Source organism: Oncorhynchus gorbuscha, linkage group LG20, assembly GCF_021184085.1.
Source record: "Oncorhynchus gorbuscha isolate QuinsamMale2020 ecotype Even-year linkage group LG20, OgorEven_v1.0, whole genome shotgun sequence".
Lineage (NCBI taxonomy): Eukaryota > Metazoa > Chordata > Actinopteri > Salmoniformes > Salmonidae > Oncorhynchus > Oncorhynchus gorbuscha.
In genome coordinates this window covers 143,653-208,650 of record NC_060192.1, presented here as the reverse complement: position 1 = coordinate 208,650, position 64,998 = coordinate 143,653, and the positions used below count along the sequence as shown (strand labels likewise).

General features: G+C 43.5%; 2 protein-coding genes across 2 annotated transcripts; both read right to left on the bottom strand.

Moving 5' to 3' along the window:
* Positions 1-16,779: 16,779 nt before the first annotated feature.
* On the bottom strand, positions 16,780-23,765 carry LOC124007364 (permeability factor 2-like). Its single transcript, XM_046317865.1, has 5 exons — positions 23,622-23,765; positions 22,978-23,140; positions 22,614-22,731; positions 17,469-17,546; positions 16,780-17,378 (listed from the first exon to the last, which is right to left on the bottom strand). Exons 2-5 carry the CDS (start codon positions 23,042-23,044, stop codon positions 17,312-17,314), a joined length of 330 nt encoding a protein of 109 aa, XP_046173821.1. The 5' UTR covers positions 23,045-23,140; positions 23,622-23,765; the 3' UTR covers positions 16,780-17,311.
* Positions 23,766-56,722: 32,957 nt separating this feature from the next.
* LOC124007079 (prostaglandin E synthase-like) lies at positions 56,723-64,781 on the bottom strand. Its single transcript, XM_046317365.1, has 3 exons — positions 64,603-64,781; positions 64,248-64,330; positions 56,723-60,045 (listed from the first exon to the last, which is right to left on the bottom strand). Exons 1-3 carry the CDS (start codon positions 64,732-64,734, stop codon positions 59,763-59,765), a joined length of 498 nt encoding a protein of 165 aa, XP_046173321.1. The 5' UTR covers positions 64,735-64,781; the 3' UTR covers positions 56,723-59,762.
* Between the last annotated feature and the right edge of the window lie 217 nt (positions 64,782-64,998).

The following is a 64,998-nucleotide window of genomic DNA, read 5'->3' as shown; positions in this document are numbered from 1 at the left end:
TCTCTGCAGTAGATTTCAACTCCTCACCCTTTGGCAGTTTTATCTTGTCGGAAAATGTTATAGTTAGGGATGGAAATTTCATGATTTTTGGTGGCCTTCCTAAGCCAGGATTCAGACACGTCTAGGATATCCTGTCACGTTCGTTGATAGAAGGATCGGACCGAGGTGCAGCATGGAGGCGTACATCTGACTTTTATTTGATGACACCGAAAAAACAACAAATACAAAACGAAACGCACAGTTCTGTAGGGCTGGAAAGCAACAGTACAAAAACAAGATCCCAAGAACTAAAGGTGGAAAAAGGATCCCCAATCAGAGACAACGATAGACAGCTGCCTCTGATTGGGCGTGACAGTACCCCCCCACCCCCCAAAGGTGCGGACTCTGGCCGCAAAACCTGACTATGGGAGATGGTCCGGGTGGGCATCTAGCCTCGGTGGTGGCTCCGGTTCGGGACATAGACCCCGATCCGCTCGCTGATCCCTCCCCTTCCGTGGAACCGGACCGTGGATCATCGCCGGAGGAACCGGACCGTGGATCGTAGCCGGGGGCTGCGGACCGTAAATTGTCGCAGAAGGCTCCGAACTGGGAACCCCCCGCTGGAGGCTCCGGACTGGGAACCATCGCTGGAGGCTCTGGACCGCTGACTGTCATTGGAGACTCCGGACTTTGGATCGTCTCTGGAGGCCCAGGGCCATGGATCGTCACTGGAGGCTCCGGGCCATGGATCGCCACTGGAGGCTCCGGGCCATGGATCACCACTGGAGGCTCTGGACCATGGATCGCCACTGGATGCTCCGGGCCATGGATCGTCACTGGAGGCTCCGGGCCATGGATCACCACAGGAGGCTCCGGGCCATGGATCGCCACTGGAGGTTCCGGGGCATGGATCGTCACTGGAGGCCCGGGGCCATGGATCGTCACTGGAGGCTTGGAGCGTGGAGCTGGCACAGGACGTACCGGGCTGGGGAGACGCACAGGAAACACAGTGCTTGGAGCCGGCGCAGGATATCCTGGTCCGAGGAGGCGTACTGGAGACCAGGAGCACTGAGCCGGCACAACCCGTCCTGGCTGGTTGCTCATTTTTGCACGGCAAGTGCGGGGAGCTGGCACCGAGCGCACCGGGCTGTGAATGAGACACAGTGCATATCACTGCATAACATGGTGCCTGAATGGTCACACGCTCCTTAAACCGAGTGCGGGGAGTTGGCTCTGGTCTGAAACCTGGCTCCGCCAACCACCCCGTGTGCCCCCCCAAAATATTTTTTTGAGGCCTTCTCTCGTGCCTGCGTTGTGGTCGCGAACCCCGGTGTCATCGTTGTTCCTCCCTCGCTGCCTCCATCTGCTCCCATGGAAGGCGATCCTTTACGGCCAGGATCTCCTCTCACGTCCAGGATCCCTTACTGTCCAAGATATCCTCCAATGTCCAGGATGTCTGCTCCTCCTGGCCACACTGCTTGGTCCGTTTGTGGTGGGATCTTCTGCCACGTTCGTTGATAGAGGGATCGGACCAAGGTGCAGCGTGGTAGGCATACATCTTACTTTAATTTGATGACACCGAAAAAACAACTAATACAAAACGAAACGCACAGTTCTGTAGGGCTGGAAAGCAACAGTACAAAAACAAGAACGCACAAACTAAAGGTGGAAAAAAGGATGCCTAAGTATGATCCCCAATCAGAGACAACGATAGACAGCTGCCTCTGATTGGGAACCATACCCGGCCAACAAAGGAATAGAAAAACTAGAATGCCCACCCAAATCACACCCTGACCTAACTAATAGAGAAATAAAAAGGCTTTCTAAGGTCAGGGCGTGACACATCCGGCTTGGCGGAGTGTGCTAAAGCAGTGAATAAAACAAACTTAGGGAGGAGGCTTCTAATGTTAACATGCATGAAACCAATGCTTTTATGGTTACAGAAGTCAACAAATGAGAGCGCCTGGGGAATGGGAGTGATGCTGTGGGAAAAGGGTTAATGTCTACATCACCAGAGGAACGAAGGAGGAGTAGGATAAGAGTACAGCTAAAGGCTAAAATAACTGGTCGTCTAGTGCGCTCGGAAAAGAGAGTAAAAGGAGCAGGTTTCTGGGCGCGGAAGCATAGATTCAAGGCATAATGTACATACAAGGGTATGGTAGGATGTGAGTACAGTGTAGGTAATTCTAGGCATTGAGTGACGATGAGAGAGGTTTTGTTTCTAGAGGCACCATTTAAGCCAGGTGCGGTCACCGCATGTGTGGGGGGTGGAACATAAGGACTAGCTAAGGCATATTGAGCAGGGCTGGAGGCTCTACAGTGAAATAAGACAAAAATGACTAACCAAAACAGCAAACGACAAGGCATATTGACATAGATGGGACTTCATCAACTCCAGGTGTGCACCTTATATGGGGAGAACGACTCTTGGTAGTGACAAGACCGGAATTAGTGGAATGGGCTCAAATACATCAAATACATGGTTTTCAGGTGTTTGATTTTCTATTTGCTCTGTTCCAGCCATTATTGTAAGCCGTTCTTGCCTGTGCTGCCTCCTTTGGTCCTGTCATGTGCCTTTTTCTAAGGAGTGGCTTCTGTCTGGCCACTCTCCCATAAAGCGCAGTTTGGTGAAGTGCTGTAGAGCCTGTTGTCCTTCTGGCAGGTCTCGGCCAAGTTCTGTCAGAGTGGTCATTGGGTTATTGGTCACCACCCTGACCAAGGTCCTTCTTGCCCAGTTGCTCAGTTTGGTCGGACGGCCAGCTCTAGGCATATGCTGGGTAGTTCCATATTTCTTTTCAATTTCCCAAAGATGGAGACCAATGCCCTCAAAGTACTCTCAACACTCTAGAAATTGTTTTATTTGTGAAAAAATATATATATTTAAAAAATATAAAAAAATATGAAAAAATATGAAAAATCAGACAGGTGGCAAATACGTTTTCACAGCACTGTATATGCCTTGTCACAATTCAATCTCGGAGAGCTATGGACTGTTCCTTGGACTTGATGGTATAATGACATGTAAAGTGTTGGTCCCATTTTTCATGGGCTGAAATAAAAGATCCCAGAATATGTCCATAATGCACAAAAAGCTTATTTCTCTCACTTTTTGTGCACACATTTGTTTTCATCCTTGTTAGTGAGCATTTCTCCTTTGCCAAGATTATCCATCCATCTGACAGGTGTGGCATATCAAGAAACAGATTAAACAGCAGACCACATGTAACCACGCCAGCCTGGCTTCTTCACCTGCGGGATCATCTGATGAGGGGAAGGGGGGTGCTGTGGAGTATTTCTGCCTTTTAATAAAACACTTTTTGGTGGAAAACTCATTCTGATTGGCTGGGACTGGCTCCCAAGTGGGTGGACCCATGCCCTTCCAGGCCTAACCATGGTTGTGCCCCGGTCTTGTGAAATCCATAGATTAGGGCTGAATTTCCTTCTATGAACTCAGTAAAATCTTTGAAATTGTGTTTATATTTTTGTTCAGTATAGTTTCTCCTCTGACATGCACTGTCAACAGTGGGACCTTAAACACGTGTGTTTCTTTCTAAAACACCACAGGTGGACTCCAGTCAAGTTGTAACGATATCTCAAGGGTGATCAAAGGAAATTGGATATACCTGATCTCAATTTGGAGTGCCATAGCAAAGTTGTGGGAATATTTACACTACCGTTCAAAGGTTTGGAGTCACTTAGAAATGTCCTTGTTTTTGAAAGAAGGCCTCCTCCCCGAGTCGCCTCTTCACTGTTGATGTTGAGACTGGTGTTTTGCGGGTACTATTTAATGAAGCTGCCAGTTGAGGACTTGTGAGCCGTCTGTTTCTCAAACTAGACACTCTAATGTACTTGTCCTCTTGCTCAGTTGTGCACTGGGGCCTCCCACTCTTTCTATTCTAGTTAGAGCCAGTTTGCGCTGTTCTGTGAAGGGAGTAGTGTACAGCGTTGTATGAGATCTTCAGTTTCTTGGCAATTTCTCGCATGGAATAGCCTTCATTTCTCAGAACAAAAATGGACTGACGAGTTTCAGAAGAAAGTTCCTTGTTTCTGGCCAGTTTGAGCCTGTAATCGAACCCACAAATGCTGATGCTCCAGATACTCAACTAGTCTAAAGAAGACCAGTTTTATTGCTTCTTTAATCAGAACAACAGTTTTCAGCTGTGCTAACATAATTGCAAAAGTTTTTTTTAATGATCAATTAGCATTTTAAAATGATAACTTGGATTATCTAACACAATGTGCCATTGGAACACAGGAGTGATGGTTGCTGATAATGGGCCTCTGTATGTAGATATTCCAGTAAACATCAGATGTTTCCTGCTACAATAGTAATTTACAACATGAACAATGTCTACACTGTATTTCTGATCAATTTGATGTTTTTTTAATGGATGAAACATTGTTTTTCTTTCAAAAACAAGGACATTTCTAAGTGACCCCAAACTTTTGAATGGTAGTGTAAATTTGATATTTCTGTATTTCATCTTCAATACATTTGCAAGCATTTCTAAAAACATGTTTTCACTTTGTCATCATGGGGTATTGTGTGTAAATGGGTGATTAATCCATTTTAATCCACAGCAAACACGTCTAGGGATATGAATACTTTCTGAAGGCACTTGTAATTTATAATTATAATTGGAGTATATTTGGAGTATATTATAATACTTATACTTATAATTGGAGTATATTAATGTTGTAGATTAGACAATGTATTGCGTTTCTTAAACAGAGGGGCAGATGGAGCCAAGTAGTTAGTGGCTAGTCTTGCAAATGTATTTTGTGTGATGAGTGATTTGTATAGGTAGGAAGCATACGTACTGTCCCAGACAATATTGCAGTAAATAAGAAATGTGTAAATTAAGATGTAGTACAGAGTTAGGAAGCAAGCCTGATGAACCAAACCACACATTTTTCTGATGATATCAATGGACTTCATGACTTGTGGTCAAGTCGCGCACCACTTCCCAGTATTCTTCTTGCCAATGTCCAGTCTCTCGACAACAAGGTTGATGAAATCCGAGCAAGGGTGGCATTCCAGAGGGACATCAGAGACTGCAACGTTCTTTGCTTTACGGAGACATGGCTTACTGGGAAAACGCTATCCAGGGCGGTGCAGCCAACGGGTTTCTCCACGCATCGCGCCGACAGAAACAAACATCTATCTGGTAAGAAGAGTTATGCCTCATGACTAACGGGACATGGTGTGATGAAGGAAACATACAGGAACTCAAATCCTTCTGTTCACCTGATTTAGAATTCCTCACAATCAAATGTAGACCGCATTATCTTCCAAGAGAATTCTCTTCGATTATAATCACAGCCGTATATATCCCCCAAGCAGACACATCGATGGCTCTGAACGAACTTTATTTAACTCTTTGCAAACTGGAAAACATTTATCCGGAGGCTGCATTCATTGTAGCTGGGGATTTTAACAAAGCCAATCTGAAAACAAGACTCCCTAAATTTTATCAGCATATCGATTGCGCAACCAGGGGTGGTAAAACCTTGGATCATTGTTACTCTAACTTCCGCGACGCATAAAACCCTGCCCCGCCCCCTTTCGGAAAAGCTGACCACGACTCCATTTTGCTGATCCCTGCCTACAGGCAGAAATTAAAACAAGATTCTGTCCAACGCTGGTCAGACCAAGCTGACTCTACACTCCAAGACTGCTTCCATCACGCAGACTGGGACATGTTTCGTATTGCGTCAGATGGGAATATTGACGAATACGCTGATTCGGTGTGCGAGTTCATTAGAACGTGCGTCGAAGATGTCGTTCCCATAGCAACGATAAAAACATTCCCTAACCAGAAACCGTGGATTGATGGCAGCATTCGCGTGAAACTGAAAGCGCGAACCACTGCTTTTAATCAGGGCAAGGTGTCTGGCAACATGACTGAATACAAACAGTGCAGCTATTCCCTCCGTAAGGCTATTAAACAAGCTAGCGTCAGTACAGAGACAAAGTGGAATCTCAATTCAATGGCTCAGACACAAGAGGCATGTGGCAGGGTCTACAGTCAATCACGGACTACAAGATGAAATCCAGCCCAGTCACGGACCAGGATGTCTTGCTCCCAGGCAGACTAAATAACTTTTTTGCCCGCTTTGAGGACAATACAGTGCCACTGACACGGCCTGCAACGGAAACATGCAGTCTCTCCTTCACTGCAGCTGAGGTGAGTAAGACATTTAAACGTGTTAACCCTCGCAAGGCTGCAGGCCCAGACGGCATCCCCAGCCGCGCCCTCAGAGCATGCGCAGACCAGCTGGCCGGTGTGTTTACGGACATATTCAATCAATCCCTATACCAGTCTGCTGTTCCCACATGCTTCAAGAGGGCCACCATTGTTCCTGTTCCCAAGAAAGCTAAGGTAACTGAGCTAAACCACTACCGCCCGTAGCACTCACTTCCGTCATCATGAAGTGCTTTGAGAGACTAGTCAAGGACCATATCACCTCCACCCTACCTGACACCCTAGACCCACTCCAATTTGCTTACCGCCCAAATAGGTCCACAGACGATGCAATCTCAACCACACTGCACACTGCCCTAACCCACCTGGACAAGAGGAATACCTATGTGAGAATGCTGTTCATCGACTACAGCTCGGCATTCAACACCATAGTACCCTCCAAGCTGTCATCAAGCTCGAGACCCTGGGTCTCGACCCCGCCCTGTGCAACTGGGTACTGGACTTCCTGACGGGCCGCCCCCAGGTGGTGAGGGTAGGCAACAACATCTCCTCCCCCGCTGATCCTCAACAACAAGGGTGCGTTCTGAGCCCTCTCCTGTACTCCTGTTCACCCACGACTGCGTGGCCAGCACGCCTCCAACTCAATCATCAAGTTTGACGACACAACAGTGGTAGGCTTGATTACCAACAACGACGAGACGGCCTACAGGGAGGAGGTGAGGGCCCTCGGAGTGTGGTGTCAGGAAAATAACCTCACACTCAACGTCAACAAAACTAAGGAGATGATTGTGGACTTCAGGAAACAGCAGAGGGAACACCCCCTATCCACATCGATGGAACAGTAGTGGAGAGGGTAGCTAGTTTTAAGTTCCTCGGCATACACATCACAGACAAACTGAATTGGTCCACTCACACTGACAGCGTCGTGAAGAAGGCGCAGCAGCGCCTATTCAACCTCAGGAGGCTGAAGAAATTTGGCTTGTCACCAAAAGCACTCACAAACTTCTACAGATGCACAATCGAGAGCATCCTGGCGGGCTGTATCACCGCCTGGTACGGCAACTGCTCCGCCCTCAACCGTAAGGCTCTCCAGAGGGTAGTGAGGACTGCACAACGCATCACCGGGGGCAAACTACCTGCCCTCCCTCCAGGACACCTACACCACCCGTTGTTACAGGAAGGCCATAAAGATCATCAAGGACATCAACCACCCGAACCACTGCCTGTTCACCCCGCTATCATCCAGAAGGCGAGGTCAGTACAGGTGCATCAAAGCTGGGACCGAGAGACTGAAAAACAGCTTCTATCTCAAGGCCATCAGACTGTTAAACAGCCACCACTAACACTGAGTGGCTGCTGCCAACACACTGTCATTGACACTGACCCAACTCCAGCCATTTTAATAATGGGAATTGATGGGAAATGATGTAAATATATCACTAGCCACTTTAAACAATTCTACCTTATATAATGTTACTTACCCTACATTATTCATCTCATATGCATATGTATATACTGTACTCTACATCATCGACTGCATCCTTATGTAACACATGTATCACTAGCCACTTTAACTATGCCACTTTGTTTACTTTGTCTACACACTCATCTCATATGTATATACTGTACTCGATACCATCTACTGTATGCTGCTCTGTACCATCACTCATTCATATATCCTTATGTACATGTTCCTTATCCCCTTACACTGTGTATAAGACAGTAGTTTTGGAATTGTTAGTTAGATTACTTGTTGGTTATCACTGCATTGTCGGAACTAGAAGCACAAGCATTTCGCTACACTCGCATTAACATCTGCTAACCATGTGTATGTGACAAATAAAATTGGATTTGATTTGATTTGATTTGACTTTGCGGCAGACAAAGTGAATATGATCTTTTCAGGACAACTTTTCATCAACTAGAACACAGAGGAATCTAGTGGATGAAACCTGGTCCATTTCATTCCCACTAATTGAGATTCTGGCTCTTTTAAAATATGTCTTTGTTTTACAATATTTCCTATACTTAGCAGTGAATGCAATGAAGTTAGATTTTTTTTTAAACACTTTAAAGATAATTTGTTCATCTGGAACCATTCAGAAAATTTGGCCATGCCTGAGTTGGCTTTATTGATTAGTGAATCGAAATTCTTGTGTGATAAAATCAAGTTGGTATCATAGGCAAAAACAACGGGAATTCTGGTAGGAAACAGCAAGGTCATTGATATAGATTAGAAATAACAAAGGTCCAAGGATCGAACCCTGTGGAATGCCACAGGATACACCACATGAACAAAAGTACGTGGACATTTAGCGCTCTCTATATGTACCACAGAAGAACCAAGAAATGAAGAGCGACACGACTGTCTTTTGGGCTTTTATTTCGATCTGGAATAGTATTATGAAAACACAGGACAGGAACACATTAGTCTCCATCTGACAAGTTGCTCTATACAGGAGCATGAAGAAAGGTAAAACATCTCCTGTCTCACATCCCCAATACATTGCTAGGTGCTTTCAGTGTTGACAGTATTAAAATACAACAACTCATGTACAAAAACACTGTAATACAAACAAGATACAACGTGAAATCGCCTTTATCCCATTCAGAGGGCTAAAACTACATCTTCCATAATGCAACGCTAGCATCAGTCGGCAGCTCAGCTAAACATTTGCATCACAGAAAGGCATGCTAGCTATCATCAGCAATACTATTTAGCACTCTGTAAACTATATCAATAACAACAATAAAACTCGGAAAGTTACATGTTTCAATAGTCTCACACTCCCTTGTAACAATATCTACATCATTAATCTTGGGATGTTTTATTTATTTCACATTATGGACTTCTACAAAGGAGTAATCTGCAACATATTCCTTTCTCTCTCAGTGTTTTCTCGGACTGAGGAGAACGGGAGCTAAGGGTAGTACCAGGGCTGGTAGGTGACGTAAGCACCCAGATGAAATAAAATACATTTAATGAAATAAACCCAAAGATGTTAACATCATTCAGCTACTGTAGCTGCCTACATAACATGAACAGGCAGCACTAGTAGCACAACAATTAAAAATAGATACCAAAAGTAAAGTTCCTGGCGATCATAGCGATCTGACTCCCCCTTTTTGTCTGAACTTGGAATATTCCTGTTCGCGGGCTTGGGCCACTGACCCTTAACCTGGTTGTTCTGTTCTGCGTTGTGTACTATTCTAATAATTTGAAGTTTGATGGAATACAGATTTGAACTCTCCTACAGACACTTGCTCATCAAACATCTCATTCCAAAATCATGGGTATTAATATGGAGTTGGTCGCCACCCTTTGCTGCTATAACAGCCTCCACTCTTCTGGGAAGGCTTTCCACTAGATGTTGAAACATTGCTGCAGGGACTTGCTTCCATTCAGCCACGCGCATACATGATGTTGGGGCGATTAGGCCTTGCTCGCAGTCGGCATTCCAATTCATCCCAAAGGTGTTCGATGGGGTTGAGGTCACGGCTCTGTGCAGGCAAGTCAAGTTCTTCCACACCGATCTCGACAAACTATTTCTGTATGGACCTTGCTTTGTGCACCGGGGCATTGTCATGCTGAAACCGGAAAAGGCTTTCCCTAAACTGTTGCCACAGACTTGGAAGCACAGAATGGTCTAGAACATGCCTGGGCAAAGGCCGGCCCGGGGGCCGCATGCGGCCCGCGACCTGATTCAATACGGCCCGCCGAATCATGCTCAGATCACATAAAGAATTTGCGATAGTGAAGTTTAAAAAAAATGTATTTGTTATTCAAATTAAAAGCCTAATGAATACTGGCCTTAGTGTAATGATTTAACTCCCACCGCTTGTGGGACATTTATTTTGAAGGCACGTATAAATAACAACTGCACGAGAACAGACAGTGACTGACAGGCTGACACACACGTCACAGTTACAAATAGCTGGAAATTGAGTTTTTCAAAGATTTAAAAGAAAAGGAAAGTAGACAATGGAATGTAGGGCCAGCAAGAGTGGACATCGAAATATTTATTTATTGAGGTATCAGGGAAAGCTGTGTGCTCAATTTGCAAAGAGAGCATCGCTGTCTTGAATGTCCACAACTTGTCATGACACTTCCAGACAAAGCATGCAGAGAAATGTAGGAATATGTCTTCTGCTCAGAGGGCAAGTGCCTTCGAAAGAGTTGCTTTCTAAGTTGCAAAAGCAGTAGGAACTTTTCACAAAGCTGCATTCAGCCAACGACGGAATTGTGAGAACTAGCTACTGTATGTACTGTCCCACAAAATTGCTAAACATAACAAGCCATTCGCTGAGGGCGAATTCATTCACTTGCGGAGATACTTTACCTTGACAAGAGCTGTTTGAAAATGTTCCCTGTCAAGACGATCAGTGGCACGGCAGGTGGAGGACATCGCAGAGAATAACAGTTGAAATACAAAGTAAAGGATTTGACCTATTTCTCCTTGGCCCTGGATGAGAGCAGTGATGTACGTGACAAGGCGCCGTTGTTGATATTCTTACGAGGCATAACCCCAGACTTTGAAATTACAGAGGAGCTTGCTTCAGTGCAGTCAATGAAGAGCACAACCACAGGGAAATGTTTATTGGAAGGAGGTTAATAAGTGTGTGGCAAAGCTGAGACTGAGTTTTGAAAAGTTATCCAGTGGGACCACTGATTGGTGCCCAAACTTGACAGGAAAAAACATTGTCCTTTTGAAGAGGATACAAGATCAAGTAGCTGAGCTGAACCCAGATGAGAAAATTATTTTACTGCATTACATTATTCATCAGGAGGTGCTCTGTAAATGTGTTCTGAAAATGAGCCATGTTGTAGATACAGTCACTGAAGTGGTAAACTTCATAAGAGCAAACTCTTTAAACCACAGGCAGTTTGTCTCACTATTGGACGAAGCGGCGTCGGGTAATGAAGATCTCCCCTACCACACAAACATGAGATGGCTGAGTGGGCAAGGTGTTTAAAAGGGTCTGGGACCTGAAGTCGTAGATTGCTGAGTTTTTGCAAATAAAAGGAAAATATGTGGATTTCCCTCAACTGCAAGATAAAGAATGGTTGGCTGATTTTGCCTTCACCGTGGACATAATGGCCCTCATAAATGAACTGAATTCCAAACTACAAGGGAAGGGCCTTTTTGCACATCAGATGTACAGCCTAATGCAGAAACTAAAACAAGAAGCTCAGGTCTGTTCAACGCTGGTCCGACCAATCTGATTCCACACTTCAAGATTGCTTTGATCACGTGGATTGGGATATGTTCCCCATTGCGTCCAACAACAGCATTGACGAATACGCTGATTCGGTGAGCGAGTTCATTAGAAAGTGCATTGACGATGTTATACCCACAGCAACGATTGAAACATTCCCAAACCAGAAACCGTGGATTGATGGCAGCATTCGGCGAAACTGACCGGAAACATGACCGAATACAAACAGTGTAGCTATTCCCTCCACAAGGCAATCAAACAAGCTAAGTGTCAGTATAGAGACAAAGTAGTCACAATTCAACGGCTCAGACACAAGAGGTATGTGGCAGGGTCTACAGTCAATCACGGATTACAAAAAGAAAACTAGCCCCGTCGCGAACCAGGATGTCTTGCTCCCAGACAGACTAATTTACTTTTTTGCTCGCTTTGAGGACAACACAGTACCACTGACACGGCCCGCTACCAAAACCTGCGAGCTCTCCTTCACTGCAACCGACGTGAGTAAAACAAGGCTGCAGGCCCAGACGGCATCCCCAGCCGCGTCCTCAGAGCATGCGCAGACCAGCTGGCTGGTGTGTTTACGGACATATCCAATCAATCCTTATCCCAGTCTGCTGTTCCCATATGCTTCAAGAGGGCCACCATTGTTCCAGTTCCCAAGAAAGTTAAGGTAACTGAGCTAAACGACTACCGCCCCGTAGCATTCACTTCCACCATCATGAAGTGCTTTGAGAGACTTGTCAAGGACCATATCACCTCCACCCTACCTGACACCCAAGACCCACTCCAATTTTCTTACCGCCCCAATAGGTCCACAGACGACGCAATTGCAACCACACTGCACACTGCCCTAACCCATCTGGACAAGAGGAATACCTATGTGAGAATGCTGTTCATCGACTACAGCTCAGCATTTAACACCATAGTACCCTCCAAACTCGTCCTCAAGACCCTGTGTCTCGACCCCGCCCTGTGCAACTGGGTACTGGACTTCCTGAAGGGCCGTCCCCAGGTGGTGAGGGTAGGTAACAACATCTCCACCCCGCTGATCCTCAACACTGGGGCCCCACAAGGGTGCGTTCAGAGCCCTCTCCTGTACTTCCTGTTCACCCACAACTGCGTGGCCACGCACGCCTCCAACTCAATCATCAAGTTTGCGGACGACACTACAGTGGTAGGCTTGATTACCAACAACTACGAGACGGCCAACAGGGAGGAGGTGAGTGCCCTCGGAGTGTGGTGTCAGGAAAATAACCTCACACTTAACGTCAACAAAACAAAGGAGATGATCGTGGACTTCAGGAAACAGCAGAGGGAGCACTATCCACATCGACGGGACAGTAGTGGAGAGGGTAGTAAGTTTTAAGTTCCTCGGCGTACACATCAAGGACAAACTGAATTGGTCCACCCACACAGACATTGTCATGAAGAAGGCGCAGCAGCGCCTCTTCAACCTCAGGAGGCTGAAGAAATTCGGCTTGTAACCAAAAGTACTCACAAACTTCTACAGATGCACAATCGAGAGCATCCTGTCGGGCTGTATCACCACCTGGTACGGCAACTGCTCCACCCTCAACCGTAAGGCTCTCCAGAGGGTAGTGAGGTCTGCACAACGCATCACCAGGGGCAAACTACCTGCCCTCCAGGACACCTACACCACCCAATGTCACAGGAAGGCCATAAAGATTATCAAAGACAACAACCACCCGAGCCACTGCCTGTTCACCCGGCTATCATCCAGAAGGCGAGGTCAGTACAGGTGCATCAAAGCAGGGACCGAGAGACTGAAAAACAGCTTCTATCTCAAGGCCATCAGACTGGTAAACAGCCACCACTAACACTGAGTGGCTGCTGCCAACACACTGACTCAACTCCAGCCACTTTAATAATGGAAATTGATGTAAAAATATATCACTACCCACTTTAAATAATGCTACTGAATATAATGTTCACATACCCTACATTACTCATCTCATATGTATATGTATATACTGTACTCTATATCATCTACTGCATCTTGCCATCTTTATGTAATACATGTATCACTAGCCACTTTAAACTATGCCATTTTATGTTTATATACCCTACATTTCTCATCTCATATGTATATACTGTACTCGATACCATCTACTGCATCTTGCCTTTGGCGTTCTGTACCATCACTCATTCATATATATTTATGTACATATTCTTTATCCCTTTACACTTGTGTGTATAAGGTAGTAGTTGTGGAATTGTTAGGTTAGATTACTCGTTGCTTATTACTGCACGGTCCGGAACTAGAAGCACAAGCATTTCACTACACTCGCATTAACATCTGCTAACCATGTGTATGTGACAAATAAAACTTGAACTTGAATTTAAACACTATTATTGCACACAGAGTGCGTCCAATTTATTATGTGACTTGTTCAGCATTTAGGCCCTAACAATGGGGTTGAATACTTATTTACTCAAGACATTCCAGCTTTTAATTTTGTAATAATTTGTAAACATGTTGAAAAACATAATTCCAATTTCACATTATTGGGTATTGTGTGTAGGCCAGTGACAAAACAATCTATATTTAATCCATTTTAAATTCAGGCTTGAATACTTTCTGAAGACACTGTATACTAACAGCATATTAACTGGTTATAAAGTGGCGGTCCTTTAACGTTACTACTGCGAGTAGAGTCACACCATTACTCCATTCAATTATCAGATATTCTTATAATAGAATGCCCATATGCAAACACATTATATGTGCATTCATTTCAAGAAGAAAAAAACCCAACTAGAAAGTGAAATATAATATTGTTATAAATATATAATGTAAAAGTGTTTTGACATGATTGTTTTAATAGGCCTAGTGACAATCCACAAATAACTACATTCAATGACAAATAACAAATACTCATTCAATGGCAAACATCAACCAGCTTACAATCCACAAATAACAACATTTACTAACATTACTAGTTGCATTAGTAGTGATTAATACTGAATTAAAATATAAATGCAACATGCAACAATTTCAAAGATTTTAAAGAGTGACAGATCATAGAAGTAAATTAGTCCATTTAAATAAATAAATTAAGCCCTAATCTATGGATGTACAGCCAAAAACTATGGGGATTCCCAGGGAGCCTGCCAGAACGGTTATACTTTTGTTATAGAGGCATTTCCCATTTCTTAGAAATCTCACGTCTGAGAGTAAGAATGTGTGGCGGAAGAAAGTTACTACTGTTTTTCTTTCCAACATGATCCATGCCTAGCCAGTGGCCGGTCTACTGCTGCCGCCCCCAGATTTCATATGCCTCTGTAGGCAGCGATTTGATCCCTGGTCTTGCACTCATTTTCTGTGCTATATCCCTCTAATCTGTCAGTCTAGGGGCCCTCTAATCTGTCCCTCTTATACATGTTTAAGAACAACTGGTCTAGGGGCCCTCTCATCTGTCTGTCTAGGGGCCCTCTCATCTGTCTGTCTAGGGGCCCTCTCATCTGTCTGTCTAGGGGCCCTCTCATCTGTCCCTCTCATACATGTTTAAGAACAACTGATCTAGGGGCCCTCTCATCTGTCTGTCTAGGGGCCCTCTCATCTGTCTGTCTAGGGGCCCTCTCATCTGTCTGTCTAGGGGCCCTCTCATCTGTCCCTCTCATACATGTTTAAGAACAACTGGTCTAGGGGCCCTCTCATCTGTCTGTCTAGGGGCCCTCTCATCTGTCTGTCTAGGGGTCCTCTCATCAGACTTGGGGGTGATGTTAAGTCCCCATATTGTTATTTTTATTCATTTTTTTTGCCCCCATATTACCAATGGGGACACCTGGGAATTTCCCAGAGGGGTAATTACACTGAGACCATCCTTGAAGGTTCATGATTTTAGAATTGTGTCAGACAAGAGGAAAGGGTATTTCCTCTAGTCCAATGAGGAAGTGTCTGTCCCACAAGGTCACAGATTTCCCTTGTTGACAAAATAAACTCTCCCAAGTTAAGAGTCAAGTTTTCCATCACCACCACACACAGTTTGTACTTAGTTATTTCCTGTGTATGATCCGGATTGCACTATGCCTAAAACAGTTGCATTCAGAGTACTGATAACTGTTGTACTAATAACAATCACACTTTGGAAAACAGTGTCATACTTTAAGGAAAAACGTCTGTGCGTTATTGTGTTGGCGCGTGTAACATGTACAGATTTTTATGACAAATCCAACTTCAACAGCAGTTTAAACAAGTAGATTAATGAGATGGTTTTCTTCATAATAATTATGTATTAGTAGATCCAAAAAAAAGAATCACTTGATTGAATCAGGCTGATGATTGTGGACTGTGGAATGTTGTCCCACTCATCTTCATTGGCTGTGCGAAGTTGCTCGATATTGGCAGGAACTGGAAAATGCAGTCGTAAACGTCAATCCAGAGCATCCCAAACATGCTCAATGGATGATATGTCTGGTGAGTATGCAGGCCACGGAAGAACTGGGACATTTTCAGCTTCCAGGAATTGTGTAGAGATCTTTGCAACATGGTGCCGTGCATAATCATGCTGAAACATGAGGTGATGGCGGAGGATGAATGGCACCACAAGGATCTCGTCTTCTCTGTGCATTCATTTTCTGTAGCTTATGCCTGCCCATACCATAATACCACTGCCACCAAGGGGCACTCTGTTCACAATGTTGACATCAGCAAAACGCTAGCCCACACAACGCCTGGTAGTTGAAACTGGGATTCATCCACAAAGTGGCCATCGAAGGTGAGCATTTGCCCACTGCAGTCGGGAGTTTGATGCAGAAATTTGTAGGTTGTGCAAACCCACAGTTTGATCAGCTGTAAGGGGGGCTCATCTCAGACTATCCCGCAGGTGATGAAGCCGGATGTGGAGCTCCTGGGCTGGCATGGTTACACACATGGTCTGCAGTTGTGAGGCCGGTTGGACGTACTTTCAAATTCTCTAAAATTATTTGAGGTGGCTTATGGTAGAGAAATTAACATTAAATATTCTGGCAATAGCTCTGGTGGCCATTCCTGCAGTCAGCAGGCCAATTGCACGCTCCTTCAAAATGGAGACATCTGTGGCATTGTGTTATGTGACAAAACTGCTCATTTAATTTTCCCCAGCACAAGGTGCACCTATGTAATGATCGTGCTGTTTAATCACAGATTTCCCTCGTTAACAAAATAATCTCCCCCAAGTTAGGAGTTAAGTTTTCCATCACCACCACACACAGTTGGTGCTTAGTTATTTCCCATGTCCTGCTGTTTAATCAGTTTCTTGATATGTCACACCTGTCAGGTGGGTGGATTATCATGGAAAAGGAGAAATGCTCACTAACAGGGATGAAAAAATGTTTGCACAAAATTTGAGAGAAACAAGCTTTTTGTGCGTTTGGAAATTTTTGGGAATCTTTTATTTCAGCTCATGAAACATGGGACCAAAACTTGACATGTTGCATTTATATTGGGTGTTCAGTATAGAACTATATATATATTTATATCTATAAGATTAATGCAAGTACACAACAGCTGTTATGATATGGGTGATTTGTAACAAATCTATTGCCCCAGAGCAAGAACGTGCTACATTATATTCTGAAGCTAATCATAGACACATACTGTAAATAAAGTAGTGATATAACCCACACAAACATTCACTGTCATGAACACATTTAAAACAAATATCCATAAACAATTGTGAGAACCATTGAGGTAAGTCTCTGTGACAACATCTTGGCCCGTTCTCCTGTTTACATGGGAACGGAATGCATGGACACATTGTGTACTATGAACGTATTCCAGTAAGGAACCACCTCCTCCAGGAAGGAACCACCTCCAGACAGGCTGCAGTGACAGAGAAAGTCTCCAGCTTGACCAATGCACACTTGTAGGTGTGAGGCTTTAATCTATTTTCTAATTCTGTACCAACTCAGGGATTAGAAGGATTTTTGTTCTTCCTTCCCAGTCCTCCTTTTCGCTTCTGTTGCACCTCCAGTCTGAAATGCAAGTAAGGAACTTTTACTTTAGGATAAAAATGGTCCATTGCAAGTTACATTGAGGAAAGGTTTGATGGGGAAGTGTTTTACCTTGTTCTCATCAGGAATCTTTTTCCTAGTTTGCCCTCTGGGTTCAGACACTTTTTCTTACCATTCTTCATTGTGGCACTACAAAGAAAATATATATATATATGTTTAGTCTCACTTCCATACTATCTGAGTAGAAATATAATTATTACTCATTATTATTATTACTACATTATTATTACTCATTATTATTATTACTCATTATTATTACTCATTGTTATTATTACTACATTATTATTACTCATCATTATTATTACTACATTATTATTACTACATTATTATTATTATTACAACATTATTATTACTACATTATTATTACTACTCATTATTATTACTCATTATTATTATTACTACATTATTATTACTCATTATTATTACTCATTATTATTATTACTACATTATTATTACTCATTATTATTATTACTACATTATTATTATTACTACATTATTATTACTACATTATTATTACTCATTATTATTACATTATTATTATTACTACATTATTATTATTACATTATTATTACTCATTATTATTATTACTACATTATCATTACTCATTATTATTATTACTACATTATTATTACTCATTATTATTACTTCATTATTATTACTCATTATTATTATTACTTCATTATTATTACTCATTATTATTATTACTACATTATTATTACTCATTATTATTATTACTACATTATTATTACTCATTATTATTATTACTACATTATTATTACTACATTATTATTATTACTACATTATTATTACTCATTATTATTATTACTACATTATTATTACTCATTATTATTATTACTACATTATTATTACTCATTATTATTATTACTACATTATTATTACTCATTATTATTATTACTACATTATTATTACTCATTATTATTATTACTACATTATTATTACTCATTATTATTATTACAACATTATTATTACTACATTATTATTACTACTCATTATTATTACTCATTATTATTATTACTACATTATTATTACTCATTATTATTATTACTACATTATTATTACTCATTATTATTATTACTACATTATTATTACTCATTATTATTATTACAACATTATTATTACTACATTATTATTACTACTCATTATTATTAACTGAACGACTTGATTAGTGTAGTGTTAGCTAGCGACATAGTTGTCTTTGCTGTCTTCGTATCCAAGATAATTGTGTAGTTTAGAGCGTGTAGTCTTAGAGTGATTATCTTAATTTACCGAGGTTAGCTAGCCAGCTATTTGTCGTCCTTAACGTAGGAGACACTGCTAGCTAGCCAACAGCTAGCCAACGTCTACTGAATAGAACTTCCGCACTCAACAACCCGGTCGCATTCCGCTTCGCTCCACAGGTAGTATCACATTTTTCATTTCATTTCATTACAGCACAACGGTTTGATTTGTTTGATCGTAGCTAGCTACATAGCTAGCTACATAGCCGTCTGTGTATCAAAGATAATTGTGTAGTCTAGAGCGATTTTCTAGGTTAGCTAGCCAGCTATTGTCGTTCTTTTAACGCAACGTAACGTAATCAACACTGCTAGCTAGCCAGCTAGCCCCGAATAGCAGCACTGTAGAAACTACTACACTCAACGGAACGACTTGATTAGTGTAGTGTCAACAACGCAGCCACTGTCAGCTAGCCTACAAAGTCAACAACGCAGCCACTGCCAGCTAGCCTACTTCAGCAGTACTGTATCATTTTTAATAATTTTAGTCAATAAGATTCTTGCTACGTAAGCTTAACTTTCTGAACATTCGAGACGTGTAGTCCACTTGTCATTCCAATCTCCTTGCATTAGCGTAGCCTCTTCTGTAGCCTGTCAACTATGTGTCTGTCTATCCCTGTTCTCTCCTCTCTGCACAGACCATACAAACGCTCCACACCGCGTGGCCGCTGCCACCCTAATCTGGTGGTCCCAGCGCGCACGACCCACGTGGAGTTCCAGGTCTCCGGTAGCCTCTGGAACTGCCGATCTGCAGCCAACAAGGCAGAGTTCATCTCAGCCTATGCCTCCCTCCAGTCCCTCGACTTCTTGGCACTGACAGAAACATGGATCACCACAGATAACACTGCTACTCCTACTGCTCTCTCTTCGTCCGCCCACGTGTTCTCGCACACCCCGAGAGCTTCTGGTCAGCGGGGTGGTGGCATAGGGATCCTTATCTCTCCCATGTGGTCATTCTCTCTTTCTCCCCTTACCCATCTGTCTATCGCCTCCTTTGAATTTCATGCTGTCACAGTTACCAGCCCTTTCAAGCTTAACATCCTTATCATTTATCGACCTCCAGGTCCCCTCGGAGAGTTCATCAATGAGCTTGATGCCTTGATAAGCTCCTTTCCTGAGGACGGCTCACCTCTCACAGTTCTGGGCGACTTTAACCTCCCCACGTCTACCTTTGACTCATTCCTCTCTGCCTCCTTCTTTCCACTCCTCTCCTCTTTTGACCTCACCCTCTCACCTTCCCCCCTACTCACAAGGCAGGCAATACGCTCGACCTCATCTTTACTAGATGCTGTTCTTCCACTAACCTCATTGCAACTCCCCTCCAAGTCTCCGACCACTACCTTGTATCCTTTTCCCTCTCGCTCTCATCCAACACTTCCCACACTGCCCCTACTCGGATGGTATCGCGCCGTCCCAACCTTCGCTCTCTCTCCCCCGCTACTCTCTCCTCTTCCATCCTATCATCTCTTCCCTCTGCTCAAACCTTCTCCAACCTATCTCCTGATTCTGCCTCCTCAACCCTCCTCTCCTCCCTTTCTGCATCCTTTGACTCTCTATGTCCCCTATCTTCCAGGCCGGCTCGGTCCTCCCCTCCCGCTCCGTGGCTTGACGACTCAATGCGAGCTCACAGAACAGGGCTCCGGAAGGCCGAGCGGAAATGGAGGAAAACTCGCCTCCCTGCGGACCTGGCATCCTTTCACTCCCTCCTCTCTACATTTTCCTCCTCTGTCTCTGCTGCTAAAGCCACTTTCTACCACTCTAAATTCCAAGCATCTGCCTCTAACCCTAGGAAGCTCTTTGCCACATTCTCCTCCCTCCTGAATCCTCCTCCCCCTCCCCCCCCTCCTCCCTCTCTGCAGATGACTTCGTCAACCATTTTGAAAAGAAGATCGACGACATCCGATCCTCGTTTGCTAAGTCAAACAACACCGCTGGTTCTGCTCACACTGCCCTACCCTGTGCTCTGACCTCTTTCTCCCCTCTCTCTCCAGATGAAATCTCGCGTCTTGTGACGGCCGGCCGCCCAACAACCTGCCCGCTCGACCCTATCCCCTCCTCTCTTCTCCAGACCATTTCCGGAGACCTTCTCCCTTACCTCACCTCGCTCATCAACTTATCCCTGACCGCTGGCTACGTCCCTTCCGTCTTCAAGAGAGCGAGAGTTGCACCCCTTCTGAAAAAACCTACACTCGATCCCTCCGATGTCAACAACTACAGACCAGTATCCCTTCTTTCTTTTCTCTCCAAAACTCTTGAACGTGCCGTCCTTGGTCAGCTCTCCCGCTATCTCTCTCAGAATGACCTTCTTGATCCAAATCAGTCAGGTTTCAAGACTAGTCATTCAACTGAGACTGCTCTTCTCTGTATCACGGAGGCGCTCCGCACCGCTAAAGCTAACTCTCTCTCCTCTGCTCTCATCCTTCTAGACCTATCGGCTGCCTTCGATACTGTGAACCATCAGATCCTCCTCTCCACCCTCTCCGAGTTGGGCATCTCCGGCGCGGCCCACGCTTGGATTGCGTCCTACCTGACAGGTCGCTCCTACCAGGTGGCGTGGCGAGAATCTGTCTCCTCACCACGCGCTCTCTCACCACTGGTGTCCCCCAGGGCTCTGTTCTAGGCCCTCTCCTATTCTCGCTATACACCAAGTCACTTGGCTCTGTCATAACCTCACATGGTCTCTCCTATCATTGCTATGCAGACGACACACAATTAATCTTCTCCTTTCCCCCTTCTGATGACCAGGTGGCGAATCGCATCTCTGCATGTCTGGCAGACATATCAGTGTGGATGACGGATCACCACCTCAAGCTGAACTTCGGCAAGACGGAGCTGCTCTTCCTCCCGGGAAGGACTGCCCGTTCCATGATCTCGCCATCACGGTTGACAACTCCATTGTGTCCTCCTCCCAGAGCGCTAAGAACCTTGGCGTGATCCTGGACAACAAACTGTCGTTCTCAACTAATATCAAGGCGGTGGCCCGTTCCTGTAGGTTCATGCTCTACAACATCCGCAGAGTACGACCCTGCCTCACACAGGAAGCGGCGCAGGTCCTAATCCAGGCACTTGTCATCTCCCGTCTGGATTACTGCAACTCGCTGTTGGCTGGGCTCCCTGCCTGTGCCATTAAACCCCTACAACTCATCCAGAACGCCGCAGCCCGTCTAGTGTTCAACCTTCCCAAGTTCTCTCACGTCACCCCGCTCCTCCGCTCTCTCCACTGGCTTCCAGTTGAAGCTCGCATCCGCTACAAGACCATGGTGCTTGCCTACGGAGCTGTGAGGGGAACGGCACCTCAGTACCTCCAGGCTCTGATCAGGCCCTACACCCAAATAAGGGCACTGCGTTCATCCACCTCTGGCCTGCTCGCCTCCCTACCACTGAGGAAGTACAGTTCCCGCTCAGCTCAGTCAAAACTGTTCGCTGCTCTGGCTCCCCAATGGTGGAACAAACTCCCTCACGACGCCAGGACAGCGGAGTCAATCACCACCTTCCGGAGACACCTGAAACCCCACCTCTTTAAGGAATACCTAGGATAGGATAAAGTAATCCTTCTCACCCCCCCCTTAAAATATTTAGATGCACTATTGTAAAGTGGTTGTTCCACTGGATGTCATAAGGTGAATGCACCAATTTGTAAGTCGCTCTGGATAAGAGCGTCTGCTAAATGACTTAAATGTAATGTAAATGTATTATTACTCATTATTATTATTACTACATTATTATTACTCATTATTATTATTACTACATTATTATTACTCATTATTATTACTACATTATTATTACTCATTATTATTATTACTACATTATTATTACTCATTATTATTATTACTCATTATTATTATTACTACATTATTATTACTCATTATTATACTCACATCACTTATTATATTATACTCACATCAGTTCTGTCTTTGCACAGAAGACAGTATTTGGGTACATCTCTAACTTCTGGATGCGTTTTATCCTCACAGACTGCATTAGTTTCCCCCTGCATAGACATTTCTCAGATCTTCCACCTATTGATTTGAAAGAACGACAGTTAAGATATAGTCCCATTACAACAAAAAACTAAAGGTAATTGTTATTACTAGCTTTCAACATCTGACTCTGCTATTCACTTATCAAGGTATCCACATCGACACTGGAAATTGTGCTTAAGGTACATATGAAATCACATAATGGTAAGAATGTATTAAATGAACACATGAAATAGAAATGGGAGATATACAAATGTCCTCTATTAATTGAAGAAGCTTACTTACCAGGGGATTGAGCAAGTCCAGCTCCGAAGACTGTGACACAAAACAGGATCAACGTTGCTGTCCTCATGTTTGTTTGAAGTGTGTGCTACTGCTGAGAGCAGGTCAGATGTCTTTATGAGTGGCTAGTGGTTTCACTTTCCATTTTAAGCTCAGCTAATGACCTCTACAATGATAGGATAGTACCACAATCAGTTTTCTTCCACGCCCTGCAGGGAAATCCCCAGCAATAGCAGCATTTCCCTTTCAAAAAATAATGTCAGCTCTGTGGTTTAATTTCCATTGATTGAAGCAGTCAGAGGGGATGAAGCAGTTTATGCCAACAACAAATCTAAACATGTTCAACCCAATTCTGCAAAACATGGTTACATAGAGCAAGGGTTTTCAAACCTCTTCTCAGGGACTCCCAGCCATTCCATATCGTTGAACTTCCCCACTCTAGCACAAGTGATTCAACTTGTCATCAAGCCCTGGGGCTACAATAAAATAGTGGAACATCTGTGGGTCCAAGAGGAGAGGTTTGAAAACCATTGTTGGATTCTAGCTTGAAATATACTTATTCATGTTACCGTACTAGAACTTATTGATTACTTTACATGTATGAGGAATGTTAGGGGTCAAGAGGAACTTATCAGAACTCAGGATACCCAGATGCAGGCAGAAGACAGGTCAAATGCAGGCAGAAGGACATAATCCAGGGCAGAGTCAATAAGGTACAGAACCGCAGGCATGCTCGGGGACAGGACGGGCAGAGATTCGTAAATGGGTCAGTCAGGCAGGTACAGAACGGCTGGCTGGTAAAGAACGGCAGGCAGGCTCGGGGTCAGGGCAGGCAGAATGGTCAGAACCGAGGAAACTAGGAAACAAGACTTGATAATGTAGGGAGACAGGAAAACACGCTGGTAAGACCTGACAAGACCAGATGAACTGGCAACCGACAAACAGAGAACACAGGTATAAATACACTGGGGATAATGGGGAAGATGTGCGACACCAGGAGGGCGGTGGAGACATGCACAAAGACAGGTGAAACAGATCAGGGTGTGACAGAACTAGATGTGTGGAAAGTTACTGATTGAGAACAGGGAAGTGCACAAAGTTGATATTTTGTTCACATATGTTATAATTGAATATGAATGTTCTTAAGGAGGGAGGCAAAGGGAAACAGTCTAGTATCAGTTCTTGATAAGAGAGACGAGTTGCTGAGGAATCAGGACCATGAGGGATGTGGAATTCAACTTGAGATAAGGTCAACAGATGAAGAGAGAAGACATTGCTGGGAGGGGGGGCCATCCGATTCTAGACCTCACACATTTCCACAACTTTGAGGGTCCTAGATTTTGGCAGGGCCATGCCAATACCAGTAAGAGGGACCTACAGTGTTACGGACTAGCAGAGAATAATGTCCATCTTAAACATGCAAGAAGATAACTAACACCTTGTCGGAAGGTATAAATATGTGCTGGTATTATTGCCTTTGCAGCTGTATGACCCAGTGGGTGAATAAACTTGGTTTGACTTTTACTCTGTTCAGAACCTAACACCACGGACGGAGCACTTGATTCAGTAATACATATTTGTTCTATCATTGCCATCTCAATCTTGATTGTACAACGCACCACTGAAACATCTTTACATAATCCCAACCCCACAGAATTCTCAGAAGGTTATGTCTCATCCATACCGTTTCTATGGCTGTTATGGGCAATGTCAAGAGCTGATCAAAAACAGTGGTACTGAATGCTTGCACTAACTTAAACTTGACAGACACACACTTAATTTGAAGACCAACTTTAAAATATAGAATGCAGGGGTGTGTACTGAACATGTAACCATTATAAAAAACAAAATGGTCTACGGTCAAATGCATCTATAGTTTTTAATGAAGTGGTCGCTGCATTCATTTAGATTATTTCAACATAGTCTAGATCAGTCCACAGGTTGCATAAACATTTTTTAGTATCTCAATATTGTGTTATATGTTGGTAGGTTTAATAAACAAATATATTGTATACATTGATAATATTATTTTGTCAGAAATTGAAGCCGTTGATACAGTTGTGTACTCTATCGCCCGCCCTGCTGATCATGCTCTATCTGATCTACATTAAGCTTTCATTATTTTGCAACAAATATTTATGGATCTTAAATTATTATAGAATACACAATATCTCACCCTTTAATGAAAGGAAAATGTCCTTTCCATCCATCACCACGGTCTGTCACGAAGAAATGTAATGTCTGAAAAAAACATGTATTATTTTATAGTCTTTCCTACAATGGTATGTTATAAAGTTTGTAATAATGTACAACTGCAGGCCTCCAAGGTTTTTACATAAAACACTCGTGATGCATGTTTAAATATTAGTCGAATTTGGTAATTAATTCTAACATGTTTTAAAAAAGGTTGTACTATATATTTTGGAATTAAATCAATGGTTTTAAAACAGTATCTCACCCTTTAACGATGGGAAAATGTCCTTTCCAGCCATCACCCCGGTCTGTCGCGAAGGAAAAAGACACGGAAGATCAGGGTGCGTGTGACGGAGCAGCAGGAGGGTGTGTTCGTTTCAAAAACAAAAAGGGGAGCGCGCGTGTGTGTGTGTGTGTGTGTGTGTGTGTGTGCGTGCGCGTGCGCGTGCGTGTGTGTGTGCGTTCAACAGGGCCCAACCATGTAGCCCCATTCTATCTGTAGAGAATCGTTTGAAACCAATGTTTGCACTATCATGCATATGGCATGTCCGGATATCTGCCGACCCCCGGGGTTAAACATTGATATCTCTAATCAGCGTCTGGTGCCCCCCACCCCAGGTTGTAGACAGAATGTGTCGACATCCCCTCCTGTTGTTTGAATTCACTGCCATTGTTCTCTAAACCAAATATACAGGGTGTTGCATACATGATATCACCCGAAAAAATGCCACCACGGCCCTGTAAACTCATTCCGTACTTTCGCTAGTTAGGGACAGAACGTGGAGTATATACTTTAACACTATGTTACCACACTTTAGGCAAACCCACAGAATATTGAGCTGCCAGGACAGATTAAAAAAGAGATGTGAATAAGTGAATCCCTCCTAATAGATATTTCTGAAGGCTACTGGACATAAGTGATTGGGAAGCGACTGTTAGACGTGGATTCTCAGAAGCAAACTGCGCCCTGTCCTTTACGTAGCCCTTCACGATCACACAATTTTCGGCGTAAGTCCAAATAATCATATACCCAAGAATATTTATATATTAAAAAACGAAAAGTGTGCACTCTGAACGACTTCGTAAGACACCAGGCAGCAGTCTCAGAACAGATAACATAGTCTGTGAAGCCCTCCTAATGGATATTTCTGGAGGTGAGTAAGTGAAAAATATATTTTATGTTTTGATGAAATATTATCGTGATATTATTGTAATATTAAACACAAGTTATTTGTGTTTTAAACAGGGGGTACAACGATGATTTATAAAAATATTTTTAGGAATGATGGACAACTGACACAACGGGTGACTCGGATGCATTAGGGAATCTGAACGACATCGGAGGAACCGATGAAACAGACAGTATTCTGCCTGGTAAGTTGTTGGTTGCAAAGCACTGCACATCAAAAGTGATTTTTATACTCCCAAGTGATGATTTAAATGTACAATTTATATCAATTTGTTTGTAAATGTTATTCGAACATCACACATAAGATGCAGCGTTTTTTGGAGAATATTTGTTGTGCATTTTGTTGTAAAGAATTCCCGCCAGTACTAGCTAGCAATTTACTGTGTCTGGTGGGGGGGTTTCATATATTTTCTACAGTGCGTGAGTGCAGTGTTGGATGGTGAGCCGTGCAATTTTGTGCTGTTCCTATCAGAATAAATCTCCATGACTGGTGCTACACGTTGGAGTTCGTGTCAGAGTACTGTTCCACTTACAAATCTCATGTCTGAGAGTAAGAATGTGTGGCGGAAGAAAGTTACTACTGTTTTTCTTTCCAACATGATCCATGCCTAGCCAGTGGCCGGTCTACTGCTGCCGCCCCCAGACTTCATATGCCTCTGAAAGCAGTGGTTTGATCTCTGGTCTTGCACTCATTTTCTGTGCTATATCCCTCTCATCTGTCTGTCTAGGGGCCCTCTCATCTGTCTGTCTAGGGGTCCTCTCATCTGTCTGTCTAGGGGCCCTCTCATCTGTCTGTCTAGGGGCCCTCTCATCTGTCTGTCTAGGGGCCCTCTCATCTGTCTGTCTAGGGGCCCTCTCATCTGTCCCTCTCATACATGTTTAAGAACAACTGATCTAGGGGCCCTCTCATCTGTCTGTCTAGGGGCCCTCTCATCTGTCTGTTTAGGGGCCCTCTAATCTGTCCCTCTCATCTGTCTGTCTAGGGGCCCTCTCATCTGTCTGTCTAGGGGCCCTCTAATCTGTCCCTCTCATACATGTTTAAGAACAACTGATCTAGGGGCCCTCTCATCTGTCTGTCTAGGGGCCCTCTCATCTGTCTGTTTAGGGGCCCTCTCATCTGTCCCTCTCATACATGTTTAAGAACAACTGATCTAGGGTCCCTCTCATCTGTCTGTCTAGGGGCCCTCTCATCTGTCTGTCTAGGGGCCCTCTCACCTGTCTGTCTAGGGGCCCTCTCACCTGTCTGTCTAGGGGCCCTCTCATCTGTCTGTCTAGGGGCCCTCTCATCTGTCCCTCTCATACATGTTTAAGAACAACTGATCTAGGGGTCCTCTCAGCAGACTTGGGGGTGATGTTAAGTCCCCATATTGTTATTTTTATTCATTTTTTTGCCCCATATTACCAATGGGGACACCTGGGAATTTCCCAGAGGGGTAATTACACTTAGACCATCCTTGAAGGTTCATGATTTTAGAATTATGTCAGACAAGAGGAAAGAGTATTTTAAAGTCAAGATTTGGAGTGCTTTCTTTCCTCTAGTCCAGCATTTCTTAAAGTATGGGTCGAGACCCAAAGTCGGTCGCGGACCTGCTAATGGTGGGGCGCGATTATATTCATTACTGCTATTGATCTGGCCAAATGCGGTCTCTGTTCAGTTTTGCAGCTGCGCAAGAGTGAGAGGGAGATTCCCCTGTCCTTCGCGGTTTACCGGATATTTTTTTCTGTAGTTTTCTTTAAGATCACTCCGTGACACACGATGCAGCGCAGTCTTTCAGCAGTAGATGTAAAGAATTGCTATTCTCTTATGCAAGTGATCAGCCTACTGCTAAATACATGGCTACAAATCACAGTAAAGGATGTGGGGCCCCCTACAGGATAACTCACGCACACACACCCCCATCCAGCACACACACAGTCCCCTTTAGCTGAACGGATGTGACGGCGGGATTCGAGAGTGACGGACGGCCCAGCTGAGCCAATGGCGGAAGACTACAGACGGACGGCCCAGCTGAACCAATCCAAAGATCCGATCTCCCAGAATCAACCTACTTTCTGTTTTGTATAAATTGTATTGTAACGGTTCACTCTTTCTCTTTTTCCTGCTGTTCTGTGCGAGCGAATGGGAGAGCCGTATATACGTGTACCAGATATTCTCACTCTGAATAAATCTGTCGCTTGTCGTACAATCTACCACCTTGTCTGAATCGATCCTTAACCGGCTCACCCTTCTACATATCCGTTTATCAACATAGATGATGCACTGTCTGCCACTGACTTGTCATTCCCACTCGCCATCACTCACTGCTGTCATCAAATGGACTCATGCAAGCCACAAGTTCTGACTGAGCTCAATTGTCATGAAACGCATATACAGCGATGAGTTTCTCTCTCTCTCTTTCATACAAGCTTATAACGCGGAGCACTCACAATGTGTTTTGTGTGTGGAAGTGCTTAGTAATGCGTCTCGCATAACGAACAAATGATTAAAAAAGACACGTCCTGACCAAACATCAGCTAGCAAGGCATTGTCATTTTATAACAGGTGATGATAAGCAGAAATAAGGGAGTACTAACTGACTCTCATAATATATGTGAGTTTCTCTTTCATGCAATCCCCTGTCCTTGTACACAGATAATAGCTAACATTCGCCAAAGCAAGCTAAGCTACTGATAGTGTAACCCTAGTAACAGTACAGATGAAGATGAACAATCAGGCCTACTGTACAGCTTACTGTATAAATTATTGTTGAAAACTAGTCTAGGTTGGAACAGTTGCTGTTAAAATACAATAATAATGTGTATTCTTAATTGGAATAAACTGAATAAAAGAAAGATGCTTTTTGAGGCAAACACACTCACACAGTTCTGGGTTGTTCATCTACAACAGGAAGTGGTCTCCTGCCTGACTGAGAACCCACTCACACAGTTCTGGGTTGTTCATCTACAACAGGAAGTGGTCTCCTGCCTGACTGAGAACCCACTCACACAGTTCTGGGTTGTTCATCTACAACAGGAAGTGGTCTCCTGCCTGAATGAGAACCCACTCACACAGTTCTGGGTTGTTCATCTACAACAGGAAGTGGTCTCCTGCCTGACTGAGAACCCACTCACACAGTTCTGGGTTGTTCATCTACAACAGGAAGTGGTCTCCTGCCTGACTGAGAACCCACTCACACAGTTCTGGGTTGTTCATCTACAACAGGAAGTGGTCTCCTGCCTGACTGAGAACCCACTCACACAGTTCTGGGTTGTTCATCTACAACAGGAAGTGGTCTCCTGCCTGACTGAGAACCCACTCACACAGTTCTGGGTTGTTCATCTACAACAGGAAGTGGTCTCCTGCCTGACTGAGAACCCACTCACACAGTTCTGGGTTGTTCAACTACAACAGGAAGTGGTCTCCTGCCTGACTGAGAACCCACTCACACAGTTCTGGGTTGTTCATCTACAACAGGAAGTGGTCTCCTGCCTGACTGAGAACCCACTCACACAGTTCTGGGTTGTTCATCTACAACAGGAAGCGTTGTCCTGCCTGACTGAGAACCCACTCACACAGTTCTGGGTTGTTCATCTACAACAGGAAGTGGTCTGCCTGACTGAGAACCCACTCACACAGTTCTGGGTTGTTCATCTACAACAGGAAGTGGTCTCCTGCCTGACTGAGAACCCACTCACACAGTTCTGGGTTGTTCATCTACAACAGGAAGTGGTCTCCTGCCTGACTGAGAACCCACTCACACAGTTCTGGGTTGTTCATCTACAACAGGAAGTGGTCTCCTGCCTGACTGAGAACCCACTCACACAGTTCTGGGTTGGTCATCTACAACCGGAAGTGGTCTCCTGTCTGACTGAGAACCCACTCACACAGTTCTGGGTTGTTCATCTACAACAGGAAGTGGTCTCCTGCCTGACTGAGAAAGCAGATGTTCTGGTTCAGTTTGGCACCACGTACCTATGCGAGTCACGGTTCTCAACTCTGACATACTTAAAAAACAAGTACAGAAACAGTTTCAAGGCTGAGCATGACCTCAGTGTTACACTGTCAAAAACAGAGCCCAGAACAGACATGCTCTCATTAGGACTGTGTGTTTTCTGGTCTAAATCTGTGTGACGTGATCAACCAGTTTATTCCAGTTCAGAATGAATTTTATTTATTTTAACAGCAACAGTTCCAACCTAGACAGATATGTAAGAGTGCTTTTAATTGGGGAGAATAAACATTAATAGATATTTCTATGGATATTTAATGTCATTGTCAATTGTTTTTTTCTATATTGCATTTGTTTTAGGCATAAGGGCAATGAAATTAATCAATATTTATGTATAGTTGCATATTTTCCGAAGCTTGGGTCCCAGAAAAACACAGAATCTCTCATTTGGGTCCCAGGTTGAACATGTTTAAGAACCCCTGCTCTAGTCCAATGACGAAGTGTGATATATTCTGACCTTAGGATGTGACATTTAAGAACCCTTGCTCTAGTCCAATGACAAAGTGTGATATATTCTGACCCGAGGATGTGACAGAGGACTGTCTGCCCCAGTCTCACAAGGTCACATCCATCAAAAACAGAAATCCAAACTCTGCACCCTTCTACTCATGCTCCCAGGTGATATTTATAACCACACCCTTCTACTCATGCTCCCAGGTGATATTTCTAACAACATGGATGCCTGATGAAGACCTAAAGGTCAAAACATTGTTTAAATAAATATCCTCTGGGAGCATGAGCAGTAGTGTGCAGCGTTTCCCTTTCTGTTGTCCATGAGTTTGCCTACTTTTTAAATTTATTTCACCTTTATTTAACCAGGTAGGCTAGTTGAGAACAAGTTCTCATTTGCAACTGCGACCTGGCCAAGAGAAAGCATAGCAGTGTGAACAGACAACACAGAGTTACACATGGAGTAAACAATTAACATGTCAATAACACAGTAGAAAAAAAGGGGAATCTATATACAATGTGTGCAAAGGGCATGAGGAGGTAGGCGAATAATTACAATTTTGCAGATTAACACTGGAGTGATAAATGATCAGATGGTCATGTACAGGTAGAGATATTGGTGTGCAAAAGAGCAGAAAAGTAAATAAATATAAACAGTATGGGGATGAGGTAGGTAAAAATGGGTGGGCTATTTACCGATAGACTATGTACAGCTGCAGCGATCGGTTAGCTGCTCAGATAGCAGATGTTTGAAGTTGGTGAGGGAGATAAAAGTCTCCAACTTAAGCGATTTTTGCATTTCGTTCCAGTCACAGGCTGCAGAGAACTGGAACGAAAGCCGGCCAAATGAGGTGTTGGCTTTAGGGATGATCAGTGAGATACACCTGCTGAAGCGCGTGCTACGGATGGGTGTTGCCATCGTAACCAGTGAACTGAGATAAGGCGGAGCTTTACCTAGCATGGACTTGTAGATGACCTGGATCCAGTGAGTCTGGTGACGAATATGTAGCGAGGGCCAACCGACTAGAGCATACAGGTCGCAGTGGTGGGTGGTATAAGGTGCTTTAGTGACAAAACGGATGGCACTGTGATAAACTGCAAACAGTTTGCTGAGTGGAGTGTTGGAAGCAATTTTGTACTCCAGCAGCTGTGGAAAGTACCTGGATGTGCGGATGTTCTTCAGCATTTGTTAAGTTATACATCACCACCGCAAACAGTTTGTACTTAGTTATTTCCTGTGTATGATCCAGACTGCACTATGCCTAAAACAGTTGCATTCAGAGTATTGATAACAGTTGTACCAATAACAATCTGTCACGATGTCATGCCCTGGCCTTAGTATTCTGTGTTTTCTTTATTATGTTAGTTAGGCAAGGGTGTGACATTATTATGTTGGTTAGGCCAGGGTGTGACATGGGTGATTTATGTGTCTTGTTTTGTCTAGGGGGTTTTGTAGTCTATGGGGTTGTGTTCAGTTGAGCGTTCTAGGTAAGTCTATGGTTGCCTGGAGTGGTTCTCAATCAGAGGCAGGTGTTTATTATTGTCTCTGATTGGGAACCATATTTAGGCAGCCATATTCTTTAGTTGGGTGATTGCTCCTGTCTCTGTGTTTTGCACCAGTTAGGACTGTTTCGGTTTCCCACGTTTTCTTATTTTGTATAGTGTTCACGTTTTCATTTTTCAATAAAGATGTTTATAAATAACCACGCTGCATTTTGGTCCTCTCCTTCACAGAAAGAAAATCGTGACACACGATCGTTATACTGAATGTCGGACCAAGGCCCAGCGTACGTTGAGTTCCACATAATTTATTAAAGAAGTGAAACAGTGGGATTAGCAAAGACAAAACAAGAAACTAACAAACAACGTACCGTGACTACAACCCTAACTCAAAACATAAACAATATCCCATAACCCACAGGTGGAAAAATGCTACTTCAGTATGATTCCCAATTAGAGACAACGATAGCCAGCTGCCTCTAATTGGGAATCATACCAAAACCCCAACATAGAAAAGAAAATACTAGAACCCCACATAGAAAATATAAACTAGACGAACACCCCAGTCATGCTCTGACCTACTCCACCATAGAAAATATAAACTAGACTAACACCCCAGTCATGCTCTGACCTACTCCACCATAGAAAATATAAACTAGACTAACACCCCAGTCATGCTCTGACCTACTCCACCATAGAAAATAAAGGCTCTCTATGGTCAGGATGTGACACAATCACGTTTTGGAAAGCAGTTAACCATGTGTATGTGACAAATAAAATTCGATTTGATTTGATTTGATTTTAGTTCTACTTTAAGAAGATCCTTTGTGTGTTCTGGTGGTGCACGTAACATGTACAGATTTTTATGACAAATCAAACTTTGAAATCCAACTTCAACAGCAGTTGAAACAAGTATATTAATGACATGGTTATCTTTATAATAATTATGTCATGTTTTGTCTTATATTGTCTTGTCATTTTGCTTTCCCTTCTGTTCGTTTTCCCCCTGCTGGTCTTTTTAGGTTCGTTCCCTTTTTTCTCTCTCCCTCCCTCTCTCTCTTCTCTCTATCGTTCCGTTCCTGCTCCCAGCTGTTCCTATTCCCCTAATCAATCATTTAGTCTTTCCACACCTGTCCCCTATCCTTTCCCCTGATTAGAGTCCCTATTTCTCCCCTTGTCTTCCGTTTCTGTCCTGTCGGATCCTTGTATATTGTTCACCGTGCTGTGTCTTTGTATCGCCCTGTCGTGTCGTGTTTCCCTCAGATGCTGCGTGGTGAGCAGGTGTCTGAGTCTGCTACGGTCAAGTGCCTTCCCGAGGCAACCTACAGTTTATGATCGAGTCTCCAGTCTGTTCTCGTCATTACGAGTGGAATTGTTTTTTATGCTTTATTTACCGCTCCGATTTGTCTAGGAGTATTGCATATTTCCTTTACTGGATTAAAGACTCTGTTTTCGCCAAGTCGCTTTTGGGTCCTCATTCACCTGCATAACAAATTATGTATCAGTAGATCAAAAAATGAGTCACTTGATTGATTAAATGAATAAATAGGTGATTGCAATTCTTAGAATTGTTTTAAAGTGTCAACTGATTAAATCATTTACATGTACATTTAAGTCATTTAGCAGACGCTCTTATCCAGAGCGACTTACAAATTGGTGCATTCACCTTATGACATCCAGTGGAACAGTCACTTTACAATAGTGCATCTAAATCTTAAAGGGGGGGGGAAGAGGGAATACTTATCCTATCCTAGGTATTCCTTAAAGAGGTGGGGTTTCAGGTGTCTCCGGAAGGTGGTGATTGACTCCGCTGTCCTGGCGTCGTGAGGGAGTTTGTTCCACCATTGGGGGGCCAGAGCAGCGAACAGTTTTGACTGGGCTGAGCGGGAGCTGTACTTCCTCAGTGGTAGGGAGGCGAGCAGGCCAGAGGTGGATGAACGCAGTGCCCTTGTTTGGGTGTAGGGCCTGATCAGAGCCTGGAGGTACTGAGGTGCCGTTCCCCTCACAGCTCCGTAGGCAAGCACCATGGTCTTGTAGCGGATGCGAGCTTCAACTGGAAGCCAGTGGAGAGAACGGAGGAGCGGGGTGACGTGAGAGAACTTGGGAAGGTTGAACACCAGACGGGCTGCGGCGTTCTGGATGAGTTGAAGGGGTTTAATGGCACAGGCAGGGAGCCCAGCCAACAGCGAGTTGCAGTAATCCAGACGGGAGATGACAAGTGCCTGGATTAGGACCTGCGCCGCTTCCTGTGTGAGGCAGGGTCGTACTCTGCGGATGTTGTAGAGCATGAACCTACAGGAACGGGCCACCGCCTTGATGTTGGTTGAGAACGACAGGGTGTTGTCCAGGATCACACCAAGGTTCTTAGCGCTCTGGGAGGAGGACACAATGGAGTTGTCAACCGTGATGGCGAGATCATGGAACGGGCAGTCCTTCCCCGGGAGGAAGAGCAGCTCCGTCTAAATACATACCCTGCATATGTGCAAGTGTTAAAATATATACAGAATAATAATAAAAAATAAAATAAAAATATTAATATACAGTGGGGAGAACAAGTATTTGATACACTGCCGATTTTGCAGGTTTTCCTACTTACAAAGCATGTAGAGGTCTGTAATGTTTTATCATAGGTACACTTCAACTGTGAGAGACGGAATCTAAAACGAAAAATCCTGAAAATCACATTGTATGATTTTTACGCAATTATTTTCCATTTTATTGCATGACATAAGTATTTGATCACCTACCAACCAGTAAGAATTTCGGCGCTCACAGACCTGTTCGTTTTTCTTTAAGAAGCCCTCCTGTTCTCCACTCCACTCCACTCCACTCCTCCAGTCTGAAATGCAAGTAAGGCACTTTTACTTTAGGAGTTACATTGAGGAAAGGTTTGATAGGAAAATATTTGACCTTTTTCTCATCAGGAACCTTTTTCCTAGTTTGCCCTCTGGGTTCAGACATTCTTCAATGTGGCACGACAAAGAAACAACAAATATTTTTAATCTCACTTCCACACAATCTAATTGTGAATGGAATAATTTGTAATACTCACATCAGTTCTGTCTTTGCACAGAAGACAGTATTTGGGTACACGTCTAACTTCTGGATGCGTTTTATCCTCACAGACTGCATTAGTTTCCCTCTGCATAGACATTTCTCAGATCTTCCACCTATTGATTTGAAAGAACGACAGTTAAGATATAGTCCTATTACAACAAAAAACTAAAGGTAATTGTTATTACTAGCTTTCAACATCTGACTCTGTTATTCACTTATAAAGTTGTCCATGTCAATACTGCAAAATGTGCTTTTTGTGCATATTAAGTAACATAATGGTAATCATTTATTAAATGAACACATGGAAAATAAAATGGGAGATATATAAAAGCCCTCATACAATTGAAGAAGCCTTCTTACCAAGGGATTGAGCAAGTCCAGCTCCTAAGACTGTGACACAAAACAGGATCAAAGTTGATGTCTTCATGTTTGTTTGCAGTGTGTGCTACTGCTAAGAGCAGGCCAGTTGCCTTTATAAACTCAACAAAAAAAGAAACATCCCCTTTTCAGGATCCTGTCTTTCAAAGATAGTTTGTGAAAATCCAAATAACTTCACAGATCTTCATTTTAAAGGGTTTAAACACTGTTTCCCATGCTCGTTCAATGAACCATAAACAATGTATCAACATGCACCTGTGGAATGGTCATTAAGACACGAACAGCTGACAGACGGTAGGCATTTAAGGTCACAGTTATGAAAACTTAGGACACTAAAGAGGCCTTTCTACTGACTCTGAAGAACAAAAGAAAGATGGCATGGGGACTGCAGATGTGGCCAGGACAATAAATTGCCATTTCCGTACTGTGATACGCCTAAGACAGCGCTACAGGGAGACAGAATGGACAGCTGATTATCCTCGCGGTGGCAGACCAGGTGTAACAACACCTGCACAGGATCGGTACATCCGAACATCACATTTGCGGGACAGGTGCAGGATGGCAACAACAACTGCCCGAGTTACACCAGGAACGCACAATCCCTCCATCAGTGCTCAGACTGTCCACAACAGGCTGAGAGATGCTGGACTGAGGGCTTGTAGGCCTGTTGTAAGGCAGGTCCTCACCAGACATCACCGGCAACAACGTCTCCTATGGGCACAAATTTGAAACATATTTTTTAACAGTTTTTTATGGACATGGCCAAAAATCCTGTTTTCTGCTCTCTTCAACATGCCGCAACTTCGGCTGACGGGAAACACAGTTTGTGGGTCATGAACTTGAAGCATGTTTTTGAGCACTTTTTGGACATGGCTGAAAAACATGGTGTTGTTGTCCCTCTCCACCATGAATCCATTTGTAGGAAACACATTTTTGAGCACTTTTTCATGAACGTTGCCGAAAATCCATTTGTAGGCCCTGTCCGGCATGCCTCTTGTCAAAAATGACAGGACATACTGTTTGTGCGTTACACATTTGAAACATATTTTTGAGCCCTTTCTCATGGACGTGGCTGATTCATCGTGACGGGAGACCTCGTTCCCCCGTTTCTGGGTTGCGAATTTGAAACCTGTTTTTGAGCCCTTCATCATAAACGTGGCCTTCTCTGGCATGCTTCTGGTTCAGAATGACAGGAGACTCTGGGTTACAAATTTGAAACATATTTTTGAGCACTTTTTCGGCCTTCTATCTATCTATCTATCTATCTATCTATCTATCTATCTATCTATCTATCTATCTATCTATCTATCTATCTATCTATCTATCTATCTATCTAGCATTCTGCGAGACACAGTTTCTGGACTATGAATTTACGATCCATTTGTTAAGTTATAAAACAGGGCCTTCTTCATCCCTCTCGCCCTCAGCCGGAGAGAGGGTGCTGTAGAGCTGACCCACTGTAACCGGATCCTCACAGGAGAGTCTTGTCAACAGCCATAAAACTCTGTAACTGTTTTAAATGTCACCATTAGCCTCATGGTGAAATCTCTGACAGGTTACTTTCCACTTCAGCAAGCAACTGAGTTAGGAAGAAGACCTGTACCTTTATTTATCTGTTATTTTACCAGGTAAGTTGACTGAGAACACGTTCTCATTTACAGCAATGACCTGGGGAATAGTTACAGGGGATAGTAGTGGGATGAATGAGCCAATTGTAAACTGGGGATTATTAGGTGACCAGATTGGGAATTTAGCCAGGACACTGGGGTTAACACCTCTACTCTTACGATAATTGCCATGGGATCTTTTAATGACCTCCGAGAGTCAGGACACCCGTTTTAAAATCCCATCCAAAAGACAGCACCCTACACAGGAAGTGTCCCCAATCACTGCCCTGTAGCATTGGGATATGTTTTAGACCAGAGGAAAGAGTGCCTCCTACTGGCCCCCCAACACCACTTCCAGCAGCATCTGGTCTCCCATCCAGGGACTGACCAGGACCAACCCTTCAGAAGCAAGTCAGCAGTGGTATGCAGGGTGGTATGCAGGGTGGTATGCTGCTGGTTTCAGTGATTTGGTGTATTGATACACAAAGTGTAATTAATATGCTCAAAGGGATATTCAATGTCTGCTTTTTAATTTAATTTTGTCCATCTACCAATAGGTGCCCTTCTTTGCGAGGAGTTGGAAAACCTCAATTGTGGTTGAATCTGTGTTTGAAATTCACTGTTCGACTCAGGGTCTTTACAGAAAATTGTATGTGTGGGTTACAGAGATGAGTTTGTCATTCCAAAACCATGTTAAACACTATTGTAGCCTAGTGGTTAGAGCATGGGCCAGTATCAAAAGGTTGATGGATCGAATCCCAGAGCTGATGAGGTGAAAATATTTGATTCTGAGCAAGAAAGTTAACCCACTGTTCTCCGGGCGCTGATGTTGATTATGGCTGCCCCCCGCACCTCTCTGATTCACAGGGGTTAAATGCATTCAGTTGTACAACTGACTAGGTATCCCTTTTATTATTGCACATAAAGTGAGTCCGTACAATTGATTTTTATTTCACCTTTATTTAACCAGGTAGGCTAGTTGAGAACACGTTCCCATTTGCAACTGCGACCTGGCCAAGATAAAGCAAAGCAGTTCGACACATACAACAACACAGAGATACACATGGAATAAACAAACATACAGTCAATACTAATACACTGCATTTCGGCCCTGCCACAAAAGGACCAACTGACATGTCAGTGATTCTCTCGTTAACACAGGTGTGAGTGTTGACGAAGACAAGGATGGAAATCAATCTGTCATGCTGATTGTGTTCGAATAACAGACTGGAAGCTTCAAAAGGAGGGTGGTGCTTGGAATCATTGTTCTTCCTCTGTCATCCATGGTTACCTGCAAGGAAACACGTGCCGTCATCATTGCTTTGCACAAAAAGGGCTTCACAGGCAAGGATATTGCTGCCAGTAAGACTGCATCTAAATCAACCATTTATCGGATCAACAAGAACTTCAAGGAGAGCGGTTCAATTGTTGTGAAGAAAGCTTCGGGGCACCCAAGAAAGTCCAGCAAGCGCCAGGACCATCACCTAAAGTTGATTTAGCTGCGGGATCGGGGCACCACCAGTACAGAGCTTGCTCAGGAATGGCAACAGGCAGGTGTGAGTGCATCTGCACGCACAGTGAGGCAAAGACTTTTGGAGGATGGCCTGGTGTCAAGAAGGGCAGCAAAGAAGCCACTTCTCTCCAGGAAAAACATCAGGGACAGACTGATATTCTGCAAAAGGTACAGGGATTGAACTGCTGAGGACTGGGGTAAAGTCATTTTCTCTGATGAATCCCCTTTCCGATTGATTGGGGCATCCGGAAAAAAGCTTGGACAAGGTGAGCGCTACCATCAGTCCTGTGTCATGCCAACAGTAAAGCATCCTGAGACATTCATGTGTGGGGTTGCTTCGCAGCCAAAAGAGTGGGCTCACTCACAATTTATTAAAAAACACAGCCATGAATAAATCATTGTACCAACACATCCTCCGAGAGCAACTTCTCCCAACCATCCAGGAATCAAATCAAATCAAATCAAATGTATTTATATAGCCCTTTGTACATCAGCTGATATCTCAAAGTGCTGTACAGAAACCCAGCGTAAAACCCCAAACAGCAAGCAATGCAGGTGTAGAAGCACGGTGGCTAGGAAAAACACCCGAGAAAGGCCAAAACCTAGGAAGAAACCTAGAGAGGAACCAGGCTATGTGGGGTGGCCAGTCCTCTTCTGGCTGTGCCGGGTGGAGATTGTAACAGAACATGGCCAAGATGTTCAAATGTTCATAAATGACCAGCATGGTCCAATAATAATAAGGCAGAACAGTTGAAACTGGAACAGCAGCACAGCCAGGTGGACTCGGGACAGCAAGGAGTCGTCATGTCAGGTAGTCCTGAGGCATGGTCCTAGGGCTCAGGTCCTCCGAGAGAGAGAAAGAAAGAGAGAAAGAGAGAATTAGAGAGAGCACACTTAAATTCACACAGGACACCAAATAGGACAGGATAAGTACTCCAGATATAACAAACTGACCCTAGCCCCCGACACATAAACTACTGCAGCATAAATACTGGAGGCTGAGACAGGAGGGGTCAGGAGACACTGTGGCCCCATCCGAGGACACCCCCGGACAGGGCCAAACAGGAAGGATATAGGAACAGTTTGGTGACGAACAATGTCTTTTCCAGCATGATGGAGCACCTTGCCATAAGGCAAAAGTGATAACTAAGTGGCTTGGGGATCAAAACATCAATATTTTGGGTCCATGGCCAGGGTACTCCCCAGACCTTAATCCCATTGAGAACTTGTGGTCAATCCTCAAGAGGCGGGTGGACAAACAAAATCCACAAATTCTGACAAACTCCAAGCATTGATTATGCAAGAATGGGCTGCCATCAGTCAGGATGTGGCCCAGAAGTTAATTGACAACATGCCAGGGCGGATTGCAGAGGTCTTGAAAAAGAAGGGTCAACACCGCAAATATTGACTCTTTGAATTATCAATAAAAGGCTTTGACACTTATGAAATGCTTGTAATTATAATTCAATATTCCATAGTAACATCTGTCAAAAATATCGAAAGACACTGAAGCAGCAAACTTTGTGGAAATTAATATATGTGTCATTCTCAAAACTTTTGGCCACGACTGTAGATTTAATTTTGAGATGTTTAATGTGGGTCTAGAGGGAGAGTTTACAATTTAACTATACACCTAGGTATTTGTAGTTGTCCACATATTCTAAGTCAGAACAACAAAGAGGTTGAATACTTATTGACTCAAGACATGACAGCTTTTCATTTTTTATACATTTTGAAAAACTTCATTAGACTTTGACATTATGGGGTATAATCCCCCCCCCCAAAAAAAATCAGGCTTCAAACACAACAAAATGTGGAAACAGTGAAGGGGTGTGAAAACTGTCTGAAGGCGCTGTAAATACCTGCTATGCTGATGAGTGAGGAAGTGATGTGAATTAGGAGTTTAGTGACCAGCCTTACTGACTGAACTTTCGTAACTGCATACAGTATGTCTCTCAAGAACTATTGCATTTCTGGGAAACATACTATAACTATGGTGATTGACTAATATTTCTCATAATTGACATAGTTGTTAGGACTATGTTTCTCATAATCTTAATAGTATACTGTAGTTACCATTGTGATTGTGACATGACAACCAATATGGCTATCTACTCCGATTTCAGAGCACTGTCATGAGTGTGCCAGAGCGCAGAATAACTGATGAATTTACTAACGTGTAACATGGGCGGTCTCAGTAATCATAGGCAAACAAACATAATAAAATTGTTGCCAGCAGCACAGTTCCAGTCGCCAACGCTCTAGATGACATGGAAACAGCCTAACCAGCTCTGCTCGGGCAAGGGTGTTCTCTCATTTAGTAAAGATTTTAAAAAGTAAGGGGCCTAAACAGCTACCCTGGGGAATTCCTGATTGTACCTGGATTATGTTTGAGATGCTTCCATTAAAGAACACCCTCTGTGTTCTGTTAGAAAAGTAACTCTATATCCACATTATAGCAGGGACTGCGATCGATAATGTCAAAAGCTGCACTGAAGTCTAACAAGACACCCCCCCCACAATCTTTTTTTATCATCAATTTCTCTCAGCCAATCCACAATCATTTGTCTAAGTGATGTGCTTGTTGAGTGTCTTTCCCTATAAGCGTGCTGAAAGTCTGTTGTCAATTTGTTTACTGTGAAATAGCGTTGTATCTGCTCGAACACCATTCTTTCCAAAAATTCACTAAGGATTGGTAGCAGGCTGTTTGGTCGGCTATTTGAGCCAGTAAAGGGGGCTTTACTATTCTTAGGTAGCGGAATTACTTTTGCTTCCCTCCAGGCCTGAGGGCACACACTTTCTAGTAGGCTTAGATTGTGGCAATAACATCTGCTATTATCCTCAGTAATTTTTTAAACATTCAGTGCACAAAAGCACACCATTACAATACAAGTAAAAATAAAAGACATACCTGCACACGAAGAGACAACACACATTATGTTAACCCTTGCCTAGCTCGCAGGCACCTGCACAAGCACATGGACACTCACTCAAACACTGCCCCAAGTACTCACAAGTTACAATAGATACCCTAGTTAGGGAGCTTTGTGAAACTTGTTAACATAAATCTTTATATTATCCACATTGTAACAAACTTATGGTAGCATAACAGTATATTGTGTAACATTATGACGGTTTTATATTGAACAATTTCAGAGCCAAGGACAACATAACTTGCTAGACGAAGGTCAGGCAAAAGAGAACAATATGGGGGTGCGGAAATACAGATAACCCGCGATGGGCCAAACCAAAATATACAAAACTTTTACAATCACGTGTCATAACAATATTGATATGAAAAAGTGGTTGTACACAGCAACAAAAAAACATTAGCTATGCAGCTGTAATTAAATAAATAAATACACTGAATTATGATTATTATCAAATGATTAACATCCCCTTTTGACCTGGCCTATTTGAACTGGTCCTTGTGTGCAACTTGGTGCATAATCTAGGGGAACAACATCACACTGCTACATCTCTGCAGGGGTGTTTGAAACAAAGTTTTTTTTTAATCTAAACAATTCAACAACAGGACGGCATTCAACAATATTCCGTCAAGATATTCTAAAACGATTTTTACGATATGTCTTTAGGTCAATTGTATATATTTCTTATGATACAATGTATATATTAGGTCAAATATACTTTAAATATTATTGTAGAAAAGGACCCTGTAGTTGGTGGAAGAATCCTTGACTTCATGGCCATTTACACAGATGGTCCAGGGGCGATTTAATTAGGTTGGAGGGAAATGTCAGACAGATCTCAACCCCATAAAATGAGGAAATCGCCATCGCACGATCTCGCTGCTTTCTCTTCCTTAACTCCGGCGAATCCAGAAGTTCTGTGCGTCCATGAATCCACGTAAGTCCAACGAATCTGCTACATTTCAGCTAAACTATGAAGACACAAAAGGTGAAATATGAAACGTCATTGTCTGCTGAATTGATCGATTCTGATATCAAACTAATGGGGATTATAGATTGAATAACCGATCACTGTTTGTATTATTCTTCTCATGATTATGATAAATAGTTACGAGCCTAAATGACTCAAGGATGATTCCTATTGACTTCGTAATGATTGTTGAATTCCCGAATTATGATTGTCACGACTTCCAACGAAGTCGGTCCCTCTCCTTGTTCGGGAGGCGTTCGGCGGTCGATGTCACCGGCCTTCTTAGCCATCTCCGATCCCCTTTTCATTTTCCATTTGTTTTGTCTTTGTTTTACACACCTGGTTTCAATCCCCCCAATTACTTGTTCATTATTTAACCCTCTGTTCCCATGGTTTTTGTGAGTGATTGTTTGTAGGAAGGTCCGTTATTGTGGGCTCTGTTTTAGTATTGCCTTTATTTATGTTGAGTAAAATCTGTTTATTTACTCATATCTGCTGTCCTCCTCTCCAGCTACACACAGATTTCAGACAGAATCACTCACCCGAAGAATGGAGTCAGCAGGAGCAGACGCCATCCCGGTTGCAGTGGAGGAGTACGATCAGCAGCACATGACCATGTTGCAACATCTGGACACCGCCATGGATCGCGTGGGGCCCTCACCTTCTCCCTGTAGGCCGTCTCGTCGTTGTTGGTAATCAAGCCTACCACTGTTGTGTCGTCCGCAAACTTGATGATTGAGTTGGAGGCGTGCGTGGCCACGCAGTCGTGGGTGAACAGGGAGTACAGGAGAGGGCTCAGAACGCACCCTTGTGGGGCCCCCAGTGTTGAGGATCAGCGGGTGGAGATGTTGTTGCCTACCCTCACCACCTGGGGGCGGCCCGTCAGGAAGTCTAGTAGCCAGTTGCACAGGGCGGGGTCGAGACCCAGGGTCTCGAGCTTGATGACGAGCTTGGAGGGCACTATGGTGTTAAATGCCGAGCTGTAGTCGATGAACAGCATTCTCACATAGGTATTCCTCTTGTCCAGATGGGTTAGGGCAGTGTGCAGTGTGGTTGAGATTGCATCGTCTGTGGACCTATTTGGGCGGTAAGCAAGTTGGAGTGGGTCTAGGGTGTCAGGTAGGGTGGAGGTGATATGGTCCTTGACTAGTCTCTCAAAGCACTTCATGATGACGGAAGTGAGTGGCGGTAGTCGTTTAGCTCAGTTACCTTAGCTTTCTTGGGAACAGGAACAATGGTGGCCCTCTTGAAGCATGTGGGAACAACAGACTGGGATAGGGATTGATTGAATATGTCCGTAAACACACCAGCCAGCTGGTCTGAGGGCATGGCTGGGGATGCCGTCTGGGCCTGCAGCCTTGCAAGGGTTGACACGTTTAAATGTTTTCCTCACGTCGGCTGCAGTGAAGGAGAGTCCGCATGTTTTAGTTGCGGGCCGTGTCAGTGGCACTGTGTTGTCCTCAAAGCGGGCAAAAAAGGTATTTAGTCTGCCTGGGAGCAAGACATCCTGGTCCGTGACGGGGCTGGTTTTCTTTTTGTAATCCGTGATTGACTGTAGACCCTTCCACATTACCTCGTGTCTGAGCCGTTGAATTGAGATTCTACTTTGTCTCTATACTGACGCTTAGCTTGTATGATTGCCTTGCGGAGGGAATAGTTACACTGTTTGTATTCGGTCATGTTTCCGGTCACCTTGCCCTGATTAAAAGCAGTGGTTCGCGCTTTCAGTTTCACGCGAATGCTGCCATCAATCCACGGTTTCTGGTTTGGGAATGTTTTAATCATTGCTATGGGAACGACATCTTCAACGCACGTTCTAATGAACTCGCTCACCGAATCAGCGAATTCGTCAATGATGTTGTCTGACGCAATACAAAACATATCCCAGTCCACGTGATGGAAGCAGTCTTGGAGTGTGGAATCAGATTGGTCAGATTGGTCGGACCAGCGTTGAACAGACCTCAGCGCGGGAGCATCTTGTTTTAGTTTCTGTCTGTAGGCAGGGATCAACAAAATGGAGTCGTGGTCAGAGGGGCAGGGCCTTATATGCGTCGCGGAAGTTAGAGTAACAATGATCCAAGGTTTTTCCAGCCCTGGTTGCGCAATCGATATGCTGATAAAATTTAGGGAGTCTTGTTTTCAGATTAGCCTTGTTAAAATCCCCAGCTGCAATGAATGCAGCCTCAGGATGTATGGATTCCAGTTTGCAAAGAGTCAAATAAAGTTCGTTCAGAGCCATCAATGTGTCTGCTTGGGGGGGAATATATACGGCTGTGATTATAATCGAAGAGAATTCCCTTGGTAGATAATGCGGTCGACATTTGATTGTGAGGAATTCTAAATCACGTGAACAGAAGGACTTTAGTTTCTGTATGTTGTTGTGGCCACACCACGTCACGTTAACCATGAAGCATATGCCCCCGCCCCTCTTCTTACCAGAAAGGTGTTTGTTTCTGTCGGCGCGATGCGTGGAGAAACCAGCTGGCTGCACCGACTCCGATAGCGTCTCTCCAGTGAGCCATGTTTCCGTGAAGCAAAGAACGTTACAGTCTCTGATGTCCCTCTGGAATGCTACCCTTGCTCGAATTTCATCAACCTTGTTGTCAAGAGACTGGTCATTGGCGAGAAGAATGCTAGGGAGTGGTGCACGGTTTGCACGTTTTCTTCAGTAATCCACAGACTCAAATGCAGTCAAAACAGGCAGACAAAAAATCTAAATTGTATCCGTAAAGTTCATAGAAACTATGTTTATATTCAATCCTCAGGTTGTTTTTAGCCTAAATGATCTATAATACTTAAACCGGACAATAACGTCATCAATATAAAAGGTAAACAAGAAATGCACTCTCTCAGGGTTGCGCATGAAAAAGCTCTGTGACACGTCAGGGTCCACTCATTCAGACTGGTCTTACTCCCTCATTTATAAGAATACAGGCCTGAAACAATTTCTAACGACTGTTGACATCTTGTGGAAGGCATAGGAACTGCAAATGGAGTCCTAAGTCAATGGATACTGTAATGGCATTGAATAGAAAACTACATAACCCACAACAACAAAATACTTCCTGAATGGATTTTTCTCAGGTTTTCACCTGCCAAATCCATTCTGTTATACTCACAGACACTATTTTAACAGTTTTGGAAACTTTAGAGTGTTTTCTATCCAAATCTACCAGTTACAGTGGGGAGAATAATTATTTGATACATTGCCGATTTTGCAGGTTTTCCTACTTACAAAGCATGTAGAGGTCTGTAATTTTTATCATAAGTACACTTCGACTGTGAGAGACGGAATCTAAAACAAAAATCCAGAAAATCACATTGTATGATTTATAAGTAATTATTTAGCATTTTATTGCATGACATAAATATTTGATACATCAGAAAAGCAGAACTTATATTTGGTACAGAAACCTTCATTTGCAATCATACGTTTCCTGTAGTTCTTGACCAGGTTTGCACACACTGCAGCAGGTATTTTGGCCTACTCCTCCATACAGACCTTCTCCAGATCCTTCAGGTTTCGGGGCTGTCGCTGGGCAATACGGACCTTCAGCTCCCTCCAAAGATTTTCTATTGGGTTCAGGTCTGGAGACTGGCTAGGCCACTCCAGGACCTTGAGATGCTTCTTACGGAGCCACTCCTTAGTTGCCCTGGCTGTGTGTTTCGGGTCGTTGTCATGCTGGAAGATCCAGCCACGACCCATCTTCAATGCTCTTACTGAGGGAAGGGTTGGCCAAGATCTCGCGATACATGGCCCCATTCATCCTCCCCTCAATACGGTGCAGTCGTCCTGTCCCCTTTGCAGAAAAGCATCCCCAAAGAATGATGTTTCCACCTCCATGCTTCACAGTTGGGGTGGTGTTCTTGGGGTTGTACTCATCCTTCTTCTTCCTCCAAACACGGCGAGTGGTGTTTAGACCAAAAAGCTCTATTTTTGTCTCATCAGACCACATGACCTTCTCCCATTCCTCCTCTGGATCATCCAGAGACACACACACACACCGACCCAAAAAACATTGTTTTGAAACACAATTGCAGACACACACACACACACACCTCAGGATAGATCAACTGCATACACATGCTTTAACATATACAGATGCACTATCTTGTTCATTAACTTCTTTGGGATACCTCCCCCTTCTCTCAATTTCTGCCTGAAGACATACCCAAATCTAACTGTCTGTATGTAGCTCAGGCCCAGGAGCAAGGATATGCATATTATTGGTGTCATTTGACAGGAAACACTCTGAAGTTTGTGGAAATGTGAATTGAATGTAGGAGACTATAAGACCATAGATCTGGTAGAAGAAAATACAAGTAAATAAACATACGTTTTCTGTTTTTTATTGTTGCTGCATCATCTTTCAACTGAACAAGAACATTCAAACATACGGATAAGATGCTGGGGATGATTTGAATGAATAAAATTAGATGGCAACGGTATTTGAAAAAAGTTTCAGAAAGATATCTTCAGGAATGAGTGAGCTACATGACATTGAACATGTAGTCACCCAGGTGTCCCACCCAAGTTGCCCAAATGTACCCAAGTGGCTGAATTGGTACAGTGATACATTTTGAAAGTAAATTACTATATACAAAATACTCAAATGTAATTCTAACACAACCCCCCCCCAAATGTTTTAAATTAAAAATATGAAAATTTGAAAAAATGTAAAATAACAAGGGTGACTCTTTACACACATTCAATGTATAATATACAATATTGTGAAGACCCTCAGTCCTCTACACAATATTGTGCTTCTGATGCCATGCCCAATAGCAGTCTCTTTCTGCTGTAAAGCAGAGGGTTACTGAACAGGTGGTGCAGGTGATGGGACATTTCCAATGACAAAGTGCGCATTGACTCCTCCCCACTGTGCCCTTTTTGCCCTGAGGCACATTCATGCCTGCAGAGATGAATCTGGGCAGGTGAACATCACTGGTTGCAGCAGAATGAACAGAGGTAGAGGGGACAGAGGTAGAGGGGGCAGAGGTAGAGGGGGTAGAGGTAGAGGGGGCAGATGTAGAGGGGGCAGATGTAGAGGGGACAGAGGTAGAGGGGGCAGAGGTAGAGGGGGCAGAGGTAGAGGGGGCAGAAGGTGCTGCAGTAGACTTGCTGTAGCTAGCAAGCTCCTGGATGAGCAGCTCTCGGAAGGCTAGCGGTGAGATGTGGGGCTGTCCACAGCTCCCTGAAGGCTAGCGGTGAGATGTGGGGCTGTCCACAGCTCCCTGAAGGCTAGCGGTGAGATGTGGGGCTGTCCACAGCTCCCTGAAGGCTAGCGGTGAGATGTGGGGCTGTCCACAGCTCCCTGAAGGCTAGTGGTGAGATGTGGGGCTGTCCACAGCTCCCTGAAGGCTAGCGGTGAGATGTGGGGCTGTCCACAGCTCCCTGGAGGCTAGCGGTGAGATGTGGGGCTGTCCACAGCTCCCTGGAGGCTAGCGGTGAGATGTGGGGCTGTCCACAGCTCCCTGGAGGCTAGCGGTGAGATGTGGGGCTGTCCAGAGATCCCTGAAGGCTAGCAGTGAGATGTGGGGCTGTCCACAGCTCTTAGCCATTTCCTTCTGGAGGATGAAGGAATTCACCACAGCGATGTCAATGCAATGATAGAGAAATGTCTTGTACCATTTCATTGTCTTTTGGAGAACATTGTAGTAGACAATCAGTGCATCTGACAGGTCCACACCTCCCATGCCCTTGTTGTAGTCGTTGATATCTGCAGGAATGGGGACATTTTTGGTGGCCCATGCCCCAGTAGCGTCCTTCACACACCTGACGACGTGATCTCCACTGAAGGACTTGTGGATACTGGAGCACATGACCACCTCTCTGGTATCCATCCACTTCACAAAGAGCAGGCCATCTTAGAGAATCTATCTCATGGTACCCCGCTCAGCCCGCTTAGGCATATCGTTCACCTTTGTTTTCGGAAAGCCCACTCTGTTGGTCCGAATGGTGCCACAAGCCCACACATCCCGCTTCCTCGGGTCTGCAAACAGGGTAGGGCTTGTGTAGAAGTTGTCCACAAAAAGTTTGTAGCCCTTCCCTAGCAGCTGAAAATCTAATAACTGCATAACGGAGTCATAGCTAAGTCCCTTACCGGTCGCAAAACTGCTCTTCCCCTCATAAACAAAAAAATTGCACGTATATGCACACACAGAATCATCCCAAAACAAAGTTTGTAACCCTATTTAGTTGGTTTGTTACGCATGTATTGTTTTAGGGCAAATCTGTCCTTTGAAGCTACCGTCCTCTCATCGATGGAAAGGTTATGGGTAGGCTGAAAAAAGGTCTTGCAGGCCTCAACGATGCTGGGGTAGAGAGGTTTTATTTTGCAGAGCCTATCAAACCTTGCTGTGCCACTCGTCTTCTCATTGTCCTCATCCACTTCCACAATCTCACGGGCGCTTCTGGGTCACTGAAGCGCCCGTGAGATTGTCAGAAACCTTTTGCATGATATGACAGTGGAGGGGAAAGGCAGTTGATAGAAGCGAGCAGTTTTCCAGTAGTCTTTCAGGGTTTTTTTGCTTCACAAGACCCATGTAAATGACCATTGACAGGAAACAAAAAAGATCTGACATGGGAATGGGCTTCCATCCTTCTTTCTTGCCTGCCTGCTTCTTAGCACCATACTTATTTGTGTTCGACACTTCTCTCTCAACATCTCTTCTAATTGGAAGTCCAAACTTGTCTCACAATCTGATAAATCTTCAAGTAATTCTGTGTCACTTTCTCTATCAATCTCGTCAATAACATCATGTAGATCTGTATACCTGGACTTTGCCTTTGATTTTCCCGATTTACTCGCCATAATTCTTTCAATAAAATAGCGGAAAATTATCTTGACTCAGTACTGTTACGCGCAAACAAAGTGGCTCCTTCGGGTAGAAATTTCAATGGCGAATGGCTGTGTTACGCTAGACTTTCGTTCAAGAGCTGGTCTTCCCGGATATAAACATTAGATATTGCTGTTTAACTCAGGCCATTGGCTATCTACCAAGCTATATTTCAAGACGATCGGTGGTGATTGGGCAGAAATACAATCAATCAAAGAAGCACTGGTGATATCATTGGTGCACAATGAGGTCATTGTTTGGTGTGTTCAAATCAGTTCCTTTCGGTCAATACGCCCCATAAAAAGAACCAAGTATGGTTGTGTTACTAACAAACAGAGGATTGGAATGAAACCAACCATGACATAAACGCAAATGTAGTATTTACATCGAATGTTTCTTTGAAGGTTGAAGGATACGGAATTCATGACACAAGCTGTTTACAAAATGTGTCATGTCATGCTATAGAAATGGACTTAATCGAACAAAACAACCACTTATTGTGAAGATTGGACCTTTTGTATTGCCAAAAGAAGAAGATCTTCAAAGGTAATTGATTATTTTATTGCTATTTCTGACTTTTGTGATGCTAATGCTTGGTTATAATCCCCACCCGGCACAGCCAGAAGAGGACTGGCCACCCCACATATGCTCTCTCTAATTCTCTCTTTCTTTCTCTCTCTCGGAGGACCTGAGCCCTAGGACCATGCCCCAGGACTACCTGACATGATGACTCCTTGCTGTCCCCAGTCCACCTGACCATGCTGCTGCTCCAGTTTCAACTGTTCTGCCTTATTATTATTGGACCATGCTGGTCATTTATGAACATTTGAACATCTTGGCCATGTTCTGTTATAATCTCCACCCGGCACAGCCAGAAGAGGACTGGCCACCCCACATAGCCTGGTTCCTCTCTAGGTTTCTTCCTAGGTTTTGGCCTTTCTATGGAGTTTTTCCTAGCCACCGTGCTTCTACACCTGCATTGCTTGCTGTTTGGGGTTTTAGGCTGGGTTTCTGTTCAGCACTTTGAGATATCAGCTGATGTACGAAGGGCTATATAAATACATTTGATTTGATTTGGAAAATGCTAGTAATACTTGTGTGTGTGGCGTGCTGTCGTCAGATTATCGTAAAGTATGCTTTCGCCGAAAAGCATTTTTTTTAAATTAAGAAGAAGTTAATCTTTTAACTGATGTTAAATACATGTATTTACAAGAACGTTTAATATTACAAATGGCGTATTTAGTATCTTTGCGCTATGCTATTTCACCGGATGTTGGCCTAGGTGAGACGCTAACGTCCCACCTAGCCTAGAGAGGTTAAATAAACACTATCTAAAGCGTGACAGCTTGAAAGGAATAGATGCACTATATACAGAAATTAACACTCACTCTAAGGCGTGAGAACAGGAACAGGATGTCCTGACAGGATGCCCATATATTGGCACTCCCTAGAGCACTTGATAACTTCCCGCCAGGATGTCCTGACCGGATGCCCAAATATGGGCATACACACGTCATCCGGACATAGGGTCTTGAATCAAACGTTTGACGCGTGCCGTCTACTGTATTCTCTCTCCTGCCACTGGCATTACACAAGCATGTAAGTCCATGTATGCTGATTATTCAACGCATCAGTAACCACAGCTAATGAAGTCACTGAAACCCTTAATAAAGAGTTGCAGTTTGTTTTGGAATTGGTGCGTCCTGAATATGAAACTATGAACATTGTATTTGTTACAAATCATTCCTTAAAGTTATAGACCTACAGTTGAATCTGTTAATGAATGTTGTGGCTGTTGAACAAGTTGAGGAGACGAAATGACTTGGCCTTACCTTAGATTGTAAGCTGTCATGGTCAAGATATATAGATTCAATGGTTTTAAAGATGGGGAGAGGTCTGTCCATAATGAAGAGATGCTCTGCTTTTTGACACCACACTCTACAAAGCAAGTCCTGCCGGCTCTAGTTTTGTCTAGTCTAGATTATTGTCCAGTCATGTGGTCCAGTGCTGCAAGGAAAGACCTTGTTAACACTTCATTGTAATCAGAGAGCTTCTGGGAGTGGAGGCTACCAGGTTGTTTACTCTGTGAGAGTCCCTTCTTGGTAGCATTTTATCTGGTCTTCTCTGTGGGTGTTCCTACAGTTCCTTTCCTTCATTAGGGTCTCACAGATGCTCATTGGGGCCAGGTTGGTAGGAGGGTGGTCTCTTGAAGACCTGCATCTGCAGATTGGGCAGTCCTTGGTCCCTTCCTGCTCCCTCCAGGTCTCCCCCAGGCAGGACAGTAGCACCAGCTCTTTGATGATCTCACAGCACTTCTGGGGAGTGTTAGTTCTTCCAGAGAGAAAAGGGATGCCATACTGGACAACCGGAGAGGGAGTCAAAGGAAAGGGAAACATTTTCATTTTCTTAAAAACACCAATAATTCACAGAAAATAAAATGCAGGCCAAAGAGTATAACAACTCTGTGGGCAGGCACTGCCAGTACACTGTCTAAAACTTTGCCCAAACAACCCAATAGAATCAGGAGCCTGAGTATCCAGATTTTTGTATCGATTTTATGCAAATGTATTAATCTAGGCATATTGCAATTTGATGTATATTATGGTTATTACATTTTTGAAAGTGAAAGACAAGCAGGCTTTTGCAAAGTCTACAAGTATCTATCTCTATCATTAAACACAGGCTACACAATTCACCACGCAAATGTTGAAAGGATGGTCTACTGAAAATAAGATAGGAGGTATATGTGGTAACTACTTACAAGAAAACATAGTTACTGCATAGCATGTTGGGTAAAAGTCTGGGAGATGTGCAAATTCCAAAGTCAAAGGGGATGAAACTAAATGATCTAACTGAAAAACAAACCTGTCAAGAGTAGCACTTGCTTTATAATGGATACAGACATATCCATCCATAAAATCTTCACCTTTTGCTTCACCTCATCAGACCGAAAAAGAGTGCAATTCAAGGACCAGTGGGTGGAGATAAACAGCATGGAATTTAATTGGCAACAGATTTCTCAACAGATTTCAAAAAGCTACAGAAAATAAATCAACCACAATTCTATTAACAATATCAATTTGAGATTTTCTGTAATGAAAAGCACTAGTTAAATGAAGTTGAATGATTTTACAATTTATCTGGCGATCTGAGCTCACATTTATGGGATTGTGGGAGATAAGAGGAAGATACAAAATATTGTATTATTATGTACCAGTAATAAATGGATAGTTACAGTCTTGTCCCATTGCTGCAACTCCCGTATGGACCTGGGAGAGTCGAAGGTCAAGAGCCATGCATCTTCCGAAACATGACCCCGCCAAGCTGCATTGCTTCTTGAAACACTGCTCCATTAACCTGGAAGCCAGCCGCATCAACGTGTCGGAGGAAACACCAAACAGCTGTTGACCAAAGTCAGCTTGCATGCGCCCGGCCGCCACAAAGAGTCACTAGAGCACGATGGGACAAGGACATCCCAGCCAGCCAAACCCTTCCCTAACAACGCTGAGCCTATTGTGCCCCGCCTAATCGGTCTCCCGGTCGCGTTCGGCTGCAACACAGCCCGGGATCGAACCAGGATCTGTAGTGATGCAGTGCCTTAGACCGCTGCGCCACTCGGGAGGCCCCCAGTGAAAATATTTTTGATTAACTGGTAATTGTGTCATGTTTTGTCATATATTGTCATGTCTTGTCCCTGTGCTTCCTCTTCTATTCGTTTCCCCCTGCTGGTCTTATTAGGTTCTTTCCCTCTTTCTATCCCTCTCTCTCTCTCTCTCTCTCTCTCTATCGTTCCGTTCCTGCTCCCAGCTGTTCCTCATTCTCCTAACTACCTCATTTACTCTTTCACACCTGTCCCCTATTTTGCCCTCTGATTAGAGTCCCTATTTCTCCCTCTGTTTCTGCGTCTGTCCTTGTCGGATCCTTGTTTGATGTTTGCTGTGCTGTGTTCCTGTTCCGTCGTGTTTTTGCCTTCTTCAGATGCTGCGTGTGAGCAGGTGTCTATATCAGCTACGGCCTGCGCCTTCCCGAAGCGACCTGCAGTCTGTGGTCGCATCCCCTGTTGTTCCCCTCTACTGACTAGAGTGTTTCAGTTTTCCTGTTTGGACTTCACCTGTGATAGTATCCAGGATTATCGTTTTGTTAAAGACTGGAATAAACTCTGTTTCTGTTAAGTCGCTTTTGGGTCCTCATTCACCTGCATAACAAATTGACAAGCAATATTTGAATGATCCCTACATGGTGTGTGTGTGTCTCTGTGTCTATGTGCATGCTTACATGGTTGGATTCTGGGTAAACTTTGAACATTGCTAAACTAGAGACATGATAGATCAGAAGTAATACGATAGTATCTGAGGGACGATAGAGAATGGTTGTTACATCAGAAGTTAATGGTTATCTGTAGGAGTCAGATGGCTTTGGAATGTGTAGGGGTGACGGGTGGAGATCTTAGATCTAACAATGTCACTGAGGGAGAGAGGGTAATGTATAACATTTACATTATGTCAGGATATGTTATTGTTAGACATCAGGGATCCTCTGGGAGGAGAAGAAACAGTCTGGTATCAATCACCATGACAGCCTTGAGGGGAGGAGTGAGCACTTTGGGGTAGAGGTCAGGTTAGATGAAGTGAGGAAGAACAGATATCACTAAGGTTCTGTCTTGCAACAGAGATGCATTGGCTGTTCAGTTGTGGAGGAGGAGACTTAGCCTAGAAGAAAGGGTTAAATATCAGTGTGAAATGTTTTGACTGAATCCAGCTGTACCGACCCTTTGGTAATAATTAAACATGTTTAAGCTTCTCTGGTGTCCGTGAGTTATTTACTCTGAAAATTATAACCTAACAACTTAAATACAAGTAAAACTGAATGCATGCTCTTCAACCGATCGCTGCCTGCACTGTCCAACATCACTAGTCTGGACGGCTCTGACTTAGAATACGTGGACAACTACAAATACCTAGGTGTCTGGTTAGACTGTAAACTCTCCTTCCAGACCCACATTAAACATCTCCAATCCAAAGTTAAATCTAGAATTGGCTTCCTATTTCGCAACAAAGCATCCTTCACTCATGCTGCCAAACATACCCTTGTAAAACTGACCATCCTCCCAATCCTCGACTTCGGCGATGTCATTTACAAAATAGCCTCCAATACCCTACTCAACAAATTGGATGCAGTCTATCACAGTGCCATCCGTTTTGTCACCAAAGTCCCATATACTACCCACCATTGCGACCTGTACGCTCTCGTTGGCTGGCCCTCGCTTCATACTCGTCGCCAAACCCACTGGCTCCATGTCATCTTCAAGACCCTGCTAGGTAAAGTCCCCCCTTATCTCAGCTCGCTGGTCACCATAGCATCACCCACCTGTAGCACGCGCTCCAGCAGGTATATCTCTCTGTGAGCTGCTCTGGTCACCCCTAAAACCAATTCTCTCCTTCCAGTTATCTGCGGCCAATGACTGGAACGAACTACAAAAATCTCTGAAACTGGAAACACTTATCTCCCTCACTAGCTTTAAGCACTAGCTGTCAGAGCAGCTCACAGATTACTGCACCTGTACATAGCCCATCTATAATTTATCCCAAACAACTACCTCTTTCCCTACTGTATTTATTTTATTTATTTATTTTGCTCCTTTGTACCCCATTATTTTTATTTCTACTTTGCACATTCTTCCACTGCAAATCTACCATTCCAGTGTTTTACTTGCTATATTGTATTTCCTTTGCCACCATGACCTTTTTTTGCCTTTACCTCCCTTCTCACCTCATTTGCTCACATCGTATATAGACTTGTTTATACTGTATTATTGACTGTGTGTTTGTTTTACTTCATGTGTAACTCTGTGTCGTTTTATGTGTCAAACTGTTTTGCTTTTTCTTGGCCAGGTCGCAATTGTAAATGAGAACTTGTTCTCAACTTGCCTACCTGGTTAAATAAAGGTGTTCTCAACTGGCCTACCTGGTTAAATAAAGGTGTTCTCAACTGGCCTACCTGGTTAAATAAAGGTGAAAAAAGTAAAATTAAAATAAATGCATGCATGTGTGTGTGTGTGTGTGTGTGTGTGTGTGTGTGTGTGTGTGTGTGTGTGTGTGTGTGTGTGTGTGTGTGTGTGTGTGTGTGTGTGTGTGTGTGTGTGTGTGTGTGTGTGTGTGTGTGTGTGTGTGTGTGTGTGTGTGTGTGTGTGTGTCTGCTTCTTGGGTTGGGCTGGTAGTGGGATCGTGGTTGCACGAGATAACACTACATAGCAGCTCCCTGAGATCATCGTTGTGATAAGAGGATTGGCCTACATACAGTAGCAGAGCAGAAGTTATACCCTCTCTCTCCACGTGTCTTGAGGAAGCAAACACATCCAGACACGGCCCTGGCTGACACACACACAGTCGCGGGAAGTAGGGCTGGTGAGGGTGCCGCAGCACCCCCTGAAAAATCAGAATTACAAAAATATATTAATACAAATATATACATTACTTTGGTTAAAAAAAACATAAGTAGTGCAATGGGACTTTACTAGTATTCAGCAGATCGATATAGACTTCTGTAGCGCGGACAAAAAAAAATCTCTGCTTTGGCAAAAAGGTAGTTGTATAATTAAGAACAGTATTTGTCAGGATTCAATAGTTGGAATTGTAGGAGTCGTTGCTCTGTCCTTTGCTCTGCAATTGTCTCATGGAATCCAGAAAGAACAAAACCCTGTCCTCAAACATTCATATTAAAAGGTGCAAAGTTATGCTCAAAGACACAAAACATCCACATCAAATGTAATATGTTTCTTAATCAAATAACATGGAAAACAACCACTTTTTGTGCAGTATTAATTTACCATCCTTACATCCACTTAATGTGAATATACATCACTGTATTGTACATAGGCTGTTCATCTAGGTTTGTACCTGAAGTCTTTTCATCACCATGCATTGAGTACATTGAGACATCAAGTGGTTTGTGATGATGTGATGCTGTGGTTAGTCGTGCTAGGGTTGTGGGAGGGTGCGATTCCCACAGGGGACCAGAATGAAAATGTACGTACTAACTACTGTTCTTCTGGATACGAGTGTCTGTTAAAATGTCAAAGGAATGAATAGTCCATTTCTATTTTCACATAGAAAAAAGTTGCATTTGCAAAGTATTTCAACAAAGGGGAAAACATATTTTAAGCAAATATTTGTATATTCCACAAGTATTATCAGATGAAATGTTTTGTACAGATAATTATCAGACTCAAGTTACAAATGCTTGTAAACACTCAAATACATTTAATTACATTTTTTTCACAAAATAAGTACTAGTCCTATATTAGTGGACCGATATAGCGGTCCTCAGCATGGGCAAAACAAATGGTATCCCCCCCCACACACCAAACTCCTTTCCGCGGCTATGTGCACACAGAGAGAGACATGGCTTGTCCTCCGCTACCTACCACGGTCAATAACATCCCATTGTCTGTGCAATGAATTGATACAGGATGAAGTGATCCATAGAAAAAATACACATTTCTTTTTGAATACCTTGCAGTTGGTATGTAAAATGAATTGTCATGTACAGTGAGAGTATGTAAGTGTGTTAATATGATTGAGACAAAGAGGGTGAAGTGCAAGAATGCATGTAATTGTGAACACCTATACAGTAAGTTACAGACTGGGCACAATATCCATGTGTGAATGTGAGAGCATGTTTAAATGAGTATGAGGAAGAGTCTACAGCCCATGACTGTGTGTAGGTTAGCAGCAAGCATGCATGACTGCACACTTTCCAGCCCCCCCACTGTCCTGTGGACAGTGTCCAGTCCAGGGCCTTACATAACGACAGAGGAATTCTGGAACTCAGCCCTGCCTGGAACTCTGGACCATCAGACAAGGAGAGAGAAGCCAGCGAATACCCACCGTCCCACCTACGACAATCACCTTCCCCCAGCCAGAGATTCCAATGTCTTACCCCTAGCCCCGAATGAGATTACCTAGCAGCCCCAAGTCAGAGGAAGGAACAACTTCCAGGCCAAAAGTCTGTCTGTCTGAGGAACTAATGGTGGTCTATTGATAAGCTTGTACCTAGCCACATATTGCTTAATTATAATCCAGAGGCCTGAAACTGTGTTCCAACTTGGAACTGTGTTGCAGTATGTTGGAACTGTGTTGCAGTATGTTGGAACTGTGTTGCAGTATGTTGGGTAAGTTGGAACTGTGTTGCAGTATGTTGGAACTGTGTTGCAGTAAGTTGGAACTGTGTTGCAGTAAGTTGGAACTGTGTTGCAGTAAGTTGGAACTGTGTTGCAGTAACTTGGAACTGTGTTGCAGTAAGTTGGGTAAGTTGGAACTGTGTTGCAGTAACTTGGAACTGTGTTGCAGTAAGTTGGAACTGTGTTGCAGTACGTTGGAACTGTGTTGCAGTACGTTGGAACTGTGTTGCAGTAAGTTGGAACTGTGTTGCAGTACGTTGGAACTGTGTTGCAGTACGTTGGAACTGTGTTGCAGTAAGTTGGAACTGTGTTGCAGTAAGTTGGAACTGTGTTGCAGTAAGTTGGAACTGTGTTGCAGTACGTTGGAACTGTGTTGCAGTACGTTGGAACTGTGTTGCAGTAAGTTGGAACTGTGTTGCAGTACGTTGGAACTGTGTTGCAGTAAGTTGGAACTGTGTTGCAGTACGTTGGAACTGTGTTGCAGTATGTTGGAACTGTGTTGCAGTAAGTTGGAACTGTGTTGCAGTAAGTTGTAACTGTGTTGTAACTGTTCAGTAATGATTCCCAATTGAAACACGTAGGTTTACACAATATCATCTTTTGCTCTAGCAAGCTTCAAAGTACTCTAGAAACATTAGCCTGATCCAAGCTTCAAAGTACTCTAGAAACATTAGCCTGATCCAAGCCTCAACGGGCTGCAGTGTAGAACACATAAATAGCATTTATGGACAAACCATCTATTGGTTATAGATGGACAGTACTCTAGAAACATTAGCCTGATCCAAGATCTGTTTTTTCAGTCTTGCCAGAGTTGATCTGTAAACAGGCTAAAGAAACACAAAGGTTGAGGTTAAAATACAGATGCCGTATCTTAAATTGAGCCAGTTTTACACAGAAGAAAAATAATCCTGCAGCAACAGGAAATGTGAATTGGAATTGACATTTTTTTAGGGGTTGATACATTTTTGGTTTTTGCATTTCTTGCTGTGCAGGAATATTCCTGCAACAACAGGATGATCACATTAAGCTTCAGCATCTGTAGATGTTATGATTATGGATCAGTCAGCAGTCATAGATCCTATCTAGGTCCAGGAACGGACCAGAAAAAACTATGGGCCCTAGTGAGTCAAGTCCTGTGATCCTAAACCCTTCCGTAGCCCATCGACAGGAATGGTAGACCTGGCATATCTGACATAGTCATCTTCCTCCATCATGTGATAGCTTAGTGGCCAATGCTTTGTAAACAAATACAGTGACCACCACACCAGAAATATTCCTTAGAATATGGTATTCAACCGTTTTCTTTTAAAAAATGCATTATTATAAATTATTTGTGTTATACATGTCTGCTCTTCAGTTCAACTTCTAAAATACTGGATTGGTTTGAGCAAATAGGTCACTACGTCCCAGACTTTCCTACAAAAATACCACTTGTTGAATGACAAGAAATACAGAATGTAAAAGATGAAAACAAGTAACATTGACTTGTGTATGAAAAAAAAAACATGTCAACCCAATTAATTGGTTACAAAGTTACATGTTAATCGAAAGGTTAACCTTTTTCTTCCGAGAGTAGTGTCCCCATGACCTTCAGAGGGAGTCAATTGACTTCAACATTCTGTAGCATATAGGTAGCCTGGCGGTTAAGAGCATTGGGCTAGTAACTGAAAGGTTGCTGGTTCAAATTCCCGAGCCAACTAGGTGAAACATCTGTCTATGTGCCCTTGAGCAAGGCATCTGCAAGTTGCTCTGGATAAAAGCGTCTGCTATGTGACTAAGATGTAAAATAATACAGTACTACATGAAGATGTACTAGCTAGAGCACAACAGTGTACACTTCATAGAGCATTGCTGAGAGGCACAAACTGCTATTGTAGCATTGCAGTCTGATGACAATGCAGTCTTTAGGATTTCCCTCATATGAAAAAATATCTGTTCCCTCTTACAAGCAGTATTCTCTACTGCTATTATCAGGCCCATCCACTGAGATTGGTCACAGATTGACGAGGTCACCAATAAAGTCAGAACACGCATACGAGGACACCGCCGCGAGAATCTGAACGGCCATGGAGATGCAGGGCACCTGGGCGATCACGTAGGCCAGGGAGCGCGTGGGTGCCCGCAGGACACAGAGGTAGGCCAGCGTATGGAGCATGCGGAATAGGAAGAAGACCAAGAAGTGAGCGCGGGCCACGGCCAGCGACGGGCCAATCAGGGAGTAGACGGCCCCCAGGAACAGGAAGGGGACGATATTCTCCATGTCGTTACGGTGAGCCCTGAAACACACGAAAGATAATATTAGATTACATGCATATTTTTAGATATGGAATATATTCATATTCATTATCACGAAGGTATGGGTTTTTAAGAGAATAACTAAGCGGTTTGTACTCAGCTAGTAGCCTGGATACACACAACTGCTCTCCATGCTCACACATCTGTTTTGAATCATAAGTTAATTCCCAGAACTTACGGTATACGGTTGTCTGACTCAGCCGTCTGGCACTGACCCAAACAGTGAAAACACTTCCGCTATGATTACTCAACATCACACACACTGACAAACACACTTTTTTCGATTAGCCAACATTAGGGAGGGGTTTAGCCTCATGAATAACAGAGGGAAATACCTTCATCTTAGCATGACCAAGATGAGTACACGCACGCACGCACGCTCACACACACACACACACACACACACACACACACACACACACACACACACACACACACACACACACACACACACACACACACACACACACACACACACACACACACACACACACACACACACACACACACACACACACACACACACACACACGTACGTTGAGCCTAGAAACCGTCCATTACAAGAGCCTGGGAGTATAGCTGCTTATCCAGGTCTCTTCCTAAAAGTGAATTTATTTTACTTTATTTCACATTTATTTAACCAGGTAGGCAAGTTGAGAACAAGTTCTCATATACAACTGTGACCTTGTTGGAGTAAAACAAAAATGCAGTCAATAATACAGTAGAAAAATAAGTCTATATACAATGTAAGCAAATGAGGTGAGATAAGGGAGGCAAAGGCAAAAAATAGGCCATGGTGGCGAAGTAAAATATAATATAGCAAGTAAAACACTGGAATGGTAGATTTGCAGTGGAAGAATGTGCAAAGTAGAAATAAAAATAATGGGGTACAAAGTAGCAAAATAAATAAATAAATACAGTAGAGAAAGAGGTAGTTGTTTGGGCTAAATTATAGGTGGGCTATGTACAGGTGCAGTAATCTGTGAGCTGCTCTGACAATTGGGGCTTAAAGCTAGTGAGGGAGATAAGTGTTTCCAGTTTCAGAGATTTTTGTAGTTCGTTCCAGTCATTGGCAGCAGAGAACTGGAAGGAGAGGCGGCCAAAGGAAGAATTGGTTTTGGGGGTGACCAGATAGATATACCTGCTGGAGCGCATGCTACAGGTGGGTGATGCTATGGTGACCAGCGAGCTGAGATAATGTGGGACTTTACCTAGTAGGTTCTTGTAGATGACTTGGAGCCAGTGAGTTTGGCGACGAGTATGAAGTGAGGGCCAGCCAACGAGAGCGTACAGGTTGCAGTGGTGGGTAGTATATGGGGCTTTGGTGACAAAACGGATGGCGCTGTGATCGACTGCATCCAATTTATTGAGTAGAGTGTTGGAGGCTATTTTGTAAATGACATCGCCGAAGTCGAGGATGGGTAGGATGGTCAGTTTTACAAGGGTATGTTTGGCAGCATGAGTGAAGGATGCTTTGTTGCGAAATAGGAAGCCAATTCTAGATTTAACTTTGGATTGGAGATGTTTGATGTGAATCTGGAAGGAGAGTTTACAGTCTAACCAGACACTTAGGTATTTGTAGTTGTCCACATATTCTAAGTTAGAACCGTCCAGAGTAGTGATGTTGGACGGAGGGGCAGGTGCAGTTAGCGATCGGTTGAAGAGCATGCATTTAGTTAACTTGTATTTAAGAGCAATTGGAGGCCACGAAAGGAGAGTTGTATGGCATTGAAGCTCATCTGGAGGGTTGTTAACACAGTGTCCAAAAAAGGGCCAGAAGTATACAGAATGGTGTCGTCTGCGTAGAGGTTGTCTGTGTAAAGTCTCACCAGCAGCAAGAGCGACATCATTGATGTATACAGAGAAGAGGGTCGGTCCAAGAATTGAACCCTGTGGCACCCCCATAGAGACTGCCAGACACCCGGACAACAGGCCCTCCGATTTGACACACTGAACTCTATCAGAGAAGTAGTTGGTGAACCAGGCGAGGTAGTCATTTGAGAAACCAAGGCTATCGAGTCTGCCGAAGAGGATGTGGTGATTTACAGAGTCGAAAGCCTTGGCCAGGTCAATGAATACGGCTGCACAGTATTGTTTTGTTATCGATGGCAGTTAAGATATCGTTTAGGACCTTGAGCGTGGCTGAGGTGCACCCATGACCAGCTCTGAAACCAGATTGCATAGCGGAGAAGGTATGGTGGGATTTGAAATGGTCGGTAATCTGTTTGTTGACTTGGCTTTCGAAGACCTTAGAAAGGCAGGGTAGGATAGATATAGGTCTGTAGCAGTTTGTGTCAAGAGTGTCCCCCCTTTGAAGAGGGGGATGACCGCAGCTGCTTTCCAATCTTTGGGAATCTCAGACGACACGAAAGAGAGATTGAACAAGCTAGTAATAGGGGTTGCAACAATTTCTGCAGATAATTTTAGAAAGAAAGGGTCCAGATTGTCTAGCCCGGCTGATTTGTAGGGGTCCAGATTTTTCAGCTCTTTCAGAACATCAGCTGATTGGATTTGGGAGAAGGAGAAATGGGGAAGGCTTGGGCGATTTTCTGTGGGGGGTGCAGTGCTGTTGACCCGGGGTAGGGGTAGCCAGGTGGAAAGCATGGCCAGCCGTAGAAAAATGCTGATTGAAATTCTCAATTATAGTGGATTTATCGGTGGTGACAGTGTTTCCTATCCTCAGGGCAGTAGGCAGCTGGGAGGAGGTGTTCTTATTCTCCAGAACTTTTTTAAGTTTATGTTGCAGGAAGCAAATTTCTGCTTGACAAAGCTAGCCTTGGCTTTTCTAACTGCCTGTGTATATTGGTTTCTAGCTTCCTTGAAAAGTTGCATATCACGGGGGCTATTCGATGCTAATGCAGAACGCCATAGGATGTTTTTGTGTTGGTTAAGGGCAGTCAGGTCTGGAGAGAACCAAGGGCTATATCTGTTCCTGGTTCTACATTTCTTGAATGGGACATGCTTATTTTAAGATGGCGAGGAAGGCATTTAAAAAAAAAAACAGGCATCCTCTACTGACGGGATGAGATCAATATCCTTCCTGGATACCCCGGCCAGATCGATTAGTAAGGCTTCCTCTCCTCTGACTGACACACACTTTTACACAAGAGGAACATTCCTCTCAGGTATTCAAGTCTCTGTCTCTAAATTGACCTATAGAATGTCTCTATTTAAGCTTTACCGTCGGCTAGCTGAGTCAGTTGTAAAACACAGACTATGGATTTCAATTACCCTCAAGAGCCTAAACAGTTGTAGATTCAATACTACAAATTTTCATTCCAATGAAATCAGATTTGCTCAGAAAAAGGAAAAGGAAGGAAGAGGAAGGTTGAATGTAATCTCAGATAACTTCAGTTCATCTTACTTTGTTTAATTAAAGTACCACTCAACATCAAGATATGGAAAAGGACCCAGGACCTGCCATGGATTTGACTAAGCAAAATGTACTTGATTATTTTGGCAGAGCTGGACAAGAATATACCCCTCTAGAATCTTAGGAGTTTTAAGATGAATAGGAGTGCAGACGGAAACCACCATTAAATGGCTTCCCCTCTGGCTACAAAGCCACTCCTGTACTAATATTATTGTCGGAGACCTGCCCTGATAAGAATTAAACTCACACTCCACACAATTACATTTTTCTGTAGGGGTTGATACATTTTTCATTGGGCAAATCAAGTCTGAAATGTTAAAGTACATTAAACTTTAGAAGCCTTTTAATAAAACTCTGCACAATTCATTGGACCTAAATGATACCAGTCATGAAGCATTCCATTTTATTGTGCATCAGTGCATGAATGCCTGCTCAGCTCAACATATTTCCAGTCACAAATGGCTCTTGTCAGAGAGGGCCCCAAGTGAAGGAGAATTTTTAAAAAAAATTTTTTATTCCACTGTCATGGATCATAACCCGACAAGTTAAAACAACACAGACACTGAACCATATCCCTAGCCCGAGGCTGGAGAACAAACATTCATGGATTTAAAACAAAAGTGCCACAAGTGATCTCTAAAGATTTCAACCAAATCCAGATAAAATTCTCCATTCACATGTTTAAGAAAAATACAAAAGTTTCCTAATACTGTTCAATTTCAGACCACTTAAAATGTCGTCATATTGCTACCATCAATGTCAATAGGCAAGGCTACATTCAAACCAGATGACAGTAATCATTCCTCTCACCTTTGGCACCGCTCTACATCTGGATCCTCTCTGAAGTGCTGGAGGCCACCATGTCTTTGCGCGTCCTCTGGGTTCGCGAAAGCCTTCACACGAGAGAGAGAATGAATACCCTGACCAATGTTTATACATCGCAGACTTTGACTTTAGGAACTACGACGCTCAAAGCATACATCAAACACTGAATTAGCCTACTAAACTGTCTTTGCGCGTCCTCTGGGTTCGCGAAAGCCTTCACATGAGAGAGAGAATGAATACGCTGAACAATGTTTATACATCGCAGACTTTGACTTTAGGAACTACGACGCTCAAAGCATACATCAAATACTGAATTAGCCTACTAAAAACGGTCTTTTACCTTTTTGCGCAGCCTTACTTGTCCAGTGATGATTGCTATGATGTACATCTTGATTACCAAGAGAACACTATAGAATACAAAACAGGAAAAAACCTTGTTCTCTAACATCATTATTTGGTATGATCTTCCCATTCCCAAATTAAGTACTGCTGTTGATGTGTGCCTAACGGGAAAGTGTGTGTGAGTGGGCTGGATCCCCAGTCTAAACACTTTCATTGACGCACATTTTGGAGGGGCTGGTCTGGTGTCTCTCTCGTTCGCTCTCTCGCTCTCTCTCTCTCTAGCTTCGTTTACACCTTGCATTAACATGTAGGTTTTGTGATCTGATCAGTTTGATACAATCACTATCTAATCAAGGTTTGACGCTGGAGGGAATAGCAGACATTTAATGTGCTC

Bases quoted from the DNA above. Each gene is read 5' to 3' on its own strand.
- LOC124007364 (XM_046317865.1), bottom strand. From the start codon at position 23,044: ATGAGGACAGCAACGTTGATCCTGTTTTGTGTCACAGTCTTCGGAGCT. The intron at 22,732-22,977 runs GTAAGTAAGCTT...TCAAATCAATAG, and splicing joins TGGACTTGCTCAATCCCCTG to GTGGAAGATCTGAGAAATGT. The intron at 17,547-22,613 runs GTGAGTATAATA...TTTTCTTTGTAG, and splicing joins TGTGCAAAGACAGAACTGAT to TGCCACAATGAAGAATGGTA.
- LOC124007079 (XM_046317365.1), bottom strand. From the start codon at position 64,734: ATGGGAAGATCATACCAAATAATGATGTTAGAGAACAAGGTTTTTTCC. The intron at 64,331-64,602 runs GTAAAAGACCGT...TCTCGTGTGAAG, and splicing joins AAGTAAGGCTGCGCAAAAAG to GCTTTCGCGAACCCAGAGGA. The intron at 60,046-64,247 runs GTGAGAGGAATG...CGTGTGTTTCAG, and splicing joins GATGTAGAGCGGTGCCAAAG to GGCTCACCGTAACGACATGG.